This window comes from Corvus cornix, chromosome 2, assembly GCF_000738735.6.
Source record: "Corvus cornix cornix isolate S_Up_H32 chromosome 2, ASM73873v5, whole genome shotgun sequence".
NCBI lineage: Eukaryota > Metazoa > Chordata > Aves > Passeriformes > Corvidae > Corvus > Corvus cornix.
In genome coordinates, this window is record NC_046333.1 from 31,377,287 (window position 1) to 31,449,375 (window position 72,089).

General features: G+C 41.0%; 3 protein-coding genes across 3 annotated transcripts in view; 1 reads left to right on the plus strand and 2 right to left on the minus strand.

Moving 5' to 3' along the window:
- Positions 1 to 10,811: 10,811 nt before the first annotated feature.
- On the minus strand, positions 10,812 to 40,233 carry EPDR1 (ependymin related 1). Its single transcript, XM_039549355.1, has 3 exons — positions 39,962 to 40,233; positions 14,885 to 15,093; positions 10,812 to 12,878 (listed from the first exon to the last, which is right to left on the minus strand). The coding sequence occupies exons 1-3, from the start codon at positions 40,231 to 40,233 to the stop codon at positions 12,688 to 12,690; spliced, it is 672 nt and encodes a 223-aa protein (XP_039405289.1). The 3' UTR covers positions 10,812 to 12,687.
- Positions 40,234 to 41,345: 1,112 nt separating this feature from the next.
- On the plus strand, positions 41,346 to 53,749 carry SFRP4 (secreted frizzled related protein 4). Its single transcript, XM_039549896.1, has 6 exons — positions 41,346 to 42,402; positions 42,556 to 42,636; positions 42,727 to 42,792; positions 45,349 to 45,547; positions 48,737 to 48,800; positions 51,284 to 53,749. The coding sequence occupies exons 1-6, from the start codon at positions 41,961 to 41,963 to the stop codon at positions 51,470 to 51,472; spliced, it is 1,041 nt and encodes a 346-aa protein (XP_039405830.1). The 5' UTR covers positions 41,346 to 41,960; the 3' UTR covers positions 51,473 to 53,749.
- Positions 53,750 to 58,775: 5,026 nt separating this feature from the next.
- The window catches only part of NME8 (NME/NM23 family member 8), an 18,047-nt gene continuing 4,733 nt past the window's right edge, over positions 58,776 to 72,089 (minus strand). Inside the window, exons 7-15 of the mRNA XM_020584649.2 lie at positions 70,550 to 70,626; positions 69,245 to 69,337; positions 65,330 to 65,475; positions 63,856 to 64,031; positions 62,597 to 62,741; positions 61,719 to 61,823; positions 60,876 to 61,027; positions 59,707 to 59,851; positions 58,776 to 59,109 (exon numbers count right to left, since the gene is read on the minus strand). Coding sequence (XP_020440238.2) covers positions 58,887 to 59,109; positions 59,707 to 59,851; positions 60,876 to 61,027; positions 61,719 to 61,823; positions 62,597 to 62,741; positions 63,856 to 64,031; positions 65,330 to 65,475; positions 69,245 to 69,337; positions 70,550 to 70,626 — 1,262 coding nt within the window. The 3' untranslated portion in view covers positions 58,776 to 58,886. The remainder of the gene's footprint in view (positions 59,110 to 59,706; positions 59,852 to 60,875; positions 61,028 to 61,718; positions 61,824 to 62,596; positions 62,742 to 63,855; positions 64,032 to 65,329; positions 65,476 to 69,244; positions 69,338 to 70,549; positions 70,627 to 72,089) is intronic.

The following is a 72,089-nucleotide window of genomic DNA, read 5'->3' on the forward strand; positions in this document are numbered from 1 at the left end:
GTCACTTCCCCCATATCATGTCACATATCCCCTGGGGCACTGGCATGGACAGACCAGCAAAGTCAAGGGAGTTCACATTTTGTTTCAGAGGCAGTTGACCATCTCTCCACTGCTGAGGTCAGTGGAAATGGAGACAAGACTGAGCCAGGCTGAGCCATGGAGCTCTCTGATACGGCCCTTGGAGCTGCCCAGCTCCAGAAGGGATGCCTTCCTGGATTTCACAGGCAGAAAATAGTATGCAAGAGTCAGCCACTTGCACACTTTCCCAGAAGCCAGAGTAGCTTCACTGGATGCTGTGGACTGACACTGGTTTGCACTGCACAAAGATCTGGCACAAGGTCTTTTGTGACTTCTGATTGCTGTGAGTCATCCAGATTCTAACTGATATGTAAACCCATTTTAAGACAGTTTAAAAATGTAAAATTAGTGCTTAGTTTCTTGCCTGCTAGCATCAAATCTTGCCAAGGCAGCTATCTGTAAGTTTAGAATATATTAAGATTTATAGATCCCATGAAAACACTCTTTTCCATCTCCCTGGCAATTTAGCCTTCCACTTGCTTTTTAACTTCAGTCCATCTTTAGATCCTGTGGAAACAACACTAAAGCTAAACACAGAACAAAAATGAGCTCACACCGTCTGGAAAAACTTCTTTCTTGGAGAGGCCATGTTTAACTTAGGAAGACCCCTACCAGGGTAGCAGGAGTTCAGATGAAAAGCTTTTTGTAATAAATGTATTTTAAGGGTTTATACAGTGGTACAGAGCACCACACTCTCTGGTAGCCTTGTCAGGATTTGCCACAAAGGAACATCAAAATAACAAAGAGTTTCATGAGCAGATGTCAACCCTTTTTAATGTTAGATTGAAACAAAGGGTTTGAGGTATAGGAACAGGAAAAGATGAATAAGACTGAAAAGGCTTAATATAATGGTTAGAGGAGTGATGGAAACTTCCAAACATGCTGTTAAAACCATTGCATATAAGATGAACAGTAAATAACCACAGCAATAGCAACCAGTGCTTTTGTGACTGGTCAGTCACATATGTTATTCTTCTATTGTACATGTATGCATGACATACAACTGAATATAATACGGCATTAAGAGTCAGGGGTGAGGTTCTCAATTGCTGTCAGAAAAGGGATCAAGCATTTTAGTACCAAAGAAGAAATATTTATATATATATAATATACCTGGGAGTTTTAAAATGCTCAAGAAATGGAAGCAGCAGGATGGAGTAACTGGAAAAACAAAGTGGTATGAGAGAGCTTGGAGCAGAGGCCAGCCATAGGGCAGATCGAAGAGGAAGGACTTTGGACAGAAAAGTATAAGCTTAAACTTCAATGAGTGGCAGCTGAGCCCTGCAGCTACTGCAGATAACTTGAAATAAAATTCTAGGAGCTATAGAGTGAACTGGCCTGTGCTCTTCCAAGAACTGCATAAATTACAGACACTAGTTTTCCTTCTTAGAGTTTTCCAGTCTTCCACTAAGAAATTTCACAAGAGGTCTTAAAAAAATGCAATGAACAATGAACGAATAAGGAGCCCAGGTCACTGTCATACTGGACCTGGAACCAAATGTATTTGATAGACTCTGTCATGATGCTCCTTCATGCCCAGCTACAGATTACAGAGCCGTTGATGCCTCTGCTACTGAGCATTGCAATATCAATCTTGAATTGTTTACTGGGATGTCTGCTTTCCTGTCATGCTTGCCAGAAAAATGTGGCTGAAAGTCTGATCTGAAGCTGAATACTTTATTTCTGTTTTCTGATGCTGTGCAAAGGGTGAGAGTAATCTTTCATTGTCTGTCAGCAAAATAAGAAGTGGACTCTCTGAGTATATCTCCCAATGTCCTTGACTCCATACTGGCATAAACTCATAGAAAGTTTAGGCTTTCAGCTTTCTAAACGATTCGATGATGCAGTAGTCCAGATGCTCTTCACAGAAGGCTGTATTACAAGTATATTGTCATTACAACCAAGGAACAAGAACTTGTAGGCATTCTCAAGCACCCTTTTTGTAGTGCAGTTGGCCAATCATGCTACTTCAGCAAGTATGGTGATGGAACCAGGTGGTTTTATGCAGTAGAGCTTCCTGCTGACTGGAAGGCAGACAGTGTTATTCCAGTTTACAAGGGCATGAGGGATACTCTGGGAAACTACAGACCTGTTAGCCCAGCCTCAGTGCCTGGGAAGCTTACAGAGAACATCATACTGGATGCTACTGAAAGGCCTTTAGAGGAGAAGGCACAGACAACATAGTCCTGTATAACTTATTTAATATTCTTCTAGCATAAGATCACCCACCTATTGGATAAAGGGAAGGCAGTGGAGGAAGCTTTTCTGGATTTCAGTTTATTAAGGCTTTTTTTTCTGTCCCTCACAACATTCTTCTAGACAAGCTGTCCAACTGTGAAGTGAGCAGGTACACAGTTCAGTGGGTGAAGAATTGAGTGAAGAGCAGGGCTCAAAATGTTGTAGGGAATCTGGCTGGGGGCCAGTCACCAACATTGTTCCTCAGGGCTCAGTTCTAGGGACAGTTCTGTTCAATATATTATCAATTATCTGGAGACAGGAGTTGGAAGTTTTCTGAGGATGCTAAACTGGGATGTGCTGTTGACTCAAGGGACAAGAGGCCTTGCAGAGGGATCTGGATAGGTTGGAGCACTGGGCAATCATCAGTGGCATGAAATTGAACAAGAACAAATGCTGGGATGAGAAATACTTTCCACAAGTATGAACTGGGAGAGGCATGGCTGGAGACGATCCCTGCAGAAAGGGGTCTGGGGGTGCAGGCTGACACAAGGCTCAATATGGGTTGGCAGTTTTGGCACACATCAACTACACCACAACCAGCTGGTCAAAAGAGGTGATTGTCCTGCTGTATTTAGTGCTGGTGCAGGCTCATCTTGAATATTGTGTGTCCCAAAATTTAAAAAGGATGTGAAGGTCCTTGAATGTATCCAGAGGATGACAACAAAATGGTGAAAGAGCTGGAAGCCACATCCTCTGAGGAGCAGCTGAGGACAGGGGCTTGATCCAGTTTAGAGGGAAGGAGGCTGAGGCAACCTCACTTCTCTCTGCAGCTTCATGAGGAGGGGAAGTACAGAGGGTACCCAGTGCCAGCATGCATGGGAATGGCTCAAAGGTGCTTCCAACAGAAAGGATATCAGTGGAAACAGGATTTTAATTTATTTTTCTCACTCTGTTTCAGAACAGATGTTCACAAGCATTATCACAATGTGCAGGTGTAGCCAGGAGCAGTCAATGCAATCCTCAGTTTAGCTTGAAAGTACATCATTTGAAGTCTGGCAAATTCAGAGTCAGAATTTTGCAAGTCTCCTACATCTTGTGGAGAGCCATTTGCTAGTGGGACTGCATGGGGAAAACAGATTTCTGCCTCACTCATGTGTCTCTTGTGGCAAGGAGTTAATGGCACGGTTTGTACCCAACACAGTTGCTATGAACTCCACCTCTCCAGGCAAGTTTGCCCATAGAGTTTCTTGGAATATTACAAATTATGGGCTGTTTATCTTCCTGGTGAGTGTCCTTCACCCAGGCTCTCTCTGGAGAGAGTGAACATGATGGTCTGTAAACATCATTCCTTCATAGGACATACTTGTTTTGACCACACATCCTTCCTGGAGCCTGCCATGGAGAATAACCCAAGCAGTGGGACTGCCTGGAGCCAAAAGAAGGGGTGCCAGGTGAACCCAGTCTCCTTCAAATCAGAGGCAGACACTGGGTCAACCCACAGATGATACAACAGTCTTTAAAATATGTAATTAATACTGAAAAAACCCTGGAAATTGCCTATAAAATATTAACCTTTACCAGAAACAGGAAAGTATATAACTCACTGATGCACAAAGAAGGCTCTTTCCAGGAAAAAAAAACCTCAAAAGTTTTAAGAATGTGATTTTCTCTGTTCAGTAATGCATTTTTATGTATGAATTTGTGTTTTGGCATTCAAAAAATCCAACCCCCAAACATTCCCCCACCTACATTATATTTATTTCTTTCTCCTTTTAAAAATTATTTTGATTTTTAGCCTTTGAGGAGGAAGAACAATAACCAATGTCATGTATTACTTTGGATGTAAAAGTTGAAACAATTTGGGTTTATGAACAGAGATGGAGTAGTCCCTGTTTCCTGAAGAGTGAGAATAAGGATTGGCAACAGTCACACACAAAAGGAGTAATGCTTGGTATTTTCCAAATTATGACACACCTTGATAACACAAAGCACACTTTTTGCCTTCCAAAACTTGCTCTGACATAGTTCTTGAGTAGTGATGCATGGAAAGCACTCCTGTGCCTGCCTGGTGCTTGTATTGCCCACATGGAGTGCTGAAAAGCGACATCTCCTCATGAGGGTGCAAGCCTGGAGCCCTTCCAAGCACGGGCTGTTCTGCACAAGCAAGAATCCCTGGAGAAATGGAGCCAAGGGAAGAGCAGAGCTCACTCCTGCTCTAAGTTTGCAATGGGCCAGAGGGCCAGAGACAGCCAGGGCATGTGTATTGCCTTGGAGGCACAGGTGCAGCAGGCAGAACAGAGTTGAAAAGGCCCAGAGGAGCCCTGGCAATGCACTGTGCTCAATGACACACAGGATAAGAAGCAAACCCTGGGGGCCACCCTGGGAAAGTTGTTGTCACCTTTGGCAACCTGGTCAAAAGGGACCCTAGAAGCCCTGACCAGTGGTTATGCTTGATGCTGCAAAGGAAAGCAAAAAAGCCCCAGAAAACTGTGGCAATCTGTCCTACAGGAAAATTCCTTCCTGATCTCAGCACTGGTACAGGCTATTCTCTAGGCATGTGAGTAAGACCTGTCTCATTGTCCCACAGGTTGGTCACACCTCCCAGGAGATGTCCAAATCCTATTCTGCCTCAACCTGGAGCTGTCTCAGGGCCTTGTGAAAGTGGCCACACTCAAATGCATGCTGAACTAGCACATCCTGAAGCAATTAGCTCTGGCTGTACTATTTGGATTCCCATACTGTGCTGTATCTAGCAGTAATCCAGACTGGAAGTAACAACTTCCTATATAATTGGCACTGAGTGCCACATCAAAATAAAATAAATAGTCACATCTTTTAGCCACTGTAGGTGGAAGTTTTTTTGGAAGTGCAAGTGAGACTTGATTTTTTTCTTTAGTTTTTAACTATGGCTATTGATGGCCTGATCTGAGGTTTATGTCTCATCCCAAACATTTTCCTATGGCCTGCTGTTACATAGCAGGGCACTTTAGTGTGAGGGTTTTCAGAACAAAGCAAGTGCAGTTCACAGCACTGGAGTGCAGCAATTCTGCTCACGCCCTCGGGTTCAGGCAGCCCAAAGTTCACTGTAGTGCTCAAGACACCTGACCAAACACACACCACGTATGTCTCCCTCCTCTACAGCCTTTGCCAGCCATGTTTCAGGCAACTGCTGTAGAAATAAAGGAGGAAGATTTAATGATGTATTGTGCTTGGCCATCCTTGCCTGGTGCTTTTGGCTGGCAGGGACATGTTTCACTGTCGAGGCAATATCCCACATTTCCTTCACTGTTTAAAAAGATCCTCTGGAGGGAGAGATTTTGTTAGTGAGCAACACATCTGACATCATGCTAGAGCTGCTCTAAGATAGGCAACATTAGCCCCAGTCTTCGAAACACAATAATGCTTTGCTTCCTGTGGTTTAACTTTTGTGATTGCCCATTTCACAAGTCCAGTCGGGTGGCTTGGGAGAGGCAGCAGGTGTACAGGAACATGTCCTGCCTTGCTTCATTCTGGACTTCACCCTCTGATTATTACTCTTAATGCTTCCCATGGGGACCATCAGTTCTTTTCATCCACATCTGTAAGAGTGAGACTGTTGGAACAAATAATCCTAAGGGCAATATCATTTTGGCAGTGTGAGCTAGCACAAGGTGGAAATTAAATGGAAGAGAGTTGGGCGCTTTCAATGTCCAAATTCAGCAGCTCTGTTAAGAAAACTTTTCTTGGAAATGAAAGAACAGGGTCATAAGTGCCGACTGTTTATTTCCACCAGCTAGAGATTATTTCACGCCTAATCTATTCACTTCAGTGGGAGGTGCAAATGTTTGGTACTTCCCTGAAGCGAGCGTGAAAGGTCAAATCCATCCAAGGCCTCCTTCCTTCTGCAGGGCACCCAAAAGCCATGCACTGGTCCCTGCAGGGCCATCAGGCATTGAGTGACCAGCATCTGTGTGAGCAAAATCCATGAGTGCTCCGTCAGACTGGCCAGGTCTTTCAAGGATTTGTATCGCCCAAAAAGAAATGCTGACGTTTAGGAACCTTTGAATTTGGATTTGGTCCCCCATAATTAATGTCCTTTCTATAAACCGATAAAACAGGCTGAGAAGGAGTAGGCAAACATGGTTCTCCACCTTCTTCCTTTCTTTCTCCCCCCTCCTTTTTCTTTGGGGTTTGGTTGACTGGTTTTTTGGGCTACCACTCTGTTGGCATACTTTAATTTTGCCTTATCTAATTTTTTTTTCACCTTGTTCTATTATTGCTGTTTTTCTCCCATTCTCACCTACATGAAACATGAACTTTACAGATTTCTGAATGAGATTTCCAATCTAGGATGTCCTGACAGGCTGGAAACAGGGAAAAGTATCTTCAGTTCAGGTAAGCTTTCTCCCATGGTAAGGGATACTGCCTGTTACTCACAGCCTGCTCTGTGTTTAAGCAAGCGCATTTGACAAAACAAAAGATTCAGAACAGATCCTGTGCTGGCATAAAACATCGTATTTCTTTGGAAATCTGCAGAGTACTGAGCTAACACACAAGTAAAGAAACCCACCACTTTCACAGGACAGGGTCTGCAGGAAGAGACAGTATCTTTAATTAGCTGAATTGGTATGGTTGCAAAAGCAGCCAGCTTTAGGCAAGAGCTCCTCTTCAAGCTTACAAGAGAAGCAGCTTCTTTCAAAGCTGAAAGCCAGTTGAGAGGGGTTATTCAGAGTTTAGTCCTTCTGATAAGCTGCATTATTTATTTACTTTAAAGTAGAAGTTCTAAGGCTGAACATTTTTATATTAAAGCTTCAGATTGCTTTATAGATACAGCATTTGTTTCACGACAAATCTTTGAAACTTTCTACATACCATTTCTTTAATTCAAAAGTCAACATTTTCTGACAATAACTTTTATATAATTTCTGTAGAAGAATGCTGGAAGAAAACATCTGGTTTTCTGTCTCTCTATGAAGCAACTGCTCAAGAATGAGTTATGGTCATGCATACAGGATTTATTACAGGATCTATTACAGGATCTTACTTTAATAAAGTAAAAGCAATGTGGGCTGCCCAGCATAGTTCCCCATCTCCTTTGGAGATATGTGATGTGTTTCTTGGGGTTAAGTGTCTACAGACTCTGCAGATCCCAGAGTTTTAACACTGTCATCATAGTTGGTAGTCACTTGGGCCACTAGTAAGGGTATGTCTGCTGTCATTAGTCATCACTTTCAGCATTTCCGCTTCCTGTGCTCTTGCCAGTGCAAACTGCTGCCAACATCAAGAATGTCCTTCTTTATACAAGTCACCGATCATGAGGCATTGCAGCAATAAACAAGGGCTGCTACATGGCACCAAGACTGTGGTAAAAAACCCCCAAACCTGACATGCATATGAAAAATTGCCCCATCAAATTAACAGAAGCAGCTCTCCTACAAAGAAAGGAAACAGGTGAAGAAACCAGGTAAAAAAATTCATTTCAAAGCGGCATGGCAATGGAAAGATAGGAAGGGTTTTCCCCACAACTTTAAAAGCCCTATAGGAAAGCAAAGAAGACCTGCCTGCCCTGTGTGTGGGTGCAGCAAGATCCCTCACAGACCTGGAGAATGAAGATGGGACAGTGGGGACAGGCTGACGGCCACTATCTGGCCATCCAGGCTGTCACAGACTGCTGGACTGGGGCAGGTGGCATGAGGACAAACCTCCACCAGACAGGCTGGGACGGCAGTGGCAGAGGTGATGGGAGCGGGCATGCATTCTCCATGGAAAACAAAACTGAGTCACTGGCCTGGCCTGAAGGATAATTTTAGTGCAGAGGGTGAAATACAACCCTCTCCTTCAGCATGACATGGGCTGTGACGTAGAGCTGGCAACTCAGCTGCTGCTGTTTCAGGAACGTAAAAGCTGTTTATCAGTCCTGAGCAAGCGTGGGAAAAACCTTGGCGGGGAGCAGGGTGAGCCCAGCAGGTTTTCCTTTCATTTCCTCTCCTTCCCTTTCGCTCACGAGTCCCTTGGCCTGGCGTCATGGAAGCCTGAGCTGAGCCCAATTAATGGTGACGGCTGGGTGCTGAGGGCATGAGCGACACCCTCGTGCATGGAGCGAGCGCGCAGGGGCACAAAGGGTGAGCCCAGACGTGTAACACACGCACGTAATTTTATTACACATTGCAAGGCAGGGGCTGGGAACCCTCCATGACATTAGTGCTACTGCACCAATGCCTCCAGGCCTCTGAGGGCCCCACTGGCTGAGGCCGTGATGTTGGCCCAGAGTTACCACAATCAGGAAGGCAAGAGCAGGCGGAAAGCAGAATTGTTGTTCCCACCTTGCAGGGTAGGAAAGAAAGGACTCTGAAGTAGATTCCTATGGATGTAGCAGTGTGAAGATTAATTCTTCAGTCTTCAAAGGGAGCAGGCAGCACCCTTTTAAAGGCACACACATTCCTGTAGATAAACATGCAGGTCATCAGTCATGCACTCACACCTGCAAAATGTGCAGTTCTGGGCTATTTGTTTCAAACAAAGTATCATTCTGCAGCTAAGTGCATCACTTCATTCAGTATGCAGTTTTGGGCTCTATGCTGAAATAGCCATACCAAACCACATGGATCTCTACGCTGTAGCATGTTAAACCAGTAGGCACTCAAGTAGTGTTTGGAAATTTACCCTAACTAACATCTTCAGAGCAGCATCTTGTCCTACATTTCTGACAGTTTTCTGTGACTACTGATTGGATCAAAAGTTTCTTTCCTCACCCCTTACAAAGCAGTAAACGCTCAGGAGTGTTTAAAAAGCTTTTCAAGCTTGCTCCATTTGTTTCTATGCCTAAGTGCAAATGTGAAGACTAAATCTGTATGTGTCCGAATCCATCCTGAACATGCAGCTTCCTGGAAAGGTACCTGACTGAGACCTCCAGATCTTTATATAGTCAGGGACCTCTGTCTACTTGTGTGGGTGCCATTTTGAAATCTTTATTCCTTACAGTTAGGGAGTAAGCTGCCGATGATCACATGATGTGCCTTTCTGTCATGTGAGAACATCTTGCTGTTTGCCTCCTGCAGCAGTTTGTGGCCAAGGGTGCAGAAGATACAGGACGTAATACAACAGCCATGCCAAGACCTCTCATCAACTGGTATTTTGGGACAGCAGCAATTGCACATGAGCCAACACTGGTCCCTCTGTTGGACCCCCACATGTAGTTCAGCATACGTTACTCGTATCTGCATATGGCTTGGACTTGAAATAGAACTGCTGGCAAAATAAAGGGGTCAAGTCCAGCTCAGATCCATCAGGTATTTAAACGCTCAACTCTGAAATACTGAAATAAATGCAAGTGAGGGTTGCAAACACAGTTTGGAAGTGGACTCCATTGACATTAGGAAGTGTAGGGTGGTGGGAAAAGAGATGCAAGTCTGCAAGGACTAAGTGTTAGCACTAAAATGAAATGAACTTCAGGGTGAGAAATACATTGATTTTGTTACTGTCCCAAAATAAGAATATCATATTGTTTAGAGGTTTCTTGACTAAAATTGACAATGGATTACTGTGTTTCTTCCTATGTTCTTCATGAAAGTTGGCATTCCCTGGTAAGTGGCAGCACTTCTATGGTGTGCAGCATGGCTAGAGGCAGTAAAATCTGTCCCTAATAGTAGAGTTAAGCAAACTGTTAAAACAGGAACTGAACCAAATGCCCAGATCTCCTCCCCAAGCTCAAACTAAGCCTTTCTTTGAGGTTCAGGAATGTTTGGTTAACTTTAAATAAAACAATGTTCTGTTTCTACACATCCTGCTTTCAGCAAAGACTCCAAGCACAAACACAAAAATATGGCAGGCACATATATGTTTGCACTACTTCTGGCCCAGCTGAAACCAGGAAACACTGGAAATCTCACAAAATCAGCTCTGCCTCACAGACTATCCAGCTACCAGGTTCTGTTGCTGTTACTCCACAGAATACAATATAACTCATGTACACACCAATTCATTATTAATTTTTCACCAAGTAAGTGTGATAAACAAGTTTCCCAGCCTATCAGACATATGAACCCTCCCATTTTTATTCAAGTGTGGCAGCATACTATATAGCTACCTTATATCCCTTTTATGCTCCTTCTCATTGAGTCACTGGCGTAATTGCATGAAGACAAAATGTCTCTTGTGGCACATGACAACAAACCAAAGCACATCATAACAAAGATAACAAACCAGGCATACGCATGTTGTGCTTCATACTTGGTTTGTGGCTAATTTAAAATACGTAATCCTAAATTTTGCTGCTTGTTATCTCTTTGACAACTCTCTGCATTGGATTTATAGAGCATAAATATGAAGACAACAGCACTGTTTTAGAGGAACATATTTAGCTGTATAAAATTGTCCTGCATGTCAGGGCAAAATTTTTAAAGCACTTCTATGTACCAGGCTTTTGCAAATTTGCAAATTCATATTTAAAGGAACGACTAATGTTATTGCTAGAAACTATATCACTGTCAGCAAAACATAATACAGCCACCCTGATTACCCAGCTATATGCTTGACCACACCGCAACAAAGCCATCCCAAACAATTCAGTACCACAGCTTCATGCTTGCTAGCCAGATTTATTATATTTTCCAGATTCTGACAAGACACATATTAAGAAATGCATGTTAATCATTGTCCTAATGAGAACAATATGCAGTTAGCATTTAGAGTGTCACACAAAAAATACAGAAGGCAAGTACCGAATAAATGCACTCTAAATTCAAGGAAACCAAATCCTTCTTTCCACTAGCGTGTTTCAGTGAAATGGCCCTCTCCAAGAGAAATTTTTAATGAACTAGCTAAATTTTAACCAGTACGTATATGTGCTTTCATTAGGCATGGGGCAAAGTAAAATGCCATTCTGACCACAACTGTGAAAGAAAAACAACCACTGTCCCACTTGCTTACGTACAAAAAGCTATGAGTATATAAAGCGCTAAAAGCCTGCCCAGCATCTCTCCTCTGGAGACACCAAACTTCCCAGTGTTGCACTGTTTACAGCCAGATGAATTCTGGAGCAAACAACTACCCAACATGTGTAGGAGTTCAAGAATCTGTCTTTAAATTTATTTGCAAATAATAAATAAAATGCGTATCTTACAGAATAAACCAGTTAATCTCATTTGGTAAAAGTGCAAAACCCATCACACTTCTGAGAGTCTCAAAGGTGCATGAAGGTTTGGTTTGAAATTTCTAACCCAAAATATGTGCACTTCCTGTGCTTTTTTGGTTATGTGGAGATAATAAGATTTAAGGTGCTGCTGAAACAGCAAATAAAAAAGGCATCAATGGAGTGGGTGCAAAAGAAAGCAAGATTGTCATGTCTGCTTAGATTGCAGTGCCTCACTGCCACACTGCACAGAGGACATCTAAAACCTGTGCCTCCCATTCCTCCCTCCTGCCTCCCTACACAGGTCACAAGCTCTGTCTTTCTCTCCATCCTGACCACCAGGCACCGTGTGAACACTGATTCAGCCTTTACTGACTGTGCACTAAGAACGGCTTTTCTTTTTTTCAAATCTCCCTGGAATTATGAAGGTGTTTCCACACCCTGAGTAAAGACTCTTGAAAATAGTTAGAAAACATTAAAGCCGTTTAGAGTGCAGCACCTTTTAATCCCTTTGCATAGGTTAAAACTAGTATTGCCTTGAAAAGTGAGTGCTGAAGTAAAATGTGACTGAAAAATGTCTCATCACACCTCCAAAAGGGTAGTAAATGCAGAAAAGTTTCGGCTTACTGTTTTTGAAGGTGTACCTCTCCCTCCTTCCCTTCCTTTCACACCATTCTCCCAAGAAACAGAAAAGTATTTTCTGCTAACATTACATGAATAAAGCTACTCCAGTTTTTTTTCAGAAAGAACAAAAATTAGCTCAATAATTGGACTACCAGCTTCCTGAAGAGCAGAAAGAAAAAAAAAAACCCAACCAAAACAGAACACAAAGCAAAATAAAACCAAGAACAAATTTTCACAATTTTGATGCATATTGTTTAAAATGGCATTTTTCACTTAGGGATGAGGTTTTACGCAGGTCATCTTTCGCTTCAAGTCTCCAGAAGTAACAACAAAATTCAGCTTTTTCTTCTAGACAGTACCATTGCTGCCATCTGCTTATGCTTTGTCTTCCTGAAAAAATAAATAATGAAATCTTTGCAAAAGGAAAATCAACCTTAAATAAATAGTATCTAGAAATATTATCTTAAGGGTAGCTATATCATGCTGCAAGTGCATCACTGAACAGATTAAGGTGATTTAAAGAGATCTTTTATGTTATATATTTTACTCAGTTATATGCTTATGATCTCTCTCAAGTGAAAAAAATTCCAAAAAGAGCAACAATTAGCTTGAAAAATCAACTTAGATGTCAATAATTGACGACCAATAACCATCCTCTTGGCTAATATGTGTTTGCCCAGGGCAGCCAGTGTCCGTAATCAGCATTCATCTTTCATCCTCGTCAGCTGGGCTGTCTGGCAGGAGCTGGGTGGGGTGAACACGGAGGGGTCTGCGATGCCCAGATGGATGTCAAAGAAGCGAGTGGAGGTTGTCACGCTGTAGTTCTTGGTGTAGGTTTCCTGTACTGGGTAACAGTCTTTGACGGTGTAAACGCCGACCCAGGATTCCACTGCAACCAAGCAGAAATGTGACTACTTTAGGTGACAAGAGCAGATGAAAGTTTCATGATGATGTCAGTCTCTTTTAACTCATTGCTTCTGTTTAACACTGTCTATTCAGATCCTCATTATCCTGCTATTTTTTAAAAATTCCTATTCTTTTCAAACACTTCTAGTGGTTCATTATCTCAAGACTACACTCAATGATTGTCTCCTTCAGGTATGTGATGTAGCAAGCCTGTCCCTTTTTTAACTTCAGTTTAATTCCACAACGTGTTAATCTCAGAGGTGTTCCCTTGCTCTCTTCCCCCCTTGTTCTCTGCTGCCATCACCTCTGCCTTCTCCACTATGCTATTTAGGCAGTGTCAGTAACACCACTGAAGTGGTTTCCTTTGAATACCCTTTGCTATTCTCTCTCTTTTATTAACCTCTGTGATCATTCTTTACCCCTTCAATCAAAAAACCGGTTGTTTTATGCATTTCAGACCTCGATAGCAGAAACTCATGATGTTAAAATTACCTACTGTGATCACAAATCAGTTCCTGTAACAAATTTTTCTAGTCCCAAGGACACTTATTTTCTCCCACCCAGCAGCAATCACACACATTTATTTTCTGTACTTCCAATTTTGTGTCATATGCTGTACCACAACAACATTACCAGAAATAAAAAAAAGGTGAAACGAAACACATATATACCGTATCCAAAGAAAGGGTGGTAAGCTGAGTAATATTTGAACATATCTCTTCAGGGCATGCTAGTATAGAAAAACATTCTGACCTAATTAATATGGCCTTGAGTGTACAGAAATGGAGGCACCTTTTACTCAACAAATCTCTCAGAATTTTGAATAAAATATTATGGCAAAATATGATGCTACCAAAGTAGCCTGTATTTCCCCTGAAACTTTGATAATTGTAAAAGAAATATAACTTCTAGAATCCAAACCAGTATTAGCTGAAAGGTACATAGGTAGACAGACAACTCTCAGACATTATGTTTATAAATGATCATACAGAAAAGCACTGGAGATACAAAATAATACAGGACATAAATCACACAATTTATTGAACATATCGGGATATAAAGTTCCACAAAAATTCCAAAAATATCAGCTCTGAAAAAAGAAGTAGTTCTTGGAGTGAGTGATAATTTGCCTCTTTCAGAATACTAAAGGATATATCGACCCAGTTACAGATGTCTAGTGGTCTTATCCTTTATTCTCTACTTCATTTGTTCTGCTTTTATTCAAGAAAGAAGTGTTTTCCTCTGGCTAAATCCTCAAGTTCATACCTAGCCTATATATTAGATGTCTATAACCATAAGCACTGCATTAGCTGAATAGTCCCATAAATTTCACAGAGGTTTTAAAACTTTTTTTATGGTTGTCTGGGTCATCAATAAACCATAGATGAAATGGAAGCCAAAGTGCTAATAAATTGCTATGCATTCAAAACCTACCATACTGTACCTCAGAAAATTCACCCTCCTTTCTTTTATGGTGCAAGTGTTCAGCTGCCGAGTGCAGAACTAAGCCTTGAGAGCAGACATTTCTTACCAGTATAGAGGATAACGAAATTTAGGCACATATTAAGGATTTCAGTGCCTGCAGAACCATGTGTAGATAAACACTGACACCTGCTTTGTTTCTGTTACACAAACTCTAGTTTGAGTGTGCCCCTAATTATAGTACCAATTATTCTCTAAATAAATTTTGGATACAGGCTGCCAGATTCAGACATGAAATGATGCTGTTCCACACCAAACTCTGTATGATATGAAATACAATATGATCAAGTCCCTTGAACATTTTTAATCCTGCTGAGATCTGAAACATTTTCCTAATAAAATGCATTGTTGTTAAAATGAGAATCTGTGCATGGGGCACTTTCATTACTTCTTCCAGAGAATTTTATAGAAATATGGAAACCTGGGGTAAACCACAAATAATTTTATTTTTCCCTGTGCAGCAGAGACATTGATTGTTATTAAAATAAAACAAGAGCATGCATGTACATTTCCTGGCTGGTTTTCTGTCAGACCATTCCTGTACCATAACTTCATCTCCAGGTCCCCCAATGTAGTACTGATCTTCATAAGTTGAATTGGCAGGAATATCATATGGATCCCATGGCTCTGTCAGAGCAATCTTCGAGCAAAGCTTTGTAACTTGTTCAATCTGAAACATCACTGCATCTTTGTAGAGCAATATATATTCAAAGAACCTGAAACATTAAGAAAAAGCAATTTATATATATATATATATAGTCTTTTTCTATCCTAAGCAAGGAACATTGCTGATATGTAAGCTTGCCTTTGACTTCTCAGTATAAGAACATTTCCACTTGCATTAAACTTTGCCAAACTTTGAGAAATGCTAACCAGTTGGGCTGAAATTTCCCATGCTGAAAGTTTGTCTCAGCTGATTCTTTCCAAAATAAATAAATCAGGCTGAACTGGTTCAGCCATTTCTGAGAACAACAGAACAACTTTTCTGAGAACAACTGAGAGAAAAACATGTTATTATTCCTAGTTTTGTTTTGGTTTTTTTTTAATAACTGTTTCATTAAAAAGCTCTAGTGCCTCCATGTTTTGGAGAAAGGATTTAAAATTTTGGCAGGGGAAAATTTTTAATAAAAGTTGCCCAGATTTGGCTAAGTTATAAGCCTTTGAAAAAATCTGCTTGCACAGCCTGGATAGATTCACTTCTCCATGAAAGTGGTAGAGCCTTTCTCTGTACTGGTTAGATGTGGTATCTGCCATCCTCACAGATGTTTTTCCATGGCAACACACATAGCTTAAGTGGGACATGGTGGCAAAGGGGGAAGCACGTGGTCCCAAGTGCAGAACTGAGAGGGTCACCCTCCTAAAGGCACAGTTTCTCTCTGGAAGCCACCAGACCCAAGAAGTAATGAAAGGAGAAAGCAGAGGAGCAAAACAGTAAGGCAGAGATAAGGAGAGGTGTGGAGCTCGATGAACTTGAGAGGCTAGAAGGTGAGGTCAACAAAATGGATAGTTAACAAGGCTTTAAAACCAATCTTCTACTGAGTATGAAGTGACCAAGCCATGCTCTGAGGAGAGACAATAAACATTTATACGGACACTTTCATCTGGTTACTGTTTACAGTGGTCTGGTCTGCCACCAACACTGTGACATCGCTTCCATACCTTTGCAGTCCTCACGTTCTTTTGGGGAGGATGAAAAGTTTACATAAAATGGGGTTGAAACCAAAACAATTTACAGTTTTAATTCTTGCACTACACAATTGCACCAGACAGCAATAACTTCACCCACCACTGATACAGTAGCATTTAAAGGTTGCATAATGAGAAGTGTCTCAGCACGGTTAAGAGCATCTAAGCAACATTCCCATCACTTCTTGAGAGGATCATTTATCCAGCACGTGTTGAAACACAGGCAGGCTAAATGTCATTAGCCAAACTGAACGGAGTGAAAGAGAACATAAAATGAGACAAGGAAGCTCACATGATGTAAACTAGGAACCCTCTCTCACACACAACCTTGCAAAATATGGGACATAGCTGGTCCCACTTTCCACATGGAAGTCAGTCACTGGGAACTTCCCCCACAATGACAAGACTCACATAAACAGGCTGATAAACTGCAAGGCCATGTACAACCTTCCCCAGGGTAAATCATTCTTCTGCCCATATCAAAATATTTCTGCTTTTGCCATGACTTTCACCAACCTAAACTTGCCTGCCATTTTCTTAAAGGCAAGGTTTCTGAAGTCATGGCGCACTACTGAAGAATTCAGTGTCTTTATATTTTCTTACATAAACCCAACCTGAGACCACATATGGACATACATACTTTTTATATCATATTTGGTCCAGAGAACATACAAGAACACTAAAATACATTTATGTGCTTTCAATGACAGTCTAGTGACCCAACTACTCTTCAGCTGGCTGCCCATAAAAGTGGGATAAGAAATGCCTTACAGAGGAATCTATCACCATGTTTGAGACATCGGAGTGATAATTATAATGATTTTGTAAGAGAACAAAAAGTCCCAGTGTATTACAAACTACTGGGAATAAAAATTCAACTATTACATTTCTTTTTTATTTAAAATCCTCACTTAAAACTTAATTCACACAGAAATTTTACTTGCATTTTTAACAATCTTGCAGACAGCAAGATGGGCATTATGAAACAACAAAGTAAATAAAAATGAGGAAAATCCAAACAAATCAAACTCAGCACCAATCATCTCTCTAGCACCCATTCTGCAGAATAAGAGGCTCCACCACGTATATTTTTGGTTCTGGGAGAAGCACTGAACGTATGCGTAAGAGCCACCAGTCCCACACCTTGATGTGCTGCTGGGATGAACTCTGCCTCTGTGGTGGCAGGCACATGAGAGGAGATCTGCAGAGAGTGTGGTTCTGCTCACATGTGCATTACGATCTCGCCCCTGGGTAAGCAGGGGCAAGATTTACACTGTCCTTGTTCAACCCAGATGTGCCTCACATCCAAGTTTTATAGAGAATTGCTCTGTTGCACAGGATCTGAGTTTAACAGCATATGAAAGGTGAATGGTTAAGTTGTTGTTTTATAAAGAGAAGAATTTACCAGCCAAAATTAATAGCAAAATGTGCACAAATATAAAAACGATAATTTCAAAACAAAATATTTTAAAATAAGAAATATTTTCCCCTTTTTGATTTTAACCAGCCAAGTCCTAAGTATACTGCCTCTATTTGTTTTAGGTGCCTGAGATTTCATTGGCTTTTTGAGGGGAAGCAGAGAGTCCTGAAAATAGGTCTTGGCAAAGAAACAGGAGAGGAAATGATTTTTAATTAGTTTGTTTTTTCAGAAAAATGTAACATATTTGCAGCCTGCATCCACTTCTAAAATTATTTTTATAATAATTTAATTACTTAAACTGTAACTCCAAGAAAGCCCAAACCTAAAACAAAGTGCCCCAACTAGGCCTCAATTAGGCAGCTTGAAACAGATATGAGTAAGTTACTTGGACAACTATCCTATTTGCCTGACTGAGATTATTTCCCTTCCTTTCCTATCCTATTCCACCCTACCCTGTCCTATGCCTCACCCTCTTGTACACTATGGGACTCTCTCATGATCCTTAATGCTCCCTTTGTCTGTGCCTGAAAATGGATAAATTCCAGCATACAAAGACACATGTTTTTGCTCCTCTGCTTTACAGAATCTCTTAACTCTGGACCATATCCTGCACAAATAATTCCATTGATTTTGCTGGAAGCAATCATGTCAGATAGGTGGGATACAGGCTGGGTTCAGTACTTTCTTCTCCCAAGCTAAGGAAAGTATTTTTCTGAATAAGAGACCAACTGAGTTTAATGAAAAGCCAGTATACCATGACCACACAATCACAAGGAGAAGCACTTGTGTTAAGGACATACTGCAAGGGGTGGGTGTGCATCCAAATACTGTCCCACCTCTGAGATTCCTCACGAAATCTGGGGACATAGTTAGAGGTCCTTCTCAGGACATAGCCCAGATAACATAAAGACCCACTCCTGGACCCCCATAAAGGCCTGAACCAATAAACTTGTCTTCTGAATGGGTTATTGTTTTGCATGTTAATAACACAATTCAGAACAGTGAACTGTTTTTCAACATTTGTCAGAAAAAACCATCATTAATGTTAAGATCATGCTACCAGCTCCTTTTCAGGTGCTCAGTCTGCATCCTGTGCTGGGTCCTTCCCAGTCCTGAAGCATGCTAGCCTGCCCATCACCTAACACATCTGCCTGACTCCCAGGGTTTACTTCTGCACTTCCAAGGGCTTCCTCGTGAAAGACAAGCCGACAAGAAAGGAGCTGCTTGCTGTCTGACTGCCTTTGTAGTGACTCAGAGGAGCAGAGGTGCTGTCAGTGGCATGGCAAGACACCTGTGATGTATTGAAGAACATCAGACAAGGTCATTTGCTAGAGAGAAGCAAAATAATGGTCTGAGATTGAGACTGGGTAATAGAAATTCCTTGTGTGCTGAATCTGGCTCTGCATCATTTTGCTCTGTAGCTTTGGACAAGCAACTTACAGTACCAGAGCCTTAAAATGCTGTTTGGTATTTTTCATTGATTGCTGTAGCACTGGAGAGACACAAATCAGTGATCACGAACCAGCTGTGTGAGGCATTGTATTAACAAACACAAATCCTGCCCCCAAAAAACATTGAAACAATGGTAAAGCAGACCCTCCTTTACTGCAAAGGTGTATTGAGGTTTCATGCACCTAGGATGTTAACCTGTTGATTCAGTTTTCCCAGCTGTAGCTATTGTAACCTTAAAACTCTCACTCATGTTAGCCAGGATGGATATATATTACCTAGCAGTATAAAGCTACTGAAAAATGGAAGCAAAATTGTGTGTATTATTTGTATCTGAGATACTGTATTACTCAGCAGGAAACAGTATTTGCTATTTAATACTTCAAGCTGAGGTCACTGCAATTATTTCCAAGCTAACTTTGCTTTCTCTTTTGTGATTAAATGAAAGCTTGAAGCATCTGTCTGCCTTTGTGGTACTCTGCCAGTTCTGTTTGTAAAAAGACATTTTTTAACATTTTGGAAGAAGCTAAACCCACCTCTAATTAGAAGAAATTTCACTACAAATATCCCAAACAAATTCTCTGTTCTAGTGTGCATGGATAGATACATCCATATACTTAATTCTTGAGTTATTTTGTATCCTCTAGATAAAATACCCCACAATGATACCACTCTTTTTTACACATTTTTTACTGAAGATGGACTGGGAGAATGGGAACCTTTACTAGAAGTGTGACTATATAACCCCATCTTCTCAGGTCCTCAGATTAAGAATATTTCAAGGGAGCAAAGCTGCCAAACAGACATGCAGACAGTTGATAAACACTCATCAGGTCAAGAACATTCATCTGCTTTTGGAAGGATCTGGCAAGCTCATTTCAAAAGGGAGAAGCATTCGTTTTTTAGTGTATTTCTGGGAACTCCTTTCCTCTTTCCCATGAAGTTTTCGGTAATTTCAGACTTGTGTTTTTCTTCTGGTATATCAGACCTCAACAACAACAGTAATTTACCATATTTGATCTCACATGTTTGGCAGTGGTGCAGGACTATGGTATATTGTACAAATACAGGACTGTGCAGATACATGTGACAGTAAATGTAATGTGATATTGTGTAAAAGCAGTATTTTTTTAGTCTGATTTAAATCACTCACAGATTGTAAAGGCTTTTTTTTTTTTTTTTTTTAATTTCAAGGAGATCAGACTCCCTATATCAGGTATCTAATTAGCAAGGTATATGAGGAACTTTGACCACACTACCAGTTTCTGAAGCAGAGAGAATTAGCCAATTTAAGTCCTGTTAATTATGAAGTTTGTGCAGAAAGAAAACCTTAAATACAGGAATCAAAAGCTGCAAAGTCAAAGCTACACCAGCTAAAAGACAGCATATTTTTGTGACTTTAATTATGAAACTCAATAAAAAATTATGCAATTTCTTATTATTTTAGTTGTTTTCCCATAAATTAGATTAGTTATTTTGGCAAACACTAAGGGAAATTCAGCTCTTCAGCATGAAGGCTGTTTCCCCTGCTGTCCCTTTTTGGCTATTTGACACTTCTTAATAATCCACCAAGTCACACCCCTGAGAACAATGTACTGCAATTGAAGCCGAAATTAAGAAAAAGAGTAAAGCACTGTATTTAGGGGAGTTGTGTTTTGCAAGAGGCTAAAAGATGCACTGCCCTTAATAGAGAGCATCTGTGTGTTTTCATAAGTAACCATATATTCATAATTGGAGTCCTGTAGACAACAACACAGCTCAAAAGGAAAGGAATGGAAGATGTGGCCAGCATACCATAAAGCTTTCCAATGAATCAATGGAATCACCTCCTAGGGAATATGGTATATACTAGCAGAACCACATATCAAAATATACTTGAGGTCAGAGATTATTTTCCTGTTCTGGGTTTGTAAAAAAGTCTAGTACAATGACGCTTCCATGAGTAAGTTAATAATAATAAAGGTTACTGGAAAATCACTGCAGGGCTTAGAGGAGACCCAAAAGAGTGGGGAAGGCCAGGACTCACCTCTCAATATACACAAAAGATCTTAGGAAAGATGAAATAATAAAGAGGGAAATGACAGAGGTACGTTATAATTTATTTATTTATTACATTTCTCACCCTCTTTGTGCCATATGCAGAAGGGCAGTAAATAACTCAATTGAAAGAACTGGTGCTCAAAACTGAGACATGGGAACGCTCTTTTGAGAGGGCAATTATTTTAAGGCACTCTGAGCTTGTAAAGATGTAAGAAATAGGAAACAGAAATTTAAAATGTAGAGAGAGCCAGAAAAAACATGGTTACAATGACTGAGAGTATCTCAAAAAGGAAAAAAATACATAACCAAACATGAAAGACATACCTGTGTCCTGTTTTTAATTTTACCTCTAGAGACCAGCCAGGAGCCTGCAGCTCGTGCCACAAGGGCTGGTGGGACCTGGGCAGGGCCAGGAGCAATGGTGGCCAAGCCCCCTATCATGTATAAATGGAGCCCACAGGGAGCAGCAGAGGCCAGGGCAGGCAAACAGGGTGTGGGGCAGCTCCTCCCGTGGAAGGGTGCTCAGCAAGGGTGCTGAACCTCTGCCAGCTTGACCAGGGAGCAACAGGATCCACCCAGAAGACAGGCACAGCCTCCCTAAGCTCTGCAGCTGCTACAACTGATGCAGCTGCCCAGACAGAGCTCTGATGGACCCAGGCGTCACCTGCAGGGGGGTCCCTGCTTGGACAGCGGCAGTGAGAATCCCTGTGGGAGCTGAGCCCAGGTCCAGGAACACCTCTGCTTAGTGACAGAGCTGTGGGAGCAGGAGAGTAGGCTGAGGAGTATCACAGACTGCAAAGACCTTTAAACTAGATTTGAAGTGAGAAAGAGAGAAAACCAGGCTTGCTAGAGATAAGCCTGGGGGTGGCACACCCATGTTTGAGAGATGGTGTGCTATCAAGGTCCTTTGGTCTGCCCTCTCAGTGGAGGAAGGGTATGGAGATCTACACGACAGCAAAGACACAAGGGTTATTGATATGTTAGAAACCACAGAAGTGCTTGAGAACAGTCAACACAGGACTTTTTCCCCTCACAAAATAGGTGACAGGATCAACAGCCCAACTGAAGCACAGCTACACTGATGCACATGGCATAGGCAACAAACAGGAGGAGCTGGAAGCCACTCTGCAGCAGGAAAACTGTGATATAGTTTGAAAGATGGCAGGATGACTTGCACAACTGGAGGGATGTAAAGGATGGCTTTAAATGCCTCAGATGGGATAGGAAAGGAAGGAGAGGTGGTGGAGTAGCCCTGTATGTTAGGGAGTGTTTTGTTTGTGTGGAGCTTAGTGACAACAGGGTTGAGTGTTCATGGGTAAGAATCAGGGGGAAGGCCAGCAAGGCAGATGTCATGTTACAGACCACTCAACCAGGATGAAGGGGCAGATGAGATACTCTATAAGCAGCTGGGAGAAGTCTCACAATCACTGGCTCTTGTTCTCATGGGACACTTCAACTTACCAGATGTCAGCCAGAAATATAACACAGCAGAGAGGAAACAGTCTAGGAGGTTCCTGGACTGAGTGGAAGGTAACTTCCTGGCACAGCTGGTGAGGGAGCCAGCTAGGGAAGGTATCCTGCTGGACATGCTGTTTGTGAACAGCGATGAATTTGTGGGTGATGCAATGGCTGGAGGCCATCTTGGGCACAGTGATCACAAAATAACAGAGTTTTAAATTATCAGGAAAGTAAGGAGGGGGAGTTCAGCAGAACATCTTTCTTTGACTTCTGGAGGGCAGACTTTGGCCTGTTCAGGATGAGGAACTTATCCAGTTACTTATCCAGTACTTAATGCCTTCTTTGCCTCAGTCTTTAATGGTTAAGACTAGTTGTTCTCTGAGTACCCTGAACTAGAAGACAAAGACAGGAAGCAGAATGAAGCCCCCAAAATCCAAGGGGAAATGGTTAGTGACTTGCTACACATATCGTATTTGTGTGTGACACACAGAAGTCCACGGGGCTGGATGGGATCCACCCAAGAGTACTGAGGGAGCACACGGAACTGCTCACTGAGACACTTTCCACCATTTGCTGACAGTCCTGGCTCACTCAGGAGGTCACTGTTCACTGGAAGTTAGCAATGTGATCTACAAGAACGGCAAGGAGGAGGACACAGGAAACTACAGGCCTGTCAGCCTGAGGTCAGTGCTGTGAAAGGTCATGAAGCAGATCATCCTGAGTGGCATTATGAGGTATGTGCAGGATCAGTTATGAAAGGCAGCTCCTGCTTGGCCAACCCAATCTCCTGTGACTCAGTGGATGAGGGGAAGGATGCTGATGTTTACCTGGGCTTTAGTAAAGTCTTTGACACAGTGACCCACAGTACTCTCCTGAAGGAACTGGCTGCCCATGGTTTATACGGGTGCACTGTTCACTGGGTTAAACACTGTCTGAAAAGCTAGGACCAGAGAGCAGTGGTGAATGGAGTTAAATCCAGCTGGTGGCTGGTCAGGAGCGGTGTTCCCATGGGCTCAGTACTGGGGCTAGTCCTGTTTAGTATCTTTATGGACTCGATAACGGGATCAAGTCATCACTCAGTCCCTCACTAAGTCTGCAAATGACACCAAGTTGGGCAGGAGTGTTGATCTGCCGGAGGGTACGGTTGCTCTACAGAGGGATCTGGACAGGCTGGATCAATGGGCTGAGGCTAATGGTATGAGGTCAACAAGGGCAAGAGCTGGGTCCTGCACTTGGGTCACAACAACCACAGGTAGTGCTTTGGGCTGGGGGAAGAGTGGCTGGAAAGCTGCCCAGTAGAAAAGGACCAGGGGTTGCTGGTCATCAACCAGCTGAACTTGAGCCAGAGTGTGTCCAAGGGGCCAAGAAGGCCAACGGCATCCTAGCTTGTATCAACAAGTGTGACCAAGGTAGTGACTGTCCCCTTATACCCAGCCCTGGTGAGGCTGCACTTAAAACGGTGTTCAGTTCTGGGCCCCTCACTACAAGAAGGACATTGAGGTGCTGGAGTGTGTCCAGAGAAGGGCAACAGAGCTGGGGAAAGGTCTGGAGCACAAGTGTGATGAGGAGCAGCTGAGGCAGCTGGGGGGGTTTAACCTGGAGAAAAGGAGGCTCAGGGGAGACCTCATTGCTCTCTACAATTTCCTGAAAGGAGACTGTAGCCAGGTGGGTGCCAGTCTCTTCTCCCAAGGAACAAGTGATGGGACAAGAGAAAATGGCCTGAAGTTGTGCCAGGGGAGGTTTAGATTGGATATTTGGAAAGATTCCTCCAAGCATTGTAGCAGGCTCAGCAGAGTGGCTTAGTCACCATCCCAGGAGGTATTTAAAAGACCGGAAGATGTGGTGCTTAGGGACATGATTTAGTGGTGGTCTTTGTAGTGTTAATTTAACTCTTGGCTTCAATGATCCTAAAAGTAATTTGCAACCTAAATAATGTGATGATTATAATTGTCAGATTTATCTGGAGTTTTCACATCTTTCTCTTAATCAGGGTCTGAGACAGGACTGGATGTTATCTCTGCCCCCTATGAAAGTATCTATTTTACACATGAGAAAGGGACAGCAGAATGAGGTTCCTTAATTACAAATAACTAAATTTAAATATTCTCCCTTTTTCAGACACAACTTTAGAATAAAAGAATAATAAAATATAAAAACATTTTTTTTCAACTAGAACTGGGTACTGCAGCTTCTTACACAACTTCTGTTTATAAACAGAGGAGGATCTTCATACACCATGAACAGGGATTACACGCAATTCAGGAGCCCTAGAATAATCTTCATCGAGATTGTAAATCCCATCATGCATATACTTGGCCAGTTAGTTGCTTTTCAATATGTGCTCCTACAGAAGAAGTAATCATGAAGCAGTCTGAGGAACAGATTGTCCTTTGGAACAGATGGGAAGAGGTCCCTATTCTGATAGAGCAAACTTTTCTTTCATGATGGAATATTCCCTGGAAAAATTTGTGAGGATATGCGCTCGTACCAGATTGCTGTCCCAAGATGTAATGATTTCCACCTTCCATGTGCAATGATTTCCTTAAGAGGGATGATTCAGGTCTATCTGATATCTGTCCAATATAAAAAATAAAAAGACTGTGTCTGTTTTTAAGGGAGTTTGGAAGTCAGGCCAGATAATCAGACGCAACAGTTTGGAAGCATCTTCAACTTTCTAACACCTCCATCCAAAGATCTGAGTACAGCTTATTGTTAAATGAACTTTGTAAAAGATGGAGATTCACATCACTGGAAATAAATGGAACCTGAAATCACTGCAATGAACTACATTCTTCCTCCCCACCACCAATGTAAAAATAATTTCATTTCAACCAGAAGTCTTTGTGCAGGTCTTTTTCTTCTTCCTTCAGCAACTATCAATCAAAAGTAATATTGTTAGGTGAGTGCAAAAATTAATGACTGGATTCAAATACAATGTGTCAGTGCATTAAAATTCCAGGTGGAACTGACTGAAAGTGTGAAAAATAGAAGAATTACAGGAAAGAATGGAATGTCTATTTGAAAGAAAACATATAATTAGGGAAGATGTTAATTGCACCATGGCTGTAAAGGAAGTGGCATTTTGAACACAAATCCAAGTGGTGCAGTACACAGTAATGATTTAGAAAGGGAAGTTTACAGTTCTGGGTCCATTAGGGAGGTCATTTATTCTGCTCTGCTTAGTCCTGCTGAGATCAGAATGCTGATGCTGCTTCCGGTTTTAGATGCCTCACTTAAGGGAACAGATAAACAGATAGGATATAGTCCAGAGAACAGCAAGGACTGTGGGATGTTTAAGAAACAGGACCTACGAAGAAACTGACCATGTTTAGTCTACAACAGCAAGACTGAGGTATGATGATAAGACGGCCAGCATATCAAAAGCTAAAAATTAATAGAAATTTTTCTCCATGGCACCTCAAGCAAGGAAGGCTTACTTAGGAGATACTCTGAAAATGTCTGTGTCTTCTTACAGTCTAGCTTTTACAAGAACTGGGAAGAAAATCAGGGATCAGAGACAATCCATGTAAAGCTTTTCTTCTCCAGGATGGAGGGACAGGTATGGTATATGGCAACTTAGAGACCTTCCCAGCCTTACACAAGCGATTGGAGAACACTGATGGCTGCTGGTCTTTTTTTTGTAACAGACTAGCTCAGTCAGTAAGTCCTGATATTATAAGACCTAGATTCTTGACACTGCTACCTTCCCAAAGATGTTGAACAACCTTTGGGGATGACTTCCTGAGACCTCCCAAATGCAACAGTGGCAGTCTCTGAGGAGTCTCAGCAGAGGGCTCCATCTAATTTCACATGGGAATTTGAGAGATTAGGTACCATCTCCCACACACTGTTGACCTTCAGCTCTGTTTGCTTGCACAATTAACCTAATTACACCTATCACACTATTTTCAGTGCCTGAATGAAGACAAATACTGTCTAAAATCAGGATTTTAGATCCTGAGATAGGAGTCAAATGAAACGTTCAGCATTCATAGGGAATAATTAAAAGGTTGAACTATCTGTTAAACTTCCTCTTCAGAAAACTGTTTTTCTTTGGTCCTCTTTGAGTTACTGTGCTTTTTATTATGACAAGAACTTTTCCACCTTTGGGGGGTGGGGAGTGGCTTTCAGCAGTCACCACATGCCTACTGCTTGTAGGAATCCTCTGCAAGCAATATCCATGATGCAGCACAAGAAAATGGCATGTCCTTAAAAATCAGCTGGGCTGAAAATACATAAATAATTAATAGATGAAAACTCATTTCAAAACCTTTGTCTTCAAGTTATTGAGTACTTGCTTTAGGGCGCACAGTATGTTTGACACAGAACTATTTCACAGGTTATCTGTTAGGCCATCACAGAAACAACAGTTGCTGAAGACACTGCAATCAGCTAAAGGAAGCATGATTAAGCACACATTTCCATTTTTAAGAATGTTTATAGCTGTATCAATTATATTAAACCCCTGACATGTTTATTTTTCATTCAAGGACAGTTCTAAGAAGCAGTAGCAAAGAGGGCAAGATCTGTAAATAATATTGGTATAAATATACTACACTGGCACAGCTGAAAGTTTTCCATTACTCAGGAAAAGGTCACTAGACCTATTGAACATGTTTAGACTACCCATGCTGCTTAAAACATGACAGAAATAGCTTTACCATTTACCATCTGACACAAATACAAACTGAAGTCTTTAGCAAGCTGGTATGCTTACCTAATTTTGGGGTGTTTTCCTGACACAGAGCCCAGTGTCCTACACACACTGACAGGGAGCCACAGTTTTCTTTGAGCTTTGCTTAGTTATATGAATGTAGAACTTTTGTGCATGCTAAAGGTCTTTTCCTTTATCATTCCTATAATCATAACAGAAAGTAACAGTAATTAAAGTATTTATTTAATGGGCAAAATTTTCAAAACTGACCAGTGATTTTTAACAGCTTCCTATTTTGTTCATTCAACATGAAGGTACTTAAAAAAGGCAAATTTTCAGAGGGACAGCATTCAGTATTTTCTAAAATTCAGTGTGTCAGAGTAATCATTGAAAAACTGAGGTGCCCAATTTTACTACACACTCTTTTTTGTATTCAAAGACTGCATAAGAAACTCCTGAATTCTTTCCCCAGAGAAAAATATGATAGAAATCACTTTCTGCCTGTCAGATTTTCTCTCTCATCTCTCAGGTTTCCAATTGTCGAGAGACAACTGTTCTCTCCACATCATAAGAGCAGATCCTCATGTAGCTGCTGCTGTTTGCAATTTCCATCCATCAGCTATGTAATTAGAGAAAAATTCTCCAAAATTATACATTAACCTGACCCAAAGTCTCATGAAATAAGCCAAAAAAGTTTCACTGATTTTACAGATGCTACATCAGGTGTTTATTAGCTGTTCCATTTATAAGAAAAAATAAGCTGAAAAATGTTTAAAACCTAACACAGCTATCAACTTATCTCAAATGGGCAACATAAGAAGATGCTGAAAGACAAACATAACATTTCATGCAATCTCAGCTACACAAAAATGTATTTCCACAAGTTTTATCTGACTTTTGCATATTTTTTTGTGATATTTCTTTTTCTTCTCCCTTATAGTGTTCTAGGCCTTGTTTTTCGGCAAAGTAATTAACATCTTTATATCCTTAACAGCAAACACTTAAATTATATGAAACATCTTTTTGTCATAAAAACTCCTGATTGGGAAGGTTTTTTATGTAGTCTCTTGCTACAGCTAACTGGACAAAAATCCTACAACTCTGAGAGTATGGAAACTCAGAAAAATGGATTTTATGAGAAATCTTTGGAGCATTTTCATTTCTCCATTTGTTCTCTGGTCTGCTGTATCGCTTGGGGTACTTGGTCTCCCACATTCTCTGCCTTGCATTAACCATGTAGCTGGACTCAACCAGGGAATGGGAAAGTGGTTTCTGAGGGAGGAAGGTGCTACTGAAGCAATGAGGGCGAGAGAGGATGGAAAAAACTTTCTGCACCAAGCCTCATGTTGTTACTGCCTGCCCCAGTGCTCTACACCGCAGGTGTATCTCAAGGACATTGTGCCTGGAGGCTGCTATGATCAGGTCCCACAAAACTTGATTTCTACATGTGTTACTTCAGTATAAACAGTTTGGGCTAATGATTTGAGCTGACTTCTTTCCTTGTATTTGATGCTTGCTCATACACTGTACTAAGATCCTGGCAAACATCATACACATACTGTAATGATGAGAAGTTCTTTTACTTTTCATAATATTTTATGAAAATATTTAAAAAAATACAAATTTTAAAGAATACAAAAATTATCTACAAAAATAATCTATGGAGTTTCACAGCCTGAAACTGCATTCACATATTTGGGGGGATGAATCAGGCTTGTAAGTTAATTTTTCCATTCTTTCACAGGAAGGAAATTCAAAGAACCAAACTGTGTTTCAGACATGTTAGACTTCCAAAACACAGTAAGACAGGAGGTCTCACTTGATCCACCAAGGATCCCTTTATCAGGCTCCAGCTAAGCAGCTGTGGTACCTACATTTTTGAGGTGGTGCCTCAAATATCTGACTGTACATCACTTTGACCTGGCTTGACTATGTTAGGACAACTTATGTGACAGACAGGGTACTCTGGACATCTCTAAATTGTAAGTAATTTTGCCTTTCTCTCTAGTGAACAACTGTTTTCTTCTTCTAATGACTTACTTTAGGAATTTAGGAACTTACAATAACCTGGCTATGAGGTACATATGTTGTGAAGTCAGCTACTCTTACATTCAATGTAACTAAGCAAAGAATTATGTAAATATGTCAATAAACAAAGAATACACAAAAATGTATTGAGAATGAACATCTTCATGCTTACATTTGGTTTAGAGATAGGCAGAGCAGAAGTTAAAAAAATTAGCAATTTTTTATATTCTGTTATGTTGAAGCAACTACATACATGTGTCTTACATTTTCCCTCTTCAGTAACAAGGGAATAAACTTAATGCAATAGGGTGTCTCCACTCTCATACCCTTATCTCCTTTTACTCTCCTTAATTCTTTTTTTAATCTATAAAAAAAAGTACAAGAAATGCCTCACCTTCACACTTTATCAAGCACGTTATCCAAATCTGTGCCTTCCACTATTTTCTGGAACAGACAGGGTAACAAACCGGTCTGGCTTTGCAAATCCTGTGTGGTTTTGGGCACGTGTATTTTAAATGATAAGGAAAATCAATGATATAAAATCATAGATTGGTTTGGGTTGGAAGGGACCTTCAAGATCACCTAGTTCCACCCCCTTGCCAGGGGTAGGGACATCTTCCATTAGACTAGGATGCTCAAAGTCCCCAGAAACTCTCAAAGATAAGAAAAAGAAATTATTTTCTCATACAGAAGATGTAAGTCAATAAATCTGGATCTAATTAAATAATGATACATTAATTTGGGAACTAATTATAGTAAGAATTCCTCATTCTGTACAGAATTCTCCTCCCCAAATACAAATCCTCTAATAATTACCGTAACTGCACAGCATGAGTAAACTTTCCAGTGCTGGTTGCCTAAGAGTATGGCAGAATCCTAAGTTTCCTGGCAAGAAAAGTATCTGAAAATGATAAAACCACAGTTGCAAATAGTATTAGGAGATACTGAAAGAATGAAAAATGAAATCTTTCTTCATTGTGCTCACTGGGTGGACTCTGGGCTCCATATGAGTGTTTAAAAGCCATTAGCATTGCCATGCACAAAACTGCCCTTGGAAAACTCTGGGGAAAATCTGGCCATTCCCCCTCAGAAACACGAATTTCTGAAACAAGAAGTATCCATACAAACAGTAGGTTTCCATGCAGGCAGACTACTTAAGGAGAAATTTCCAGCTGTTTAGCAGCTATACAGGTCTCACACCAGCTTTCTTGTGTAGGGGTTCACCAAAATAAATGGCAAAGCACGACACATTTTTAGGTGCCCTCGTACCTACTGAGCCATCTGATTTTCAGATGAAGTAGCAACTGTGAATTCCCACAAAGAACTGAAAGAAGGACAGCAAATTAAGGCTTGCTAAGTGTGAAAGTACCAGAACTGACAGAGTAAGGGATGGGTAACATCAGATACCAAAACCTCAGTGGAAAGTCTTATTAGTGGTTTATCTTCATTGCTATTTTATACCACTTTTTTTTTTACTAAAATTGGTCCCATGCTCCGAATAAGAAGAGAGTAGAACGAAGACAGAGGTTTTTGTTTTTTATCTTGCTGATAAGAAGGATTACATTATGTGGAGGTGTTTTGGGGGCCTTTTTATCTGACTCCACTAAATCCTTAAGAATATGCACATTAGAAAATGGTTTGTTCCAAATAGACAACCTGAAAAATTAGTTACAGACATCACAAAACTTTTCCTGCTAAAGCAGTTGACTGGGTGTTTTGAACATACACTCTAAAGTATGAAATAATATTTGGCAACAGCTATAAAGGAGCAGATACTGAAGAGCACATTACTGCACTAGAAGTCAATCATTAAGGGTCAGTGAAGCCAGTTTTGGAATGATTTACTTGTGAACTATTCAACCGACCAAAAGGTAAATATGCAGGGTATTATTACAATGTTATTTCCAAAATTAAGTAAGAAGTAAGTAACCTTAATAAGAGATATTGCAATACATGCAGTAATTTTGGTCTTCGGCATTGTTTGCTATCAGTCACATTATCACATTCCATTATGCCCTACTCTTAGGAAAAATAACACATATAGAAAATAAGGTAACTAGTACGTAGACCAGAGTACTTTCCATTTGAGAAGGGCAAATGGGTTTAATGAACTTAAGGATAAGCCTCTTTTTGGATGCTTCACGTTAAAAAATAAATTGAACTGCAATGAAGAGATTGTTTTTGTTTATAATTTAGGGAAGAGCTAGAGCAAAGAAAGTTTCAGCCTTCTAATACCCAAAGAAGGCAGCAATTGAGATTTTTACTACTCTTCTAGAACTCCATAAACCTTATGTGCTCTTATACCTGTAGCTATTAGATCACTCTTTGGGGACAGTTGGGTTGAATCAGACAGTTATGCCGTTCTGCATGTATTTCTATTAAATTTTGAAACATGTTCTTTTTTTATTTACCAAAAAAAAAAAAAAAAAAAAAAAAAAAAAAAAAAAAAGCAGCAGACGGAGCTCCAGAATCAGCATAATTTGGTATCTCTCAATGGTAACTGATAATCTAAATCTTCTTCACTGCCAGAATCTTACAGGTTACTTTTGTCAGACAAGAAATTAATAATGCCCTGAGATCCCTCTCTTTCATATGCAAAAGAAATAAGCTATACACATGCAGTGTGGCATCTGCACACATATCACCATGAATTTTCAATCACTCGTTCAATATCGCAGTGTATACCACTGACCCTCAAGCCACAGGGGTGATTGACTGAGCTAATTTCCAACCTATGCATCTAGACCCTTCTGTTCCTCCAACACGGACATAGGGGAAGCAATTCAGAGGGATCTAAATTTCAGACAATCATTAAACCAACAAGGAGCTATTCAGTGGGGAAAGGCAGAAGGCTGGACGGAAGTTCCCTCTGGGCTGGATTTAGCCTACAAAACATAGTCTGGATGATGCCAGAATGGAAGGGTAAATTTCATAAGGAATGAAAGGGATAAAATAAGCTTTCATGGAATGAATAGGTAAGTAGCTCCCCAGACATATGAACTCTTAGTAGCCAAAGACTGAAAAATTGTAATAACTACAGTGTGAGCACTGTAGAAGAAGAAAATGCCTGCCAAGTTCATGTTCTGATGCCAGAAATTTTTAAAACCATGAAAATACATAAACAAAAATCTGTAAAAGCAAAATTATGGTCATTGCTAAGTTATGGGAACAACCCTATTGACTGTAGGAACGTTGCTATAAAATTCACAGAGTAAAAACAAGAATTGCAAACATTACCTTACCTTTTTGACTTTTTGTGATACAGGGGAAACATCCTTTAAAAATCGAGTGGGACACAAAGCCAAATGTGTGCACATAACCCTCAAAACAATGATTAAACTGATTCTCAAACAAGTGTTTGCCAAGGATCTTTATTTATAAAAGATGAAATAAAAAGCACGAGTTCAGATGAAAACAAGTGATTCCTTCTTTCTTACTACCACCTGTTATAAGTTAGGCTTTGGAAAAGGACCTTTAGGCTGCTGTTGGAAACCCCCAATTTACTCTTGGGTATGAAAGTATAAGAAGTACCAGCTCCAAAAATTAATACACTACTTAAAACAAAGACTGTCTCACATGCTGAACTGCCCGTGCTTTCACACATGGGAATAAACTCTTGGCAGAAAATCCTGTCCTTGGCCCATGAGGCAAGGGAGAGTGACTATGACACAGGCAAAAAAGCATCCTCTGGAGCCTCGGGACGACACCAAATTTCCCTGCGGAATCTAAGATCTCTAGTCAACATACATACATCTCCCCTGGGGCCAGGAAAGTGAGGCAGTAAACAAAAACAACTGAAAGAAACAGGGCTGCTTGGCAGAGGTGAGGAGAACCTTCACTGGCCACTGGTACCTTCATGTTATGCAATGCCATGCTGGGCATAATGCTCCTTATTCTAGAAGAGCCAAAATATTGCACAAAGTGGCCCTGTTTTACCCAGACATCATCCCCTCCCCAGCACGTCAGACACTATACCATGCCTTGAAAACGCTTTGGAGGAGAAAATAATTTCCCCTTTGAGTAAAGAAGAGCAACAGGTAAAAATACTTCACGAGAGAGAACTCGTCAAGTTGCTGAGCATGCGATTCCTTGCAAATCTACAGGTAAAGCTGAGATGAAACCCGTCTGAAGACAGGGATGAAGCGGACCAAGATGAGGTTCAGGAGTTGTATTGTTGCTGCTGCAGCTACACAGATTCACAGCTGGATGGCCTCAAGTCTGAATGGCTCAGTATTATTTATTATGCCGTATCAAGGTTAGCCACCAGTTAGCTCAAAGCAAATTTCAGAGGATAGAAGGATACGTGAACCACACCTTTCAATTTTGCATCAACTAATGACTTGGCATGCCAATAAAGGCGCAGTAAGGCACCATTTGACTGACCTCACTCGTCTAGGAAAATGTCATCCAGTTGAAAACTTGACCCATGCAGTTAATAAATGGATAAGCCTGTTGATATGCAAAACAAATCAGGTCTCTATCTGGAAAACAAAACATTTTTTTACCTCACAGAAGCCCTATATTAGAAAATTCTGATTTATCCTTCTGAGGAGATACTTTTTCAGAATGGCCTTTGGTCCTGTGAGAATAGGTGTGATGTTGTCAGTTGTGACATCCGAATTGCATCAGGTCTCAAGCCGAATGGAGCCCAAATTAAGATCATGAATATAAAGATGTCTTTCATTGTGTTTGTTTAGCTGCGCAGTCACGTCACCATCAGCTGTCCGTGACCACAGAACACTGAATCTCTCTCTATTCATGTCCACTTTAAATCTCTACCAAAAAAACCCAATAAAACCAAAAAAACCCTGAGTAGAATTTGCAGTGATTTATCTTTTGAAAATACTGGTCCCCTGCTCTAAGTTACAGGGATGTAGGCCTATTATATTTTCAGTGCAGTCCTGGTTTTGCTTTACGTTTTTCGCCATAACGTCCAACAGTACAAAATGAGCCATATGTTTCAATGCAAACACGTATTATTTCAAAAAATTCAAACAGACAAGGAAGAGATAATAAGAGGGAAGAAAGAAGTATTTCCCTAAATTTAGAGGGTTCAGATGGATAAGAGGCTTAAGCCAATATCCACTAGTATCAAGTACAATATGGTGTTAGTGACTACCATTTAACAATGTTTTTTAGAAAAACAAAACTTCTTAATGAAAACCTCTCTTTTTAAAGAACAGCCAGTAAAAAATATCTATAACTCATGTGGTAGTAATGACCCCAGTGAGTGTCTGACAGTGGTTTTTAAGTACACCAACCAGCACTCCAGAAAATTATCAATTTGGGGTCACTGGACACTGTTTATCTACATTTTCTCTCCAGCTTTAAAAGGTTTTGTGGATTCTGCTATTTTGAATTTAAGAGCCAGTTTATTTTGTTCAGTTTGGATGTATGCTGTGTTTTGGTATTGTATGAAATGGCTCCAGAGTACTTAGCATAAACAATGGTTTCAAGAACACTACACTAAACAGAACAGCCATCTCAAAGCAATGGATTTACTTTATTCATACCCAGGTGTTTTTTTTCTTTTTTTTTTTTCACAACTAACAAATATGCTGTTGTTCAAGGAAGCATAGGACACAAGACAGGGAAAGCTTTGCTAAGCCAACAGTTCCCAACTTCCTCTGATAGAGTCCACTTGCTTGTTACTGCTGCAGTTCAATGGCTGAAGAATTCCAGCTGCCTCCCCTGAGCAGTGTTTTAATCTCTTCCCAACCAGCCCACCTGTAACAACAATAGCAATTAACTCCAGTGCTTTCTTGAACTGTATAGCCTGGCCGACTTCCAACAAGATCAAGAACTTGGAAAGGGAAATGATTGCTGCTGCCTGTGGGCAGAAACAAACAGAATGAACAGTTGGTGTGAGACAAGATGCTCCTCCACACAGCCCTCTTGGACCACAGTTCCCTCTTTGTACAGTGCTCTTCTCCAAGGAACCAGCTGCCTTGGCAGGGAGCATCACTGGGGACTTAGTAAACTGACTTGTAAATGGGCTTATGATGGAAATGCATCAGAAATCGAGGCTTGTACAGCCAACCCTCCACACCCCATCACACGACTCACTAGAACAACTGAGGCTTGCTTCAGGCTATTGCCTGGCCTCTGCCTGCCAGCGTGCATCCAGCACAGCAGCTTTCCAAAGCCACCTTTCCAAACTCAGTCATTATCAGCAGCAGACACCTGAAACATCTATAGGAGGAAAGTAAACGCAGGAGGTCTAAGTACCTTCCCTCAGTTCTTGTTCTGCGAAGTGAGTTACATACACAGCAGCTTATGAAGAATTTTAGATCCCAAGAACTCATGTTACATTTAAAGAAACTGCTGAAAATTCATTTCTGTTTCACTGCAAATTAAGGGTCTTACAAGTCTGCACACCCTACATAATCTTAAAAAATGGGGCTTGGGTTCCTGAGCAACTTGGCCAATTCTGAAAATTTTACCCGTGACAGTCTTTTATTCCCCAAAACATTAAACTCCAGAAACCACTCCCAAAACCAAGTCTGGGAAACAAATTTGCAGTTGCTCAGGGTAGCTCAATACTTAGGCTATTGAGTCACCACAATGACCACAGAACGGATGGATTATATGATTTTAATAGGTCAGACACCGCTGTTTTTTCCTTTACAATCACACATCCTAAAACAACTAAAAAGTAGTTGAGAGAAGTCAGACACGTGTGCCCACACTCTGTTTATTTTGAAAAGTCATCACCTCTTCTCCAGATGAATGCTGTTATATCTGCACCTGACCTTATGCTGCTTCTCTTCAGTCAAAGACAGGGATTGACACACACAGGCAAAGAGCTTGCCAGAATAAGAGACTTACTTCTCTAAACATAGCTTTGTCACTCCTCTATCACACCAGCCGTTTGTGTTGCCCAGTGAGGAGTTCATCCTTCCCTTAACTGTCTCTATCTTTTGCAAATATGATTGAACTAAAGGAATTTAACAACATGCAGTTCTGTTTTTAAATTAACACTGATAGGATACCTCCTGATTGTTTTTCTGCTGTGCAGTTACAATTTTTAAGACACTAACCCTAACAATTTCAAATACACAAGCATCCTAATGTGCTGAGTACTGTACAATAGGCCAAGGAGGTTACTGTTGAAATACATGCATAGAAAAAAAAAAGGCATTTTCTTCCTTCTACTTTCTTGACCACATGGAAATTTTTTTTCTTCCCACCATCACATTTCTCATAGGACAATCTGTTACTGGGCTTTCCCTGAAAATCATTCTGCGGAAAAGAGTAAGGAAGGTAAGTCTGAAACTCTGTCAACACAGCATGTGGCAAGTAATACTCCAGCTCTCAAACATCACCTGCATTATTTCTGCTCTGCTCCTCACTTCATGCTTTTCTTTCTTCATAACTGAGCACTAACACCTGTTCAGTGGCTTCAGCAGTGCCAAACAGCACACCCCTTGCTCTGTTTTTCCAACAAAATGAGAGGTGATGGGTGACATGAAGTTCTGGTCACATTGCACTCAGTAGGATTTTTTGTTTGGACCTTTCTGTGCCAGGATTTCTCACCAGTTTGCAGTGATGCCATATTCAAATCTACACCATTGGAAGTTACCTTAAAAAGAAACTCCTGCCCCAGCTGCAAACCTTGCTGGTGACTGCCACCCATTTTGTGAAGTGTCCCGAGACAGAGGCCGACAGAGGCCTGAACGAAAGTGAGGAAGGTTTAACATCCAGAGAGCACAAAAGGAGGAAACTTCATGTAGTAGGCAACCAAGGATTAAAAAACACATTCTGTGTTTAACAGCATGAACACAGCTTTGCCTCAAGAGCTCTAGAGAGCTGTTTTAAGTGCTCCCATTTCACATTGTATCTGGAATGACCTATTCCAAATGGGAAATGGTCAATATACTCAATGTTTGTTTTCTTTTCTCTTCTTCTGGTATCAGTATGAGCTGAGCACTACACAAACCTTAAGACTGTCCCTGCCCACCTTGTCTATCCCCAAAAATTTGATCCTGAAGGGGAAAGAAGCAGCAGAGCAAGGCATGCTGAAGGAAACAAAAGAAGCAGAATGTACCTAAGGCTGGGTCTGTAAAAGAAGTGAAAAAGAAAGCGCAGTAATGAATCCAACTGGAATAGGTTCTCCTCCAAAAATCTTAGCTTAGGATCACTGTTGGTAGTTTTTACAACTCTGAGCCAGAGTGCGGGAGCCAACTGTGTGTCCTAGAGAAACACCCACCCAACAAGCTGGCTGAAACAACAGCTATGACTTCTCTAATGAACTGGCTCTGTTGGTTGTCTGGCAAACGAGGTGTGTGCCCAGGTGGCAGGTGACACAGTTCAGCTGGACAATGAGGAGCGGGCAGTCTTTACCAACATGGTCACTGTATCTCAGGTAATCTCGAAACATCTGGTGGGCAAAGAAGTGATGTTAACAAAGCAGCAATTGGGTGTTTACCCTATGGCTACTTTTCTGGAGCTGAAGTAGGTATGTTTTACTGGATTGATGTAGGTATGAAAATGCCACATAGCAAATTACATGAATTTGAAACATGTATCTACAATAAAACCTGAAAGTTTCATGTTTTCCTGCGGTTATGAGCCTGCAAGCCATTCCACACAGGCAAATCTTTGTGTCCTTGATTAACCTCAGCCAATAACTCCAACAGGGCTGTCTCTGATTAAGGTCCACATTTGTAAGCTTCAGAAAATGCTTTGTAGAAAAATGTGGTTGTTGGCCAACCCAGATTGCTGCACATAAGTTACATCTGATAGGAGCAAAATGTGAGAATTTAGACTGAAATTTCCTTAGAGACCAGGGCAGCACTATTTTTCTTGTTGATTTTGTACTTGCTGCCTCGGTGTAATTACCCCTTTCTTGTCAACATCAAAGCAGGGTGGGGAAGAGGTTATTTTTCAAAAGACAGGATAAATCCCTTTGCCTCTAACTTCTGAAGGCTTCAGTTTACAACTCACTGTGTCCACAGTGAAATGAAGTTGTGATCACAATTCTAGACCTGATCCAACACATACTGAAACCAATGGGAGACTTTCTGTTGACTCGAATGGAAGCTGGGTCATGCCCTGAGCAGACACTACTGCACATAAAACAAAACCCCTCTCCAATTTTGGATGGCAGAAAACATGGACAGCCTGGAAACAATAAAGACCCCTAAGGTGAGAAATTGTCTACAACAAAAACCTAATACAGGAAAAATCAACAAGTGCACCTGCCTGCACTCTGCCTCTTTCTAGCCCTATCAACCCAGATGAAACTGCATCCAGAGCAGGTAGTTATCAAAAATGTAAAAAGATAAGATCTTGGTAAAAGACAAAATCTGTACCAGAGTCTAAAATGTAAAATAATTATTCAATCTTAAAATAAAGTTTTCAAATAAAATGAACATAAGCTTCAAGAAATGAATGTAGTACAACTTAGAAGCTAGAAAAGACTTGCATCACGCTTTGTAACACAGTTTTTATGCTTGTCAAACATGAAAGTCAACCTAGGACTTGCAAAACAAGGGAAGCATGAGCACCCTGTGGCCAGTGTCAGACTCTTATGCTCTATGTCAGCAGACCACCAGCAAACACCTGTATGTTGTTTCAACATTCTTCATATGGCTCCTAGGCAAAAAGAGTAAGGAAAAAAGCTTACAATGAGGGAAAGCTAAGCCTGAAAATGAAACACACAAAACAGTTCTAAGAGTGTCAGGCGATTTGGAGAGAAAGGATCGCAGAAGAGCATATGCTTTGGAAAGATTAAAACAATTACTATGTGATGTTGGAATGGAATTGATTGTCAGGAAAAAGAAGACAGCAGCAAAAAGGAATATTGATCTTGCAACATCAGAGACCACTTAGTTTGAATGATACAGCATTTGTAGGCTGGTCTTTACCTTGAATCCACACATCCCCAGACTGATACACTGTTACTTGAACAATTTGTAGGTGGGAGAGGCGGAGGCATGGGCAGACTGGCTACCCTCACACTGGCAGGTATGTTTTGACATGTTGTCTGAAAGTGACTGACACTCGGTGGCCAGAAATGTCTCACTCAGGAAGGCCTCTCTAGGCCAATCATTTCTTCCACCCAACCTGAGCTTGGCAGGCTGAGGAGAAAAAAGAGGCTGTTCTTCAGTCAGCTTTTTTTTACACTTGTTTTTCAGCAAATCAAGGAACACACAATGACACAGGGATTTTTTGGGATTACTTATGGGTTTAACAGATACATCCTGTATAAATGAAGAACAGGGACGTCCTGCAGGGCTGTACAACGGCAATGAATACACTGTACCACAGGTAATGGATGCATCCTGACACCCTGGCACTGACTTAGGACCAAGCACTGACAAGGACCCAGAGAACTTGTAAAACGTAACGCAAACTTGTTAGCAAATTACTGAGCTAGAACCTCATCCCTTACCCCATAACGTTATTCACGTTTGAGTATAACCTCTTCATTATACCTCATGATACCCATTATTCTGCACATTTTGGGCTGTATTTTTGCATTCGCTTCCAATTCCGTTTAAAAAGCAAAAGAGCTGGCGGGGGGTGGGGGGGGGAATATCACTGAAGATAAAAAGCTGACACTGTTGATCATAAATCTTTCGATATATATACACATATATCTACACGGAGGATGGATCCAAGCCATGCTGGGGACAGGCTTCCCAGCGCCACTTGTTCCCAGTACGCCGGTGCCTCGCCTCCGCACTCCCCGCGCTCCCCCGGCTCACGCAGGGGAGGTGCCGCCGGCAGCGCAGGGCCCGAGGGAGACCCCCTCCGCCCGGCTTCGCATCACCCCACACCCCCGGGAGGCGCCTCCGGGCTCTGTGCCGACCCTCACCGCCCCGCCCGGCCGGCCGCCACCTACTTCTTGCAGGGGATGAGCGCCTTCCTCTCCTCCAGGATGCGGAGGCGCTGGTTGGGGCCGTCGTAGGAGACGGCGGCCCGCGTGTTGCGGCCCGAGCCGTGCTCGTAGAACACGGTGCGCCCTTCCCACTGCCGCGGCGCCTGGCACGGCTCGGCCCCCGCCGCCGCCGCCGCCGCGCCACCGCGCAGCAGGAGGACGCCCAGCAGTAAGAGCAGCCGCAGCGGCAGCCCCGGCCCGGGGCGCAGCTGCCGCCCGGCCGCCGGCCGCGCCATGCTCCGCGCCGCGCTCCCTCCGCGCACGGCCGCCCCGCACGGCGCGCAGGCGGGCGGGCGGGCAGGCTGTGCCGGGGGGCGGGGGCGGCCCGCCTCCAAACCCGCACGCATCACCTCGGCGGCGAGACGCGGCTGCCGCGACAGCGCCCGGCCACCAGCGGGGCGCGAGGCAGCGCGGCGACAGGCGACGAGGACTCTCGCGCTCCCATGCCTCCCTCCCCGCAGCCGGGAGAGTCGGGGCGCCCTGGCCGTGCCCACTGCTCCGTGGGGGTGCCCAGAGGGGCAGCTGCGAGGTCCAAGCCTTGGGCACTCTGCGTGAGCTTAGGGAGCGAGGGGAAACGTGAACAAGAGGGACCTGCTGGGACAAACTGCTTTAATGTTGCCCTCGAGGGGGGAATTTTAGTGCCTCCCTACGGACAGACTGTGTCACCAAGCATTCCTTCACCACATGCATTCCTTCATCTCCCACTGCCCTCTTAGGTTTATCAGCTGTTTCCTGCCCGCGCTGGGTGCGCTTTCCTCACTCACTAAGGGAGGGCGAGGCCTGTGCCCCACAGATGCTCCGTCTCTGCAGCTCTGCTGCATCTTCGGGGGGTAACACTGGTACCTGGCCGGGGCAAGCCCGGGAGCTGCTACCTCTGAGCCGCGCTGGGTCTCTCTCGGGTCACTGGGATGACCTGGCATTGAGTTAATCTTAACTCAGCGGGTCCCCCAAAAACTGGGGAGAGGCATTTCCCACAGTGAAGAAAGGGCCTGGAGGTCCTTCCGTGCATGGGGGAACAGAGGTGGGGTGTGAGGGAGCCCTTTGTCCCCGCGTGGGCACGCCACTCCGCTGCACCAGGGGCGCGTGGCCGTGGAGCACCAAGGAAAGAAAAAGTAAAAACAGCTTGGTAAAAGACCGAAACCCCTTCTTCCACTCGTGTGCAGAAGCGATTGGTGGGGGACAGAGGCGGGTGGAGCGGAGCGGCGGGCTGCCTGCCCGCTCAGCAGCCCCACACCGGCCCCGCGCTGCCCCGGCCCCGCTGCCGTCTCTGCTCGGCCGCCGCCGCTTCCCTCGTCCCGAGCAAACCGGGCCACAAGCCACTACCCCGTCTGTCCGCCCGTCCGCTTCACGCCTTTCCCCGTCCGTGCCGAGCTCATGGAGGGAATTCTGCAACCCCCTGGAGGTGTCGGGAACAGCCACCGGAGTTCCCTCAAAGCCGCAAAAAGTTTCTTCTCCCTTGAGAAAACGTGGCGTATAAAGTTCAGCCCCTCAAGAAGGAGTCGTGGTCCCTCTCCCCGCGCCGGAGCGCAGAGCCCCGCGGCAGAACCGTGTGGTTTGGGTTTCCTTTCCCCCCGCTCCCCCTTCCACCTGAAGGAATTTATGACACAGATGAAAACTGAAACGGAGCTGGAGCGGCGGCCGAGAGACGCAGTGATGTCGCCGGGGGATTAAACGGGGTGGAGGTGATGTCACCGTGCCTGCACAGCAAAACGCACACATAACGCGCACACCTCCCACCCCCCGGAGGAGCGGGGCTGCCAAGGGAGCGCGATCGGCCCCACGTCACTCGTGCCACTGGTATAAATGCGGTCCCGCGATGTCCATGGCTGTCGGCGCGGCGGCTCCCGCGACTTGACTGCAGCAGGTCTCCGGGAGGCAGCGCCGCTCCGCGCCCTTCGGCCGCCGGGACCCGCGGGGCGGCGGTGGGCGGCGGCGGACAAGGAGGAGAAGGAGGAGGAAGAGGATGCTGCGCGCCTTGGTGGCGGTGTCCCTGTGGCTGCGGGTGAGCCCGCGGGCGCAGGGCGCGCCGTGCGAGGCGGTGCGCATCCCCATGTGCCGCTCCATGCCCTGGAACATCACCCGCATGCCCAACCACCTCCACCACAGCACCCAGGAAAACGCCGTCCTCGCTATCGAACAGTACGAGGAGCTGGTGGCCACCGGCTGCAGCTCGGTCCTGCCCTTCTTCCTCTGCGCCATGTACGCCCCCATCTGCACTCTGGAGTTCCTCTACGACCCCATCAAGCCGTGCCGCTCCGTCTGCCAGCGCGCCCGCGACGGCTGCGAGCCCATCATGCGCCGCTACAACCACAGCTGGCCCGAGAGCCTGGCTTGCGACGACCTCCCCGTCTACGACCGCGGCGTCTGCATCTCCCCAGAGGCCATCGTCACCGACGTGCCGGAGGGTGAGAACCCTGGGGGAGCGGGCGGTGGGAGGGAGGACTCCCTCCACCCCCGCGGGACGCCCCGGGGTGGGACGGGGGGCTGCGGGACCCCCGCGCTCCAGTCCTGGAGCGTCTACCGACAATTTTCACTCCCTGACGCACCTCTGTTTGCAGATGTGAAGTGGACGGACTTCACACAGGGCTTTATGGTGCCGGACAGACCCCTGGAGCCTGACTGCAGGAGCCGCGGCCAGGGTGAGCCTTGGACGACCCCCCGCCTCCACCTCCCTGGAGACAGGGTCCCTCTGACACCCCTCAACCTTTCTCCCTTCTCTTCCTTTGAAGAGCGGTGCAGGTGCAAAAAGACAAAGCCTACGCTGTCAACCTACTTGGCCAAGAACTACAGCTACAGTAAGTGCAGGGGGGAAAATGCTTCACTTTGCCTGTACCACACCCTCCTTGTGTCCCTGCAAGTTGGGCAGCTCTTTGTGGGTGCCACCACACCAGGCCCCATCCAGCAAGTGTGGCAGAAAGAAGACTGCTCCAACAGAGCCTTTCCAAGTGGGGGTTTGCCTGGGGATACCTAGCTGTCCTCTTCCAAAATTCAGCTGTAGTACACATCATGTGCAGGCAGTAGTAGTAATTGCACGGATGATGGTGTGTTCCTGACAAAAGCAGTGAAGTGTCAGTAATGTGCACCGAAATAAACAGGTTGCTCTGCAGAAAGGGTGGTTGCTGCTGCAAAGGTCACTCTAGTAAAGGCAATTACGTTTAACATGAGCATGACCACTTGACCAGCTCCTGTTTTCATCCAGCAGGTAGAATAAACAGGGATTTGCTACCCAAATAAAACTTGTAAATGTGAACCAGCTGCAGCAAAGTAAAAAGTTTTTAGAAATTCATATATGCTTTTACATTACTAGGCAGTGTTCTGTCTGGTGCGGAATTGTCAGAGATTAATGGAATTCAGTGACAATTTGCGCCATCCAGCCAAGGGGGTGGCTGATAGTTTTATTTTATGTTGCAGAACATATTGGCAATAAAAATATTCTTCCCCTTTGGCTTCCCTCTGCCTCAGTTTTCTGATGGTGTGAGTCAGGAAGAACTCTAATTAAGATTAGATTAATGCCAGATTAAATGCCTCTGATGTCAATAGATACCCCTATTAACTATGGATTTAATATGCAGTATTGTTGCATTTTGTCCTTTACTGGCATTTTCCCAGATGGCAGGTTTTTTTCAAGTAATTTATCCAGTTGTTCTGCAGTACTGTTATTATATCGTTCAATCCCTATTTGTTTGATATCAAATGAAAGTACGTTTGTAGTTATTTGCTTCTTTGTTAGCATGTTTGGTGGGAATAATCAAGCTGAACGTCTAGCTTAGGTAATTGTACAATTATTTGTTCATGATAGCATTTTTGTGCATTTACATGACCTATTCTTTTTATATAATTCCTTGATCTGTCTCAGTACAACATAGAGATACATTTAGGTGGAACAATGAGCTTCCACAGTTGTCTGAAACATATGAAAAAGTAGTGATATCAAATGTTCCAAAATGAAATACAGGTGTTAGTCGTGTAAATTCTGATTCCGGTGATTTCAGTGGGAGCGTTCCTTGAGTAAAACCTCTATGTTTGGGTCCAAAACTCAAGATTTTGGTTTTGAGATGTAAATTTTTATTCAGCACCCTCTGAGATGAATAGACCTGTTTATATGGAAAATGAATTGAGGAGTGAGATTTAATGAGTTAAAAATCAATTTTTTTCTGAAAACCTTTAAAATAAGACATACAGCCAAATTGTACTTCTAGCTATCAGCACCAATCAGACTTGGAAATGGATTGTGAGTCTCCAAAACTGAAATTCCTCTTGTGTTTTGTGTCTGTTATACATGTCCTGATAAAGGTAGCACATAAGCCCCAGACTGCATTAAAAGTGCTGGTCTCCTGTTTTCTACATGTGAAGTTTATTCCAAATGTTACGAGGTTCACTTGAAGGCTTTTGACCTGGTGGCTGGCAGGGGCAGGCTGATCATTCTGTGGTCTGTACACTTCTCATGCTTCTTTCACTGAAGAATTTTTGGACAGTAGAACCCTTTCTATTTTGACATTTCGTAGAGACAAAATCCTTTATGTAAAAATCATACTTAATTAATCAGATTTGATATTTCTCACAAGAGAGAAGGGATGAAATGCTGCAGTGGTAGGTAATACCAGGGTTTGCTGATACAAATTTAGCCAGGGATCATTTCAGAGCCATCTACAGAATTTCACCTTCTTGCCTCCATGCAGACATGCAGTTTGCCTCAATGAAAGGTAAAATACAAGTGGTTGTGTATTCAGAGTCAGAACAACCTGTTTCAGTGTCTGGTTTATATGTGGATCTCACTACTGGTAGAGAATCCAAAGGCAAAAGACGAAAAAGAGTATAGCTCAAGTAAATTATGGCAATCCTAAGATTCTTAGTTTTTTGACTATTGTTTCAAGCCTTCCCTTCTTTCTTATATTTGAGAAAAGGCTGTATTTCTTGGTTGCAATCTACAGGAAATTATTTTATTATTGTAAAGACTGAATTCATGACAACTGTCTGTGAGGTAAATTATTCATTACTTAATCAGAAATAGCCAGATGTGGCTGGAGAATGGCTCAGATTTACTCAAAGAGTTGTTCAAGTCTGAGTTGAAGGAGCTGTTTGTGTGTGTGATTCCAGGCAAGATTGGTTGGCCTGATCTGGCAAAGATTTAAGCACATGTTTAATTTCACAGTTGTCAACAATCCTACTGAAAACCAAAGCAAGATCAGGCCTCTGTTATTCTAAGCCACTGTTTGTGCCCACACAGGCAGAAGTAGTTCTAGTTTCACAACCAAAACAACAGCTTCCAATTTAATATATTTGACTTAATTTTGAGGTGTGTTTAAATTTCTAAGGCTGTTTATTTTTCTCCTCTTTTTTTCTATTTGCAGTCATTCACGCTAAAGTAAAAAGCATAGAAAGAGGGAACTGCAATGAGATAACGACTGTGGTTGAAGTCAAAGACATACTCAAGTCTTCAACACCAATTCCTCTGTCCCAAGTGCCTCTTCTTACAAATTCCTCCTGCCAGTGCCCCCCTCTTCAACCAAAGCAGGATGTTCTCATCATGTGCTATGAGTGGCGCTCAAGGTGAGCCCTGACGATGTGGTGCAGAAAAGTGTTAGAGCTGGCTGTGATAGATGGGAAGGATGACCAGGAAAGCTCTCTTTCTCATCATAGGCTTCTTTCGCTGATAGTTTTTCTTAGGATAACTCATACATACACACATGTTTCAATTACCTTCACAACTGACTTTCTCCATCAGCCTCAGCTCTGTGCCATGATCTGGTGTGTACAAAACTTGGCTCACACAAAGAGCATAAAATCTGGTGGCATTAGGTGCTGACAGCATATTGATAAGGTGTCATGCAGCAGTTCAAGCACCTCCAGCTTGGGAGTGGCTTTTTTTAGGACCACTTCCCATAGGGATGAGTGCTTTGTGTGCAGCAAGTCCAGTGGTGGCTGTGGATGATGGTCTGTGTTGGCAGGACCACGTGGAAGGCATTGTTCTGTCTCACCAAGGGAGTGGGCAGGAGATGATACACATCTTCTGTCAGCAGAGCTGCTGGAGTCAGAGCTAGGCCTTCTCCACTGGCCTATCCATACTTTGGACCAGTGCCGTCAGCGAGATGTTTCTGATCCCACAGCCGTACCGGGACCAGCCAAAGCTGCAGCCGTTGGAGCTCCAGCTCCCGGATGGCAGATGAAAAGTAAATACTCTCAGAGCAGCTTGCCAGTCCTGCTGTATGATTAAATGAAAAAACAAAACAAAACTAACTTTACCCGACTGTTCATCTGGCAGTCAGCCTAGCCCCAGGCATGGAAGGAAATCTAGCATGCTGGTCTGGAGGGGAAGGAGTGATGAATCACAGCTCCCTTTTCTCCCTGGTTCCTTGAAGCAGAAGGGGACATCCCATCCCCATCAGCACCCCAAATGCACCAGTAGATGCCAGCAGGACAGGTTGTGGTGATGCCTTTTCCTGGTCTTAAAATCAAGAGTCAAACACAGTTAGAAAGGAAAAAGGGATTTTACCTTTGTATTTATTGTAAGGATCCTTAGGTGCACCACGTCCAGGTGGAATGCACTTCAATGCACACCGCAATGCACACCCCACAAAAGATCTGGTATCACATTGTAGGTCTTACTAATTAGAATATCTATCAAAGATTCCCCAGTGAGAGACTCGAGTGAGCCCCCTTCCCTGAGGAACTTTCCCCTGGATGGTTCTATCTGAGTTTACAAAATGTGTTCAGGAGAGGACCTTGGTGTCTGGGGCTTTCTGATCCCTAACTACGAAGCTTCTAAAATGTTTAGTCTTCTAGCTTGATAAACAAGTCCAAGAATGTAGGCTAAAAAACACTAAGAATACAGAAGTTATAAAAAGGTATATAAGAAAAGGCAAAAAATCATCATGGCATCAGTGGTGTTTTAGGTACTGTGTAGGCCTGTATTTTGTGGGTTGGAGGCAAGGCTGTCTGTAAAATGTGCAGGCTGGTTTTACATGTGGTGAAGTTGCTGTTAATTGGTCACTCACACTTGTAAGGACTACAGAACATCCATGTGTGGGACGTAATGGGCCATATCCATATTTGTAATGAGTTTTGTGTTGATATTTTGAAAGCATTTTGTAGGTGTTTCTAAAATTTGCCATCTGATATCTTATTGCTTTAACTTATTTTTTTGGCGAGCTAGCAAGCACAGTGTTTTATTACTGCCCAGCACGTTGCCCCTCCAGGTCTGGAAGTATTTCACAAGTATTAATGTAGAGCACTCTATTTATGTTAGTCGTTTTAGGGATACAAGCTCTGACTCATGTAGAAGGACCATGACCAAAATTGCAATGGAGGAGCTCTGGGTTGCAGGGCTTTGTTGGAGAGGATTCTCTGGAGGCTGTTAGGAAAGGGAGATTTTATAAGTCAAAGATCACAATCTGCATCTCCGTTATTATGGAAGAACACACGATTCACTAAATATCTTGTGATGGTTTTTAAAGGTCATTGAGGTTTTTAATTTCATATAGTGTACTAAAATGGATTTGAAAAAGAAACATAAACTATTATATGTGCTTCCTGTTGAACTCAGTGGCATGCAAACAGAAGGTTTTGAGTTACAGCAGTTTTTTAAAATGACAGAGGCAAAATGGGTAGAAGCTGTACCTCCTCTACAGCCAATGGCAAAATACCTATTGCCTGTTGTTAGGGTTAGAGCCTCACTGTATAATTTGACCTGAACCAAAGCTGTGCCAGATGATCCCCATGCTGTGGTTTCATTCATGGCAATGTGGCCTTGGGATCAGTCCTGTACATTTGTTCTCTAATCTCTCCTTGGAAAGAAAAGGAAATGTACAGCATATTGGTCCTGATTCTCCAGGGTTTGCACTCACGTTAGGCCTTTTCTGTTTGGTCAAACTGGATTGCACAGTGGCTAATGACTACGAGAGGCAGGATTTTGTGCTGTGTTTGAGCTGCTAAGAGCAGCAATGCTATTCATAGAAGGTGGAGATCAGGCCCAGCTACCCTGTTCAGCCTTCACCAGCCAGAACAGTGCTGTGTGATGTTGTGTGCATTTATAATGATATTTTGATATTTCCAGCCAACACTGGTGTCTAAGTAAAAACCCCCAGAATTTTAGTGACATTTATATTAGGCCATATTAAGGCCTGGTATCTCAACCAACCAAACCTAAAAAACCCCAAAAAGTTGTCTCTAGGTTGGGACGTAGAAGGTGTGACATCAGACTTCTTTAGAATAAACTATTTTAGGAGCTGTCTAAGGCATATACATTTAATAGTCACATTTTTGTTTTGCTCATTTCATAACACCTAGACTCAATGTTTTCATGCAGGAGCTAGCCAGATTTCATTGGTAGGCAAGTATCTCTAACCATACGTCTTCCAAATTCACCTTAAAGCACTCATTAAGGAGTTAGGTGTAGGAAACACATAATGCCATCCTCATATATTTATAGGTAGAAATGGATACAATTGTAAGTGATCAGATAATTATATTACTATTTTTCAGCTGAGCTGTATTAACTGGTGGATGTGAAACAGTTGCCTTTTTTTTTTTCTAATTCAGAAGTAAAATACGTTAGTTTGATCTAGTCTTCACACAAACACAGAGAAACATATGGCATGCCATCATTGCATACATAAAAACTGTCAGTATTGGTACCTGTGGGTGCATTTCAACCTCAATCTATGTTAAATCATCAGGAATGGCATCTCAGGAATTAAAATCAGAAATATCTTTAACTTGTGCATATTTCTTAATTTTCAGGTTGATGCTTCTTGATGGATGTCTAGTTGAAAAATGGAAGGACCAACTAAACAGAAGATTTAAGGTAAATGCAACCAAAGAAAAGAATGCTGATATTCTTGATCAAAAGTTAAACACCTTTGTTTTACTTCAGTATTGATTAACTTTGATGACTTTCAGATATCTTTAACTCCTCTTGGTATCATTATTTCCACTTGAACATTTTCAGACCTCATAGTTACACAAGTATAAGTGAAAATTTGAATATTTTAATCTTGTGTTTTAGGCTGTCTAAAATTTTATTTCTATTTAATTTTACATGGTGGGATGATCTTTGTGTGAACTCTGGCTTCTTACAGTAATGTCTCTAGGAATTTCTCTCATATCCCTGCTGCCACAAGTAGTGATGATATGAAAGTGAAGGTGATATGCAGATGAGTATATAGCCCACATTAGATAAGAAAGGAAGTTAAAATCCTCTGCACTGGATTAGTGGTTTTTGCTGCATTAAATATTGTAGGCTGGAAACACACACTTCTCACCAGGTACTCCCTACAAAGACCCACTCAAAGGATTGGACATTGTCTCTCTGGATTCAGGAAACAATGGAAGGAAAAGTCTATAGTATAGAGACATGGGTGGCAGGTACAGCAGATGCCCCTGTTTTTTGGGGCTTCAGGATAGCATTTGATATCACTCTCTACTTGTAAACTCCTCGTTTTAGTGGAAAGAAAGGATGGATTGAGAGAAGGTCTTGTTCTTTCTCCCACTTTTAGAGATGGAAGAAAGTTATTTTTGGAATTCAGAAAAGTTTTTAGAGCATTAAAGACACACATGTATGTTTCAGGGCGTACATGTATGTTTGTCTTAGTTATGAGTTGATTGGCAATTGATAGGAGGAAAAGAGATGTAGGAATCCATAAACACAAGCTTTTAGATTACAGACCAGCTTCTTTGAGGAAACTGCATTCAGTGCTTCTCTCATACCCTTTTCACTTACTCATGTGAAACCCATGTGTGCAAAAGAAAACATGCTTTAAATCTTAAAAAAATAGATATATGGCAACTGCAGAGGATACCATGTGGGATTTAGAAGAATATTGGCATATGACTTGGACTCCTGAAATCCTTTAGTTGTCAACTTAATGGCCTGTTACTGGCACACAGTGTGTTTTAGTCACCTCCTCACACTGTTTTGTCATTTCTAATTGTGTCTTGAAACATGTTTGGGCATTAGTTTCCAGATTGTCAAATAGATGCATGACTGCCAAACAAAATACCCTTCAAAGCAGGTGTCATTTCCTCTCATATTAATAGTTTCATAAACTAAATCTCATTTAAACAAATTTGAGTGGGACATAACTGAATGTCTACAGATAGTTTTGGTTTTATAAAGATGCATGAAATTACTCTGACTACACAAAGCCAGTATGGAGGTATCACAGTGGCTTCACTTCGATGCCCATCGTTCATCTCTGAAGACTTGCATCCAAATTTTGTCGTGAGTTACCACTTAAAATGGATGTTTTGAGCTGTCTGTCAACCACAGAAGACAGTTGTTAACATAACCACAACATGGCTGGTCTTTTCTCTAGCCAGGACAAGAATCTGAGTTGCAACAGGGTCAGTGCAGATGTGCTAAATTGGGAAGCTGGAGAGCACTTCTTTTGCTCTCATCGCTGTGTAAATCCCCTACCTTTAGGAGTTCCAGAAGAGAAGGATAATAGAGGGGAGAGATGAGACCCTTTCCAGGTTTTACTACCTACCTGTTTTCTTTAAAGTAGGTACTTCTGTTCCTAGAGGTGAAAGTCTGCAGTCTCTGTGGCTGTTTTATGGATCCCTCCATGTTTTGGAGACCTAACCACTTAAACTCACTGTAAAAACCTGTTTTTTAACTAGTGCACTATTGGATTTGAAAATCTGACAGCTATTATCTTTGGTGGGCTTGTTGATCTAATTGCTTTTCAAAATTTCTCAGGGATGCTACTGAATAAAGCTTCAGGTGCACTATTGGAACCATGCCGTTGCAACTCTCAACACTGTGATTTCAGTCTGTCCATAACATAAGCTGGTTCATGCTCAGTCCTTTCCACCCCAGGGGAAAGCAGAAAGTAATTACCAGCTCCCCTGGTAGCTGTGTGCTTAAATACATATTGTGAAAGGATAGTTTGATTCCTGCAGACTTTTCTGAGGCAAAGTCAAGTAGCACGTTCAGCAAGACAACGAAGAAGGGGTGAAGGAGTTCCAGTGTGCTGATCCTGGCTTTTTGAATGCGTGATGCCAGCTCCCCCCTATTTCTGAAAAGACACTCACATGCAGCATGTACACGAGATGGGCAATTGTCATGTCCATCTGCTGGTGTTGTGGAAATTCCCTCTACCCAAGAACACATGGCAGGTTCTCCCTGCAAATAGCCATGCATGCTGACATCAATGGCCTTGCAGTAGAGCACGGAACTGTTAAAGGCAGTACTAGCATCAGTGGTCCAAGATAGCTTTGATTAAGATGTAATTATTTATGATTATGTCCTTCCCTAACTCATTCTCTTTGTCTTCTGCATTTCTACAGAGGTGGGAACAGAGACTGCAGGAACAAAAGCGGCGAACTGCCCCCAGTAAGAACCAGAATTCAGGACGCAGCGGTCAGAGTGGAGCCCTGAAACCGCAACCCAAGAACACCAGCCCACTGGTCAGTGGCCCCAAAAAGGCCATTAAAATAAGAAACGGCCAGAAAGAAATCAACCCTAAAAAAGTATGAGGGTGATATTCCCAAAAGAAAGGACTTTCCCTGCACGACAAGGGTCACAACCTGGCTTGGTCAGCATGTTTTATTAATTTGGAACTCATCAACTTAAAAAAATCATGTCAGTTTCTACATAGACCTTTTTGCTGCACTTTACTGTTAAAAGGTTTGCTTGTCCTTTCAAGTCACTACAAGCCATAGAGCATAGGTTTGCACTAATATGAGGTAGGCATATTCCAGCTGTCTGAGCTTTATCTTTGGGCTCTGATTTCCCATCTAGATAGAACTAGCCTTGTCTGCCAGAGGTTTTGACTCCTTGTACCAGTTGTCTGGTCTGCTTCCCTTCCACATGCTGGAGAGCTGCATGGAGTTTCTCTCCTCAGCTGGTGTAGTAGTCTGTGCCTTAGTCTGTGAATTAGCTGAGAGCTCACCAGACGCAGCAGCTGAGGAGCAGCAGAAGTATGGTAAACTCTAGCAGATATCTCAGGCAGCAATGACTGCTGCTGCTGGAGCTGAACCTATTTGCTGTTTGGAATCACAACCCTTGTTCAGTGTTGAAAAGCATAGTTTACCATTAAGCATCTGGGTATGCATTATGTGATTATTTTTGAGCGTGCCGAAAATATGCTTACAGTGATAGTATTTGATCTTGTGGGTTTGTGTAGTAAAAATACATTCAAAGCAGACATTTAATTTTTTTTACTGTACTTCAGGCTGGCTTCTGTTGTTCTAATTTCAAATATATTTAAGCATCTAATTGAAAAATCAGTATTTTTCAAAAGGACAGATTAAAGTGAACAGATCTGTAGAATCCTTAAAAGTAACACATTTGCTGTAATATAGCTTTGCTATGAAAACTGGAATAGAAGCTTTATTCTAAAGATAACTGACAGCTCCTGTACAGTATTAAGGAGAAGATAGGGCTTCAAGTGGCTCAGTAATCATTTGGATAACTTTTTATCATTTGACACCGTATTTCTAACCTTTGTCTGAGACCAAATAAATAAATAAATAAATAAACCAGCCTTGTCCCTATTAATGTGCTTCTCAAAGCAACTGGGTATCTGCAGTTTTTCTTGTCAGAAGGTAACATTTACCCTGAAAAGGGTGACAGGAAAGCAGATGCTTTTGTTTATGTGGTAAGTTTACTGACTTAACATTTTCTTTCTGAGGTATTAAAACAGCAAAGGTGAGATAAATCTAATCGACATCATTCCAAGATGGCATTTATGCTATTCCTTCCATGGTGTACTTGGATGAGGCAGCATAGATAACGCATTCTGATTTCAATTTCATGTAACACACAAGAGGATCAACATTAAGATCAGAAGAGATCATGATAGATGCCTGAAAGACCTTTCAGTTTTCCTGCAGGAAGACTAGGGACTAGACTGGTCAATTCTGGTAAAATGAGGATTTTTATAATAGAGAAGTTCTATGTCAGAAAAAAAAAGGAGTTCTGTGTAGATTATTATAAGGGGCTACAATTGGTCATGTCAGTATGTTGATCTTTGCCATTACAAGAATTACAATGAAATTTGCATGAGTGAAATTCAAGGCAGACTATTCTGGAGTGATTTTAGTAGCAGTAGTTATATACTTGGTAATTTGCTAACGCAAATTGGAGACATAGATGCCAAGTTACAGTGTTTAAAACAGACACAGGTGTTACAAGAAAATGGAATAATAGCATATAGAATAGTTCAGGGGGAAAAAGCCAACCTAAATGGTCACTGTTGAGCTTTGAGCAGTTAAAATATACAAAGGTCAGCATTTGAGTGTAGCCCTACCGGTAATTCTGGGCAGGTGCAGTACTTTGTTGACATGGAACACCACAGAATTAGATCTAAAGTTCATTCCAGGTGCCAGGAATGCCGAGCATATATAGCATCTGTTGACTTTAGGAGAATGATGTGTATTTGACAAGTCTAAAAAAACAGACTACAAACTTAGGTGCTTAAATACAGCCTATAGGTGGAACCTTAATCATGTTCAGCAAAATGGAAAAACTGAAATGGAAATCAAAGGAGACAGAATTTCCCTCGCAGGTGACTTATTTAGGTGAGTTTGAAAATGCTGATTTAAGTAAGCATGATCTAAGAGATCAGTATGATTGGAAAACTTCTGAAATAGTTTTAGGTACTGTGTAGCCGGAGTTCTTAAGCTTTGATTACCTATTGATCCCAATTTAAAGTACCCCAATAAATATATATATGGTTAGCCATTAAAGAATGAGTGACAGTCGTATCAATGTGATGTTGAAATAACAAATACTGAAGTCATGAGATATCACTTAAAGCAGTTTTATTGTGAACATAGTCAAGTGTGATGTTTGTTAAATCAAACTTTTGGAACAGCTACCTAGACTCCACAGCAACATCACGTATTATTTTACAACTGTTAAAATAAATTTCTTTTCTTTTTGTCAGAGGAAAAAATGTACAAATTATTTTCTCCAGAGAATTGTCACCATTCCTTCAAGTCGCTGTCATTAGATTGACCATTTCAGTATGCTGGAGTAAACATTGATGCACCAGGCCATGTGTTTCCAAACTCCTTGACATTTTTGTGTATGCTTTATGCTGACTTTCAATCTGATATGGTAAAAATATGGAAGAAGGAAAGGCAATACAACAAAAAGCAGGGGATATGATAATACAAAGAACAGACATGCAAGGGATAAATTAGTAAGGTAGTGTGTTTTTCCAAACCCATTTTTTCCTATATTTTAAGAAGCCATGGGCTGACCCAATTCAGCACTAATGCAAATTTTGAAAATCCCCTACAAATATTAACTTCCTGTGATACCAAATGCCAGCTGAATCCAGACCCAGAACATCTGCACTCTCCAGCCAGTTTTCCTTCCCTTCTCTTGCAAAGGCGTGAAATAGGTGTTGGAGCAGTGAGGGCTGTGAGAGCAGGCAAATTCCTCCCCACAGGGTCCACTCACCACCTCTGCTCCCTGGCGTGTGGCAAAAGGTCAGACTCACCTCTTCTCATGCACATCTATGGCCAGATGTAGCCATTGCTGTGCTTGTGCACTCCAGCACTGGAGTTACCAAACTTCGATTCAGCAGAGGGGGCAAATAGTTTGCTGCTGGATGAATGTAATTGCTGTAACTACTTAAAGATGAAAAATTAACAGGTCAAATCCTTAAAGTGTCAAATGTTTTTTTCCCAATGTTGCATCTGCCTTCTTACTGAGGGGCTTGGAATTTTTTTCATATAAAATAAAAATTGCCTGGAACACCAAGCATATGCTCCTAGTGAGTTTCTTACTACCTCCCACACACGTGTGCCCAGTTTAGTTAGAAGTGTCATTCAGTATTTTCACTGAATGTTCTAACCTCAGTTCCAAAAGAATGAAACCTGAAAAAATATTTACTCTACTTGTGAATGATTGGCACCATTTTAGAAGCTCACTGTAAATGCAAATCAGAGCTTCTTTATGAAACACATTTTTAAAAAACCCATATACCCCCCTCCAACAAGACCCGAATGACCCGGTCACTTCAATTCAGTGTTGCAACTTTCGTCCAGTCAGTGCATATGACTGAGAAATACTTCCTAAGCAAATAAAAAGATTTTCCTGTCCAAAATACTCAAACAGCTCTTAAATTCTTTCATCCAGAATTGTAACCTAGATTCCAAATGAATGAAACCTGAAAAAATATTTACTCCAATTATGCGCAACTGACACATGCTTTTTGGTTGTGCTTAGCAGTTGAATGTAAATGCACATCTGAAAACATTTCTTCAACCAGATTTTTCTGGTAAACTACATCCACTACAATTAACTTTGTAAATAAATATAATCCATCAATACGGGTCAACAAACATTCAAAATTATGTTTCCATATATAAATACCCCTCCCGCCCCCAACTAACTTGCCAGTCTGTAATTTCTATAGAAGTTCATTACTTCTAATTAGAGCTAGCCAAGACTTTCCGTAAAAATTGCACTCAATTTCAACTGCTGACACTATATGTCATGTAACATCTCTGAAATTAAACAACAGCCTTATTGGAATGTAAAACAGGGTTTCAAACTTGCCTGCTGGATATGCAGTAAATTTGAGGGCTTCTAGGTAATCTATTAATATTAGATTGATTCCTGTTGCTGCCAAAAGGCTTGTGGATAAACCACTATGGAAATGAGCATAAAGGAAGGGAGGGCACACTCCTTTTCTCTAGATGAGGATACTAAGATCAAGCCCCAAAATGACCTTAAATATGTCACACAATCTATACCCAGACAGAAGATTAATGGGTGTATCAGAGTGACCAAGAGATGCCCCAAACAGAACAACACCCTAAGTATTTTGATTTCTTTGTGGTTACAAGGTGATGAAAACTTTATGGTTTGTAGATACTCCGAGAACATCAGTACGTATTCTCTGAGCAAGGTAACCAGAAAGCTGATCATTTGCTCACAAAGAACTGTGGATAAACTTAACAGATACTTGCAAGGTCTGACTTGCCCGTGTAGTTCATTCAGCAGTCAGAGCAAAGGAAAAACAGTGCAATGGTACAGAGCCACAGGCTGATTGACTCCATCTTCTTGGCAGGGAAAAAAAGCTTTTTCTCCACTTGTCTTATTTTTTTATGTAGTAATTCAGTACAAAAACTCAGTACAATCAGACATACTTATTCTTCTAAAACAGTGTTTTGGGATTTATAACCCTCCTGTTTATCAGTCTAAACTGAAATAGATCTTTAATGTAGTCTTTAGTGTCAAGTTATGATTTCATTAAAGTTCCTAAACAAGGAAATATGTGGTCTGTGGTACAAATAAACATGCCCTGTGGTTCCATTTCTCTCCTGCTGGGAAAAAAATCAGAAGAATAATTATGTTATCTTTTGTTAGTGTTGGAAGAATTATAATCACATCTTTGCACCACCTAATTCTATGATGAACTACAAGATATTTTCTAAATAAACAGTCGTAAAGGCCATTCTCTTTTGAACTGGCATTTAGATATGAGATAAACGGACAGAGTCAGACTTTCTGTAAGTTTTGTACGCAGCAGAGTTGTGTAAATTTAATTGCAGGATGATTTTAATCTGTGAAACTCCATGGAGTTTATGTTGGAACAGAGTCCTCCTGACTCTATAAATCAAATGATTGCTGATCCCATCGCAAATGTTCAAATTCTTAAAAATTGCATCCATATTTATGTCACAGTAATATAATTTTCAAAGAAGAATGGATGGCAGTATAAATAATGTGTGCAATACCTATGGGGTGAGTTAACTTTTAAAGAGACAAAGCAATGTCTTAAAATACTGACAGTATTTTGATTGCCATTCTTTTGAATGCATATTTTGATAATTCTACAACGGTCTGTTTCTCAAAGATATAAAAGCTTTGCAAATCTGAATCTCTTCATCATCTAACTGAAACAGTTATGTTTGATGTTTTAAGATGTATCTCCTTTCCAAAGCTGCTATTAGACTTTAAGATCAAGAACCTATTTAGGAGAAGAAAATGAGCATTAATAAATGAAATGTTCTCACATTTCAATTTGAGTTTGGATACTCAGGCAACATGAAGAAAAAACTGTCATAGATCTATGCATAATATTTCAATGGAGTATACTGGATTGCTTTAACCAAGCACAAAGCAGGAATTGTAATTGACACACACAAATATGGGACCCCAAACAGACAAAATCCTTCAACATCCAATAGTGAAACCAAACTGACAAAAATGTTACATTGTTTAAGAATGATGTGATGCAGTGTGAAGGATAATGGTCAAACAAGAGCAATAACTCAGTATACAAAATTTTACAACGCTTAAATTGGCAGATGTGGAGCTACAGTACCCCCACAGCAAACTGAAATTTCTCAGACCAGAGCTAAGAGATTTCACAGTATTCATAACCCATTTATGATACTTATCAAGCTATTTGATGGTGAACTTCCACCAGACTTATTATGGGCTCTTAATAAGACATAAACACATTTTCAACATTTCTGCTCCTGTCAAAAAATAAATCCACCTAAACTTTCAGCATTGTATTTCTCCCAGTGGTTGAGAAGCCATTAACTCCAGCAAAGATCTGAGGAAATGACCTGAATTGATGTATGTGAAATTGCTCTACTCAAGCAATGTGCTCTTTTCTGAGGCTGCTTCTTGGTTTAAAGTACAGCGTGCCAGGACCCAAAAGACCCAGAGTGGTTAAATAATGCCAGGAAGAACAGTTTTAATGAGTTTTTGAAGTAAAAAAGTAGCCAAAGAATATACAGCAATCCTGAATAATGTTTCTCAGAACTCACCTCAGTGAGGCGACATATAAATTCTGCACTAATTACAACCTCCTACAGGCTAGTGAACCTCAAGCTGAGTTTGTGGCAGTAAAGTAGTTGTAGGTGAAAATGGGCCACCAAGAGAATGCTCAGTCCAACTTCTGCTGGAGGAATGTCTATAATAACAAATGCCCCATCACAACAGAAATACTTGTCAGGAAGCTCTTTATAACAGCTAGTTGTATTAAATACAATAGGAACAATAAAGAAATTATGAGAAGGACTTCATTCTTTCTGGACTTCACATTTAGAATCAACAAAGTAAGTAAATTGCTTTAAGTGAATGCCAGTCTTTAGAATCTCAGCCTTCAACAGACTCAGACAGCAAAAGTGAGAATATATCAGCTACAGAATAATATTTGTGTTCTTCATGAAGGCCAGCCGAGTTAGACTGGACAGGATATGAACTCACTAGTTTGGCAAGGAGGTACATGTCAAGAATAGCTGTTATGTAAGATCTGGCTTTGTATTTTAGTTCCTCTGATATATTTGAATTAAGTAAATTGACTGGAAAGGATCTTTTAGTTTATTATCCTACCTGTGACAGTAATCATTAGAAGATATTTAGGAAAAGGATAAATAAACAATGCCAATGTTTTTCAGGGCCCTGAGGGAACCAATAGGCCTTAATAGCCCAGAGCGGTCTCACCAGGGATGCACACATATACAGTTGGTCAGTGGGCCCAGGAGCCCCATTTGGCTCACATTTGGAACTGCAGGACTCGATCCACATCACAGTGGATGTGCCATTAATAGTGTTTTAATCACCTTCCTTGACCCTTGTCCTTCCTTGCTCTTTTTAAGGTAGCTATACACAAAATGCTTTAGGATCCTGGAACTATTGGAAAGGCATAAATCTGTCAAAATGATAAAAGCAAAGGCATCTACTGAGCATATATATAGAAACCATTACTAATGTCAAATTTCTAGCAGGCGTTACTTGTTACATCGGTATGTTTTGCAATATGGAAGAGCTGATAACAAAAACTGCCCAACTAAATTTGGATGGAGTATGAAGGAAAACAAGTGTGTTTATGTAATCTTAAACAGAGTGGTTAGGTAGACAGATCCATCTAATTACATGAATATAAATTTTCAGAGATGGTATCTTAATTGTTTAGTCTGCATCAAGCTCTCCAAATGCGAACTTAATGCTTTTCAGTGCGTGTTCTATATTAGATGAGCCATGAACAGCATTAGACAAAATATCATGTGCAAACTGAGCCCGAATTGATTCAGGAGAGGTCTTCTTTGCCTCTTCTGGATCGGTTGGACCCATTAGTTGCCTCCACTCTTCCACAGCATTTTCCTTTGATAAGACCATTATCACTGATGGACCCCTGTAAAATCAATATGAGGAAGCTCTTAGACTATTCTGAGATTTCTGAGATGCAGACTTAGCTTTAATGTCAGAGGTACCGCGAAGGGTTATAATAAGCATTGAACTATGTTAATTTTATTAAGTTGCTTAAATATTGAAATTTGTTTCTGAGTGTTTTATTTAAGGAAATATCCCATAATTGAAACTCAAAGAAATTATGATGATCAGATATTTTGATTTGGACTTCTTGTCCTAAAAATATTCTCACCCAATGATTTCTGAAGCAAGACAACACATACTGTATTTATCAGCTATACTAACAATATTATGAGGAAGATATTTGTCCTGCATGAGGACAAAAAGGATTCCATTGGAAAGCAGTTCCTTTTTAGAGAAAATAAACTCCAAAATAATACTACCCATAAGTTTGAGAAGTATTGTAAATCTCCCTTTTAAAGGAAGAGTACTCTGTGCTAGAAGCCACTAAATTTGCTAGAAAGAGTGACAGGTTGTAAAATCCTTGCACCACTTATGGTGTAACATGTTTTGTTGGCACTGTAGATGCAAAGTGTGATGTCTACTTACATACATCAGTACTGTAAACCAAGACACTTACTCAGTCATACAATTCACCAACTGTTCAAAAAAGGGTTTTCCTTTGTGATCCTTGTAAAACTGTGCAGCCATTTCACGAGTTAAAGCTTGTTCTTTTACCTTTGAGATGCTAAATCCAGCCTCTTTAACTTTTTTCATAATTTCATCTAGGAGGATAACAAACAAGCTTGGTTTTGATTGAAATGGTTTAGATGCAAAAAATACAAACTGCAAACACCCAAACTTTAAAAGTTTCGGGAAATACCAGATGCCTTTAAAAAAAAAAAATCTCCAACACCTATTGGAATTCTTCTTGCAAATATAAAACACCCATGGACAACATAAGAAACACTTCAACAGTCCTCTAAAATAGGCAGAAACCATTGTCAGTGCATTATTCATACCAATGCAGGTATCAAACCCAGACTGTAATTAACTATACCAATAGCATTTGCTGTTGTTTCTCACATTGAACAGAAAGTGGACTGTAGTTGTAATGCTGTATCAAACATCAGCTGGCCAGCCAAAATCAATCTGGATTGTTACAAGAGGGGAAGAAAGACTCCCAAAAGCCAATGATGAATTAGCATTAGAAAGACTACTGAAATTTGTTAGAACAGAATAGAATAATGTTAAGTAAGGGGTCTAGATAGAGGCTTTTTAAAAAGTGCCAGCAAACATTCTTAGGGCAAGATTCCAAATTGTAAACAGTGCTCTTTTTACTTTTGACTTTTTTCTCCTTATTCCCTTAGTCTAACAGTAAGCTAAACTAAGGATGGGAATGCATCTAACTGAGCAATGACCCCTTTTGAGTCAGTAAATGTAACTGTCTGAAGTAAGTAATACAAGTTTGGCAAGTGTGTCTCTCCTTTGACTAGTTAGGATGCTGGGCAGGTATTCTGCAGAAGTGCCTGGCTTTTAAAAGATTTAACTTAGCTAAGGACTCTCTTTCTTCAATTCGCCACTATTCTAGTGAAGAAAAACCTATAGGCAGCTTTAGCAAAGAAAATGTCATATTTGAGATGTCAATCTGAATTATGCAAGCCCGGTAAAAGCATTTCTCTGCACAGAAAACATATTTCAGAGAATCAAAATAATGCATTTGACGTGATTTACTGCAGTGTGCATTGCTAATCTTTTGTAGAAATGCTTACATCACTAGATATAGCTCATACTTTCTGAAAGCCTTACCTTTATGATTCTTAGCAGCATCAGGTTTGATTAATGCAAAAGTTTGTTCCTCAGGGAAGAAGAACTCTAGTTCCTTCTGAGCATCGATGTGTGAAGAGCTGCCATGCAGCTGATTGATAGGTACGTTTTCAATCGCATACTGTGCACGCAAACTAGGAGTCATTAAAAGAGTGAAGTTACTTAAAAGCATAGCCATTTTGAGCTGTGAACTATGATTAGCCTTAACCCAGTGAATATAAATCAGTGGAAATCTGAAATATGAACACCCTCCCTCCCAACCCTCATCCTGTTGTATTTCCAAGTAATACCACTTCTTCCTTAATGAAACATCACTTCTGTCAGCAGCAGGTAACATGATACCATGGCAATTTCCTAGAGCAATGCGATAAGCAGGTAGAACTAAGGCATCCATTTATAAAATGTGTAGGAGAAACTTGGTCACAAATAAAATATTCTACTGATGCAAAGTTTTCAATAAGCTACAAGAAAAATCTCAGTGGTATTTCAAGAAAACTAATGGTGGTATTTCAAGAAACCCTGTCTACTATTATGAATAGATATTACCAACACTTTTTCTCTGACTCAAGAATTCCCCTTTCATTACATTGCACTTTTTTAAACTCAGCTTTTAATTCTGTTTAGCAGACTTTATATCTCAAAAAATTTGATAGTTTCTATGCATAATACACAACTACTCCCAAGAAAAGCTTAAAAAACTGCAGAATTGCATATCTGTTTCCAGACGATGGCACTATAGTTACACTAGTCGGAATGGGGAATGAGCTGAGGAATGCAAAAGTAAGTTGGAAGCTGTTAATAATGGTTTACTTCTGTGACTATTACCTCTCTGGATTTTCCCTAGCCTCTTCAAGAGTCTTTGGGCCTAGTAAATCTCTCCAGTGTGATACAGCATTTTCTCGTGTTAGAGCCAATACAAGAGTTGGACCACTGTAGAATAGGAAAAGTAGCATTAAAAAAAAAATTCAACTCTTGGTACTTTTAAAAAGCAATTTGATTATATATAGTCTGGACTAGCAAAATGAGCACCAGTACTGGAGGACCTTAAAACTGATCTAATTGTTTAAACAGGTACTGTCTGATAAAACTTTATGGGGATTAAATATGAATTTGAATTGCAAAGTTACTGAGTTTTGTCACAATGGCAAGACAGAAATACTGATCATGCCCTAAACATGTCCCAATTTCATATGAATGGAATATCCAAACATGATTTATTTCTCTTCCCCAAGTATCCAACACACAGCATGGTTGAAGATTTCAGAGTTCTCCTACAGACAACCTAAATGCAGCAAGTTCACACAAATCAGTGAACTTGGCCGCTGAGACGTCATACATACAGAGATACGGAGTAGCTAGTAACTTTTAAAAGCTTGATTTATATATTTGTTGTACTTGGGAATTATTCCATTATCTGCAGTTATCTGATCCTGTTCTGTCTTTTACTAAACTTTCAGGTACATGTGTATCATGTATTAGCCAGGAAGTGTTCAACACCAGTTTGGGTGGGACTCTGAGCAACCTGTTCAGGTGGAAGGTGTCCCTGCCCATGGCAGGGGGTTGGAACTAAATGGCCTTAATGATCCCCTCCAACCCAAACCCTTCTGTGAGTCTATGATTCAATAATTATTGTGAAAATGTCAGTCTTATCTGATCCAATATAGATTCTATAGATTCACATTCTCCTTTTTCATTCAACATACCTGGTCATTTGCTCTAGAAGGACTGGGAAGTAGTCTTGATCTACATGTTCTTTGTAAAATGTACGTACTTGTTCCTCAGACAGAATTATTTCTTTCTGCATTGCTATTTTGAAGCCATCATCCTTTATCCTTTCCATGATAGACTCTGTTAAATATATTGAAATGATGCTAAACTGCCATCCATTCATTCCTTTGCACACTTGTAGACAAATGACATGGAATTTTCCATGATAATGTTAAATTTTTACAGGTGAATTTATTTCCTAACTAAAGAACAGAAAACTGATTTAAAGCAACTGCTAGAAGGCATCGCTAGTTGCCTGAACACTCAGAAAGCTGATCCTCATCTTCTTAAGGCTTTTTCTTGCTTCAGAAACCTCAGTAGGAATTCCTGACTGAGAAATATGATACGTGTTATTACCAGCAAAAGAAGGTCTAAGGAATTTGAATAGGTGAAATGTTTATTTAACTAAGTCTTACAAGACCACATGGGTAAGCAAGCAGTATTTGGTACAAGTCAAAATTATCTACAAAATTAAGGCATAATTACCTACACATGAACTGCAGAACTGCAGCTCTAAGCAACATGCTAGACAACCATAAGGAAAATAAATTCACAAGGAAAGATCAAAATTGTAGAGTTTCAACTCTCTGCGTGTAAGTTTGTTCAAGTACAGAGATTCTCAAGTTAAAAATAAAAATGCTATCTGAAATCTAGGAAGAAATGCAAACATATGACTGAGAAGAAAAGTAAACTTCTTTGGATTAAGGTTTATGTAATGGGGTAGATTTTTTTACTTGATCTGTGAAAATGCTCTCTGTTTAGACCTGCCCTTGAGCATCACTGCCTTATGCAGAATAGAATATCTTGGATTGCATATTTTTTCCTCTTGCCATTCATCTATCTTGGGCCTGCTATTCAAGAATATCAGCTGCTTTATTACGGTGGGAGATCTAGTCCCCTATACTACATTTGAAAATTCTAGCTTCTCTGAGAGGTCTTATAGGAACATTCCATCTACAGACTTTCTTGAAAAATTAACCAAACAAACAAAATATCATTGACATTTGCATTCTCAATATATGAAAAACATTAACCTCATAACTTCATTCCAGACAAAGATTACTGCTGGCCTAATGCTGGAGAAACAGTATAACCTAAAACCAGTTCATTAATTGAGTTAGGATTTATAATTCAAAATTCAAAATAGGAGAATATTTATACATACTTGATAGAAAATATGGTTATTAACACTTACCTCGCCTTTCTTTTAAGAGACTAGGTCTAATTATCGCCAAAGTCTTTTCAACTTGTTCTGCCTTATTTACATTAAAATTTGGGAAAAAGAAGGCAAGTTGTCTGCTGGCATCTTCAACACTGTCTTGCACATCACATAAATTTACCAGACTCTCAGTTTCTGTGAGTCCTGGCAACCTGATGAAACATAAAGTAATACAGTATTTAAGTTACTGCTTGGTGTTAACAAAATGACTTTTTGAAGATGTACTTTCTTAAAATTTAGTGAAACATAAGGATAGAATGCAAAACGAAGTTTTTATTAAATTCAGATTCATGAGTAAAGTAATATTTCTGAGAAGAGAATTATTAATCTTCTCAAAAAGTGCCTGATCACGTGCTCTGAAGGAGAAAGCTCAGCCAGGCTGCTTTAACAACTCCCCTCTAGGTTATCCAAAATAGTTTCTCTGTTTCATGAGATGGAATTGCTACTTACAAATGTACAGTGTGTAATGAATGATCAGTAGAAGGCTTGTGCTTAATTCATGTACAGCATGATCATAAAAATGATAGCACTACAGAATTGTCTCTGACAGAGACCCTTCTCATTGTTTCTGGTCTGTTTATTTAGCTATGTAAATAAAGCCCCTCTTGGCCACTTGTAGAAAATGCAGTATTCCCCAGCTGTACTAAATTAATGCAGACAGGGATGCAGCAGGCATTGACAAAAATGTCAATTATTAAAACAATCTCTTGTTTGGATGAAGTATTTAAGCTCACGTTGCTTTAAGTAAGTGTCTTGTCTAAATATAAAACTTGAGTCGATATTTGAATTTTTGTGAACACTCGATTGTCTGAGGCTGCATATACAACTATCATCCTTAAAATTCTCTACAAACCCTTGGCATAGAAGAAAAACACACACTTCAAGATATCATGGTTGTGAACAGCTAATCCTTACAATTTTTTTTGCCTCTTGAAGTAGCGTGGGGACACAACCCCCAGTACCCTACCCCTTCTCTGCTGGCTTTTACAGTGCTATCTGGGAGAAGAGCATGCCTCAGGTGTGTCCTGGTCTGCCCTGGGCTATATCTACAGCTTCCCAACAAACATAGGGGTAAACATGGGAAGGAGTGCAACTTCAACTGGTGGTGTGGGCAGTCCCTTGGTATGGGTGAACTCGAATTGCAAGGACTACATCAGCTTTGAAGTGTAGCATTGTTCCCCTCATTCTGAGAACCCATGGAAGGTGAGTTCAAAGAGATCAGTGACCTTTTCTTGTCATCTCTAACTAGGAAGCAAGGAATTTCTGAATTCCCATGAGAGCTGGGATTGCATTTCTAGTGGTGGTCCTGTGAAGGACTAGGCGACGAACTCTGCCTGCTCCCTGGACCCTGCACACATGGGCACATCTGCCTCTGTAGGAACATGCCTTGGTTTATGGTGTGCTCTGAACACTGACTGAATCACAGATACACATTTTCGCTGGTACTTACTTGACTGGCTGCTCAGGCTCACCAGACTCACTTTTTTTGCGTAGATCTATCCATTGAGGAATAGCAGCAGTTGGTTCTTTTTTAGTGATTATCAAAACATGGCATGGTCCACTCATCATGAATCGAACAAATGCTTCAAAGTCAGGCTAAAAAACATAATTTCCCCCCCTCTGAACTGCAGGAACTCTGAGTTTTTCATCAGTAATGAGACAATTATGCTTTTAAAGTAACTCATACATTCCTGTTCCAAACTGGCATTCACACATATTCCTCAGAACCTTGTTAGGTTGTTTGGGAAGATTTTTGATCGATTATTTGAGACAACATTATCAAATGACTAAAAAAAAGTTAATTGAGATAAAGAAAGTCATACAACTCCTTTAAACAAGTACTAGATGTTCTTCCTGGTTAAAATGCAAATGACAAGAGTGAAGAAAACGATCTGGAAACTCAATGTGATCACTTTCTATGCTTGCAGTACAGCATGTAGTGTGACAAGAAACTGCAATACAGTTTCATGAATAATTTTTGAAATGAAATTCATGTAGCTGGTTATAAATATAGAACACAGAGCTATTTGCAAGACATTTGTAGGCTTTCCCTTCATTTGCTTTGCTATGTGCTTTTCACTTCTTCAGTTTCAACTTTCAATCCTATAAAAGTACATTTCCATCAGAAAAATAACTTTTGAAGCCTGTGGTGTGAGTTCTTAATCTTTATTTTTTTCTTTCTTTTTTTTTTTTTTTTTTGTGTATGTCGCCTTTTTCTTGGGGATATTTATTCTCCTTTTAAATATTTGGCTAAATCCTTACCAGTCAGCATCATGTTATTGCATATGATACTTTTTTCCTTTAGTAATACAAGGATGAAATATTCACATATAAGCTTTCAAATAATTGCTTTTCTCTTTCAATTATCTTCATATCTATGCATACACTTAACCAATTTCCCAAGATGAACAAACTCAAAAGAAACAAAATGAAGTACAAAAACGTTCAGTATGATGCAAAAAGGGTGTCTTTATACTGTGGTGGCTTTGAAGGTACTCTTCCTTATGTTAGAAGAACTACGTGTAACTGTTAATTTTGGCTGTCGTGGATCGCCCAGCTTCATCATTAAAAAGAATCAATTTTTGCTTCCAGTTTAATCTGGAGGTCTATCGCCTTGAGTCCCCATTCCCTTGTAGAAGGCACACTCCAGGAATTCAGCAAGACTGGGGAGTATTAAATCAGGAGTAATTTTGTGCACTGAACACAAAGGAATCCATATGTTTTAACAAAATTATTTTTCAGCTTAAAATTAAACTTAAAGAATGCCAAATGATTGGCCTCTCAATATGCATAGGACTCTCTGGAGCCATATAGCTCATAGCAGTTTTATTATTCTCCTGTCCTAATGTTGGCAGGGATCTGCTATGGTGTAATAGTATTGTTTTCCACTCTCCATGATATTGTAAAAGTCATGGCAGTTAGGTAAAGTCTCAGATGACTGAAAAAAAGGGAAACATTGTATGCCTCTTTTAAAAGGGTAGAAAGCAGGACCCCAGGAACTACTGGCCTATCAGCCTCACCTCTGTGCCTGGGAAGATCATGGAACAGATCCTCCTAGAATTTCTGCTAAGGCTCATGGAGGACAAGGAGATGATTTGGGACAGCCAGCACGGCTTCACCTAGGGCAAATCCTGCCTGATCAATGCAGTGGCCTTCTACAGTGCAGTGACTTCATCATGGACAAGGGAAGAGCTACAGATGTCATGTCTGGACTTCTGTAAAGCCCTTGACATGGTACCCCACAACATCCTTCTCTCTGAAGTGAATTGTTTCTTATTGCTGTTCAGTGATAAGGAATTGGTTGGACTGCTGCATCCAGAGGGTAGTGGTCAGAGGCTCAGAGTCCCAATGGACATCAGTGACAAGTGGTGTCCCCTGGGGTCCATACTGGGGACCAGTGCTGTTTAGTATCTTCATTAATGACATAGGTGAAGGGCTCGAGTGCAGCCTCAACAAGTTTGCAGATGACACCAAGCTGACACACCCAAAGGACAGGATGCCATCCGAAGGAACCTGCACAAGCTCAGGAAGGGGGCCCATGGGAATCTCATGAGCATTAAAAAGATTGAGTGCAAGGTGCTGTATATGGGTTGGGGCTACCTCTGGTATCAGCACAGGCCAGGGGATGAACAGATCGAGAGCAGCCCTGGGGAGGACTTGAGGATGCTGGTGGATGAGAGGCTGGACATGACCCGGCAATGTGCACTCACAGCCCAGAGAGCCAAACGTGTCCTGGGCTGCATCCAAAGCAGCGTGGCCAGCAGGGTGAGGGAGGAGATTCTGCTCCTTTGCTCCACTCTGGTGAGACCCCACCTGGAGAGCTGCATCCAGCTCTGGGATGCCAGCATGGGAAGGACAGAGTCTAGAGGACATTAGGAAGAAATTCTTTGTTGTGAAGGTGGTGAGCCACTGGAATTGGTTGCCCAGAGAAGTCGTGGATGTCTCATCCCTGGAGCCCTGCTCAAGGCCAGGCTGGATGGGGCTCTGAGCACTTGTTCTAGTGGAAGGTGTCCCTGCCCTTGGAACCAGATGATCTTTAAGGTCCCTTCCAACTCACGCCATTCTGTGATTCTATGATTCTATGATATATCAAACACTGTATGCTTTGTTTGTCTTTGTTCTTCCCATGTCTATCTCCACATTTAACTAGTCTCAAATTTGGCTGCTCTTCTCAGGAAGTTGAGTTATTTTTACCTCTGTTTCAAAACTGCCTCTGTCTAAACTACAATCCCAGCTTTGCTAAAACCGAGCTCTTTATGATTTCTTACAAGATCTCCCTGTTACTTGCTTTCTAAGCCATAATGCAGCTGCCTAGTGATTGCTATCAGTTTGGTTTTTTCTCTCTGACTTTTGTAGGAACCATCTCATCTCACTCTTATTCATTTGGAATGCCATAGGAACACCTTCCCACCTACTCCTTTAGATTAGGCTAACCCTTCAATTGGTCCCTCTAATAATATCAAACAAACTATTTGCATAAAATTCCAGCCTCTATCTATCTTACACATATAGCAGAAGGTACAAATATTTGCTAAGAAACTTCATTTTTTGACCCAGATCCTTCTAAAGAGTTAATTTTAGCTATCACACTGCTGGAAAATATGACCATATCCAGGTGCTAGTTTGCTAGACCACTGCCATTTAATGGTGGACAGCCTAATTTAATTATTTTCTTGAACTTTATATCTGTCTTTAGCTATTTTTGTCCCCTACTGTAGGACAAGGCACAAAAAGTAGATTTCAACTGAGATGCTTTCCCTTTCTGCCTGTGCACATGCTTATTCCCAGAACTATCCCATGATAAAATCTGAAAAGAAATAAAAAAATTAATATATTATATACTTATTTTCTGGGTGGAAAAATAAATGTCAAATAGATACACACTGTCACATAGATGACACTGGATTTTGGGTTTGTGCCACATTTCAGCACCTAATAGGTAAGGTAGAGTAATTGCAGAAACAACCTATACAGCGCTCTAATTTTCTTTCCTACAAAGGTCACTGGGCCTGTCATAACACATTTTAAAATCAGTATAATTTTACCTTGATAAATAGTGTTAGAAATTTAGCACCATGTCTAAGGATCATGCACATTTAGATAACAGAAAGAACAACAAAATATTTTAATATTTAATTGGAGGTCAGTTTAATTTGGTTGGAATATTAGATTGCTACCTAGTGATATTTACATGAATCAGTGAAAGAAAAGGGAGAGAGAATACCTCTTTTTTTATGTACTAAATCTACATTAATTCAGTTCTTCAATATACTTAAAATTGACCATACAGAGATTTGCAAGCACATCTGGTAACCATTATATATTTTACCTGTTCCCTTCACTTAGATTTTTAGTTTGTTTTTACCTGTTCTTTATTCCGGGCATAAAACACTCTGATTTGCTCTTCAGTAAGCATTCTCTCCTCTGCTGCTTTAATGTCAAATCCTGCATCTTTAATCTGCAATTATTCGGTTGTTACTCACAGGCATTTGAAAATGGATACATACAAAATTGTATGTTATTGTAAATCTAAAGATTGATTGATTCTGGAAGCTTTCTTAAGTTTAAAATTCTCCAAAATATTCTATCTTTGCCTAAACTGAACTTCCAGCCTTTCAAAACACGTCACTAAATTCAGGATTATAATACCTCTAAGTTAATGTTTGTGAAAAAATACAGTGCAGTTCAATGTATGTAGCACATTCATTCAGTAGTTAATAATCCCTTTTATTTCACATTGAATAAACTCCTTTTGATCATTGTGACTGGTTAACATGCAACTTATGTTGCAAAATATAAATTTTATTATAATCATAGTAGTCACATAAATGTGCAATTGTCAACAGTTGTTTTATCAGGCTAAACTATTTGGCTTTAGGAAGAGCAAATAAAGAAAAATGAAATCTACTTTATGATTTTCTGTTTCAAACTCTGTTACTGCACCAAGTTCAAGTATTTGTGAGTGATGCACATTTATATGACTTTCATCAAAGTTCATAGTCCATTGGTATGAGGTTTGTATCATACACTGATATTTTAACAACGAAGGCAGTACCCAGCCCCAGTACTGATGATACACCAATATTAATCTGTGTACCAGCACTCTGCTCTTTAAAAGCCCGTGTGGTGCTGCTGAGTGTTTTCAGACTGCCCCAACGAGGCTGACTGTGGACACAGTGTGGGAAAACACACCTCATAAGCCAAGTAGCAGCTGCTCCAGCTAAATTGTTTGCAAGCCCCGCCTATTTTTTTGCCTTTGCTGAGCTTCCTTCCTTTCCAGCTAAGGTAGAGCAATTACAGAAACAACCTATATAGCGCTCTGACTTCCTTTCCTGCAAAGGTCACTGTCCCTCTCATAACACTTTTTAAAATTCTTATATTTTCATCTTGATATATATTGTTATGAGGCTTTTTTTTTTTTTTTTGATAACAGAAACAATATCAATCAATGTCTAAACTCTTCTGGCATAGAATATTGAAGCAATAGTATAAATTCGAATGTCATATTATTTCAGGTAAAAATTATTGTGCTTTTATCATCCTTAGCAGAGAAGCCTTATCAGATTCTGTTCTAAAGTCTGGGCATAAATTAGAATCTACTTACCCTTAAATTTTGCTATTATGTCTCTTAAATAAATAGAATGAATGACTATTTTAAAATTCTGTCTACCTTTTTCTTAATTTCTTCTATGCGTCCCGCTAAGACATCATCAGGTTTTATAATTCCAACTGAATAAGTGAGTACTTCTGAAAAAGGGATAAAATAATGTCCTAATTAACACATTCATCAAAATAAATGCACAACTAAGTTTTCCATTACTTACAAGTGGGTTTCTCTAAGTAATTCTCCATTTTCATCTTGATATGGCCAAACAGTGGTCGCAAAAAAATGACTCCTGCACTTAAAGCATGTCTTGGAGTGCAGGACCAACTTTTTCCTTCCCTGGAACCCACATTTCCCATGAACTACTGTTGGGGGAGGGGGGGGGGGGCTAATATGGTGGAGAAATGCAAACATGTAGCTGTGGTGGGAAAATATCAGTTTATGATGGAGCCCTTGTCTAGGGAGAGCTCTGTATGTACAATACTAGGAAAGTGAAAGGAATGAATTTTACTAATGAAAATTCACTAAGTGAAGATCTGTATGAATATTGGAGATTTCCAGTAGAACGTATATTTCTCGTCATAGTGAATGTTTGATTCCTTAGCTTTGTGAATGCTGAAGGCATTGGGAATCAGTATCTGTTGATGTCACACATGCTTGCTAGCTCAATCTAATGTTTAAAACAGGGTGTTCCTTGCTGTGAAAGAGTAGACACAGTGTTACTACATCCACTGCATACAGGTCCCTGAAAATGGTCAGAAGGGAATAGCAACTTTACTGGACCTGAAGTTTACAGTGAAGCATTTGAATGTATATCAATCAGACCCCAAAACTGTAGAAGAATTTAAGATAGGGATAATGAAAACAGCAGAGTACTGCTTGTTACCAATACTAGAAACACTTACAGGCAACTGCATATGTTAAGGAAAATATTACTGCCAAATGTTAGTGTATTACAGTGTCTGAGAGACCCCCTCTCCTGAAGCTGAGCTAAAGCTCTCTTTTCTGATTTTCTATCATGTTTAAGTTTTGGTGATTAGTGTGAAGTCTGTAGACAATTGCTAAATGATAATACTATACTAGTAAGTCTCACAGGGTTTATGAGAAAAAATAAAGGCTAAAGCTGAGGTCAGGAATATGTTAATTGAACCATCCATTTGGAAAAAAGCATGAAGATGAAGGAAAAGGGGTGCCATGACTGTGATCTAATGCTTCTCACAGGGAAAAAAAGCAATATCCAGAACAAGGAGAGGATGGAGGAGTTTGTTCCATCTCAGTGGTGCAGAATGGCATTTTCTGCATATATGAAGCAGTAGGAACACTCAGTAGCTACAGATAACAATAAAAAAAGAAACGATGTAGGTCTCAGCTCATGAGAAACCTTAAATTAATCACAGACAGGACTTGCAAACAGGATGGTGCTTATTTTTCAATCTTTTTGGAAGTTTATCCTGCTACTGTGGATTTATGCTCTTATACAAATCTGTTCTTAAATCTAATCTGGTGAAAGAGTTAATTAAAATAATCTGAGATAGAAGGCAGGCCATTGCTTCACAGATTAACTCTTCCAATCCTCTCAGGTTGACCCCATCTTAGTATTCCACCT

Bases quoted from the DNA above. Each gene is read 5' to 3' on its own strand.
- EPDR1 (XM_039549355.1), bottom strand. From the start codon at position 40,233: ATGGCGCGGCCGGCGGCCGGGCGGCAGCTGCGCCCCGGGCCGGGGCTG. The intron at 15,094-39,961 runs GTAGGTGGCGGC...TTAATGTTTCAG, and splicing joins GCGCTCATCCCCTGCAAGAA to GTTCTTTGAATATATATTGC. The intron at 12,879-14,884 runs GTACATGCATGC...GCTTGGTTGCAG, and splicing joins CAGAAAACCAGCCAGGAAAT to TGGAATCCTGGGTCGGCGTT.
- SFRP4 (XM_039549896.1), top strand. From the start codon at position 41,961: ATGCTGCGCGCCTTGGTGGCGGTGTCCCTGTGGCTGCGGGTGAGCCCG. The intron at 42,403-42,555 runs GTGAGAACCCTG...CTCTGTTTGCAG, and splicing joins CGTCACCGACGTGCCGGAGG to ATGTGAAGTGGACGGACTTC. The intron at 45,548-48,736 runs GTGAGCCCTGAC...CTTAATTTTCAG, and splicing joins TGCTATGAGTGGCGCTCAAG to GTTGATGCTTCTTGATGGAT.